At 50.9% G+C, this 70,952-nt stretch overlaps 1 protein-coding gene and 2 long non-coding RNA genes across 3 annotated transcripts; 2 read left to right on the top strand and 1 right to left on the bottom strand.

Annotated features, from left to right (window-relative positions):
- Window positions 1-51,254: 51,254 nt before the first annotated feature.
- On the bottom strand, window positions 51,255-54,935 carry Barx1 (BARX homeobox 1). Its single transcript, XM_005066329.4, has 4 exons — window positions 54,540-54,935; window positions 52,623-52,914; window positions 52,455-52,539; window positions 51,255-52,094 (listed from the first exon to the last, which is right to left on the bottom strand). The coding sequence occupies exons 1-4, from the start codon at window positions 54,760-54,762 to the stop codon at window positions 51,930-51,932; spliced, it is 765 nt and encodes a 254-aa protein (XP_005066386.1). The 5' UTR covers window positions 54,763-54,935; the 3' UTR covers window positions 51,255-51,929.
- Window positions 54,936-55,095: 160 nt separating this feature from the next.
- Window positions 55,096-56,791, top strand: LOC121143643. The gene is made up of 3 exons (XR_005880922.1): window positions 55,096-55,251; window positions 55,986-56,109; window positions 56,438-56,791. It is a non-coding gene; the product is annotated as an uncharacterized LOC121143643 (long non-coding RNA).
- A 93-nt stretch (window positions 56,792-56,884) lies between these two features.
- On the top strand, window positions 56,885-70,165 carry LOC121143644. The gene is made up of 2 exons (XR_005880923.1): window positions 56,885-58,554; window positions 69,727-70,165. It is a non-coding gene; the product is annotated as an uncharacterized LOC121143644 (long non-coding RNA).
- Window positions 70,166-70,952: the final 787 nt, after the last annotated feature.

The raw sequence follows: 70,952 nt of genomic DNA, 5'->3' as shown, positions 1-70,952 counted from the left end.
CTGTCAGCTTTGGAAGTCAGCTCTCCTACCCACTCCTTTCCCAGGGGCAAACACAAATTCAGAGGCAGAGACAGAGCTGCAGCAGGCAGCGGGGTGAGGGGGTTATAGTTCATCCCAAGCCTTACTGATGGGTACCTCTTGCTGAGGTTTCTAGCCTCACCTGGCTTCTGCTGTGAAGGGTTTCACACCTGCCTCAGCATGCTGCTGCTACAGGTTTTAGACTTCCAGAAACGGAGTCTTACTAAGTATTCCAATACGGCCTCAAACTTGGAATTCCCCTGCCACAGCTTCCCATGTGCTGGGATTACAGGCCTGTTTCTACTTAATACTTGTCTTAGAATCTGCTCCTCCAGGAAGCTGCCCTCAGATGCTGTCCCCCAATGCACTGGGATGATCTCCATCTTTCCACCCAGATGTTCTGAGATGAGACCCTATCCAGGGATCACATGTAGCCAGCACCCATCCAAGTACCAGGAGCCTAAGCCACCAAATTCAGTCATGTCCTAGTGTCCTATATTGACCAAAAACATAAAGGCACTTGACCGCCATGTTCTAAAATGTAGTAGACATGACAAATCCTTCCTGGGCCATCTGTCACCAGATGGGTACTTGGCAGAATGTGGCAGGAGCTGTGCATGCAAAAGACGGAGCGTGCCCCGGAATTCATACAACAGCTTTATCAGTCCTTGCTTGTGATGACCAACCAGGAACACGTCAGTCCCCGCTTTGCATGAGCATGCAATGTACCCCACAAGAGGCTGTCTGCTCCAGCCAACTTATCTGGTCCATGCTTAAAAGGAGGAGTGAAGACTGAGGAAAGAAATAGACAAAGAACAGAAAATAGAGTCAGGAGGGCATCCAGCGAATACTGTGATCAGCCCCAAGTTTATTGTTCCAATTTCTTATACACCCCAATCATAAATTGGGGAAGGCAAAAGACTTCTGTACTATGATATGAGGAACAAATAAATGTAATTACTTCCTTAAAACCCAAAACATCAAGTAACCACACACTAAACCAAATATCCTGTTGTTTAGTAAGACATCCATTAGCTACACCTTAGGCCAAATATCCTGTTGTCTAGGCAAGACATACAATAGCCACACCTTAGGCCAAACATACTGTGGTTTAACCTTGAAGGAGCAGTAGTAAGCTGGAACTCTCTGACCTTAAGTCAAGATGGAACACTTCCATGGGCCTTCACGGGAGGCATCACAGCCATTGACCAGTTTCCCATTCAGTAGCGGTTTCTCGGCATTTTGTGCTTTTCCTCTTGAGTCACTTATACACTGGCTGTGTTTGAGATTTGTGACTGTCCTTATAACTGTGTCCCAAGTGAGGCTCTGAAGTGAGTCAGGACCCTTCTGGTTACAAGTGTTGGCTTTCAGTAGAATGGTGGAAACGAACAGCTGCTTGCAGAGATGAAACTCTAGTGGCTTCCCAAGGGAGTAATAAAGCTAATATGTCCTGGACAGGAGGCTGCAGAGAGAGGCAGAGTGTGACGATGACTGTGACAGACACCGGGCTGGGAACAGACAGAATGAGTTGACGAGAACTGCACCAAGAAGAGCTAGGGAGGTAGCTCAGCCAGGAAAGCGTTTGCCTCTCCAGCTCCAGGGTTTGAGTCCCAGCTCCGGAACTCATGTTGAAAAGCTGTGGTGGCACAGGCCTGCAGTCCCAGTGCAGGAAAGGACCCCTGGGGCTCACTGGACAGCCAACCTAGGCTAGTTGGCAAGGCAAAAATGGTAGGGTGCCTGGGGCTTGCTAGACAGCAGGCCTAACCTACTCGTCAAGTTCCGGGGCAATAAGAAACCCTGTCTCAAAGGAGATGGACCACACTCCTGAAGATGACACCCAAGGTTGTCCTCTGGCCTCCATGTGTACACATGTGCACACATACAGGAATTTGCACATATGTTAAAAGGAAAGAAACAGTAACAACAACGCAGAGGGCTTGTGGTGGTTTGGGGTGGGGGGGCTTCCTGCCTTGTGTGCTGGGCCATGTCATGGAGAGGAACACACACACACACACACACACACACACAGAACCAAAGGGCAATGATGCAGTCAGTGAAGTGCCTCCTGAGCAAGCATGAGGGCCTAGTTTGATCTCCAGCACTCAAATAAAAGCTGAGCAAGGTGATACAGACCTATAGCCCCAGTATCAGAGAAGTGGAGACAGACAGGTCTGCAGACCTCACTAGCCAGCCGGTCCAGGTAACTGAAGAATTGGGGTTTCAGTAAGAGACCATATCTCCAAAGGGCAAGGCTGTGGATGCAATTCAGCAGCAGAGCTCTCGCATAGCATGCACAAGGCTCTGGATTTAAGCCCCAGCACCAAAAACAAAGCAAAAAAAACAAAAAACAAAACGAAACAAAAAAAAAAAACCTCAAGCCAGGCAGGTGGCAACGTGCCTGCAACCCTACATGGGGAGGCTCAGGTGGGAGGACCAGGAGTTTGGGGTCAGCCTGGGTTATCTTAAAAACAAACAAAACCAGACCAACAAAAAATAACTAACTCAGACTTGAGTATAACACCTAAAGCTCTAACACTCTCAGAATAAAACATGAATGTGAAAATTTATGATCTTGGGGTTGGCGATGGATTTTTAGGGATGATACCAAGGCGCGAACAATGAAGAGCTATCTTGGACTTCAAGTTGAAAATTTTATGCACCAAACAAAGTGGAAAGCACGTCATGGTGGCACACACCGTAACACAGGCTCTGACACCAGACATGGGGGCGCACAGCTCTGGATCTGTACCTGGAGAGTGTTTGCAGGGAGGATGAGCTGAGGGAGGACCCGCCTTAGACGTGGGCAGCGCCATCTGTGGATGGAGTAAAAAGAGAAAAGGAAGGAAAGAAGCTGAGCTTCGGCAGTCAGCCTCCCCCACGCCCACCCCAGCCCCCACCCCCACTCTGCTTCCCCGCCCACTACAACGTAAACAGCTTTCCTCTGCCCCCACCATGGCTGCCCAAGTACACAGAACCCGACCACAGACTGAATTCTCTGGAACTGTGATCCAAAGCAAACTGCTCTTCCCATAAGTTGTCTGTGTCGGGTACTGTGGTCACAATGGCAGGAAGTAACAAACACACAGATGTGCAAAAGACGCGGAAGGACCTTGAATTTGACGCCGGAACTACAGAGTGAGACCCTGTTTCCAAGTACAAGAGAAAGAAACGGGGAAGGTGGGGAGAGGAAGGAGACATCATCATTGCAAAGCACACATCTGGTCAGGACTTAAAATGCATACTATCAAAGAACCCCAATAATTCAACAGCAGCAAAAATCCAGTCCAAAAAGGGGTGAAGGACTCACACGGGCGTTTCCCCCACCAAAGAGCAACAAGTGCATGAAACTAGTTTCCCCAGTGTTAGGGGAACGTCCATTAAACCCAGGGTGAGAGATATCACATGGGTATCTCTGTTCCATTAAGATGGCCATTGTAAAAACGAACAAATGGAACAGAAATAGCAAGGTCTTTAAGAATAGGGAGAGGTTAGAGCCTCCACACTTTACCATAGCGACATACGGTGGTGTGCCCACCGTGGGAAATGGCCTAGACACTCTCCAAAAACTAGACCACAGAATTAACTGTATCCTAGAAAAATCCCAAAGAACTGAGAAAGGACTCAGAGTGATGCTTATGTGTTAGTTAATATTCATTACAATAGTATTTAAATAGTCAAAAGGTGAGAACATCCCAGGCCTCAAAGAACCAATGAGTGCAGAAACAATGTGATACACATACAATGGAAAACTGTTTAACCTTAAGAGGAATGGCTTGTATGCTGGTACATGGGTCAACCTTAAAAAGATGGCACAGTACAGCCAGGTGGTGGTAGTGAATCCCAGCACTCAGAGGCAGGCAGATCTCTGTGAGTTTGAGGCCAGCCTGGTCTACAAAAATGAGTTCCAAGATATCCAGGACTGTTACACAGAGAAACCCTGTCTCGGAAAAAAAGGGGGGTGCACATTATGGGAGAGAGAGAGAGAGATGGGCTAGACACAAAAGGGAAACATATTCTTTCGTGAAATATCTAGAAGTGATAAATTTGTAGACATTAAAGTTTGGTGAGCTGTTTCTGGGGGCTGGGTGGGGCTGGGCGAGGGTAATGGGGAACTAATGCCTACTAGAGTTTTGACTGGAGTATGTGAACTTTCTAGAGCTCGAAGCAATGATGACTGCATGTCACTGCAAATATGATGAAAGACCCCAGAACCGTACGTTAAAAATGGTTAAAAACAGCACATTTTACTCACAATTTGAGAATTAATAGGGTAAGGAATGCGTTGTTGAAATACTTGCTAGAGATGAGTGAGTTACATTCTATGAACTCAATGTAAACTATATATGTATATAATTATGAATGGTGCATTATATACACATATTTACAGTTCTCCATACTCACAGACCCCACATGTGTAGATTCAACAAGCCTCAGATCAAGAATAATTTCAGCAAGATTATACCTATATAGACTACTTTTTTCACTTACACTAGTCTCTTTAAAAAAAGATACAGTAAAGAAAGGTTGGCTCAGGATAACAAGTCTGGCTGTGGGCGCAAGGTGACCTAGGAACGGTATCGGTGAGTTGCTGCTGTGTAACAGACTACCCCAGAGCCAGGACAGCGTTCAGCCTTGCGCACATGGCCGTTTGGTCTTTCCTGGGCTGACTTGAGGAGACTGCTGTCTTCTCAGGCCTTTCTGTTCTGAGGATGGCTGGCTGAATGCAGGCCAAGGTGGGCTTAGCAGGCATGCCTCCCTACTGCTCTGCGTCAGTTTTGATCTCACGGACTGCATGTGTATCCTGCCCCAAGCAGGGCCTTCAAGGACGGTTAGGTCATGAGAACAGAGCCATCAAGGCTGGTATTACGGTGGCGGTTATTTTTCTCGCTGCTGCGACAATATACCTGGCCAAAGGAAGGGTTCATTTGGATTCACAGCTTGAGGGAGCAGTCAATCCTGGCAGGGTAAGTATGAAGGTGGGAGCATCTTCAGCCAGGAAGCAGAGAGAGATAAGCGCTAGTGTTCAGCTCACTTCTTCCTTCTTGCTTAGCTGGGCTCCAGCCCGTGTAACTGAGTGTGGGTCTTCTCGCTTGAGCTGATGTCAGGTAGGAAATGCATCACAGACATGCCAGGATCTTGGCTTCTAGGTGAGGCTGGATCCTGTCACATTGACACTCAATAGTGAGCATCTCAGTACTTCTGTAAGATTCCATCCCTCGGGCTGGAGAGATGGCACAGCGGGCAAGGGGGCTTGCCGCAGAGCCTGATGACATGGGTTTGATCCCTGGGACCCGCGTGGCAGAGAGAAATGAACCCTACTAGTTGCCATCTGATCTCCACATGCAAGCTGTAGCATGTGTACCTAGACATACAACACACAGTACGAGAGAGAGAGAGAGAGAGAGAGAGAGAGAGAAAGAGAGACAGAGACAGAGAGACAGAGAGACAGAGAGAGAGAGAGAGGAGAGAGAGAGAGAGAGAGAGAGAGAGAGAGAGAGAGAGAGAGAGAGAGAGAGAGAGAGTCCAAGCCTGCTTCCCCTCTGTTCTTGGTCATATGAGGTACACAGTAAAAATGGGTCTGTCTAAATCGTGGTAGACCGGCCCTGGATCTGCTAACTCTACAACCTGGACTGCTAGGCAGTAGATGCTGAGAAATAAATGTCTCCTGTTTAAGCCATTCAACCTATACTGGCGCATTAGAGCTGCCTGGATCAAGTCAGAGGCCTAAGGAGTTTTTGTTCAGTGTAGGCCAGGACTGCCAAGAGGGGGCTGACCTTTATTTTATTTGTAAATAAAGTTTTAGTGATACGCAGGCATTCCCCCATTCTATAGCACGCGTGGATATTTTCACACTACACAATGAATGAAGCAGTATAGTGGCTGGATGGTAGAATGCCTGTCAACCAACAGCTCCTATCTCCACCACAGAAGAAACAATAATAAAACAAACAAACAAAAAAAATCACAATTCAGGAATCACAATCAAACGACCTGAAAAATCTCAGTGTGCTTTATCTGAACCTTTCCATGAAACACTTGCTGACCCTCAAATCAACCCCAGAAGAGGAGAATCTGGAGGCACAGGCCTGCTTCAGGAGGCGGCTGGAATGAGCAAGGAGGTCGGCTCACAGGCTACAGACTCAGATCGTCTCAGAGGCACCGGGACACGGGTGAAATGTAGCTAAGACCTTCCAGGCCCCGTCTCTCTGGCAGTGTGGTTCTGGGTGGGCCAGACCCCCATTAGCCCAGTGCTACACGTGCAAAATGACCGTAATTGCTGGCCCCAGGGGCCTTCAAGCATCCAGAGAGGACAGCCATGGTACACTTTGCCCTAGTGAGGCGTGACTGAGAGCTCTGAACAGTCTTGTTAGAGAGGATGGGTCCCTGGCCACCTTCCTTCCCGCTCTGCCGCTAGGACAAATTCCTGCAGCCTTGCATCTGAGGACAGATCTGCTTCCCTATCTGTGTTCTGCTAATAAAGAAAAAACACACTTGGCGAGGTTAGACAAACAACCGGGCAATGATTGACAGCCCAGCCCATGGCGAGCACTCACGCCAACACAGAGCGCCTGAGAAAATACGGCGCAGTCCAGGCGCTCCCCAGCACGGAGGGCTGTTTGCTTTCTATTAGCCTCACATTGTGCCCTTTAGTCACAGCACCGCCTCGTCCCCCCGGGCTACGGCTTGGAATCTGCGTTAGCTGGGCTGCCGGCTTTCTCAGTTGCTTCTGTGTGGTATCCTGACAGCCCCCGAGTACCATGCTGTCCCCACCTGTCCGGTGATGCTGAGTGGTTCTGACGAGGACCCCCTCATTGGGACTCAGCCCTGTTGCCTCTCACCCCAGTCCTCATACCTGAGTCATCCTTTTTTTTTTTTTCCGAGGCAGGGTTTCTCCGCGGCTTTGGAGACTATTCTGGAACTAGCTCTTGTAGACCAGGCTGGCCTCAAACTCACAGAGATCCGCCTGCCTCTGCCTCCCGAGTGCTGGGATTAAAGGTGTGCGCCACCAACACCCGGCTCACCTGAGTCATCCTAACAGCAGAGATGCTTTGAGCTGGGCCTGGCTTTGGCTAGCGTCCCCCTGCAGCCACCTGGCGACCTGGCACCGGAGACCTATTTGGGTCTAGGAGACAGTGAAAATGCAAGGGCTACCTGTTAATACACAGAGGCAGCAATATCTACTTCACTTGAAATCCCACCTGCCCTGAGATGGAGGTCACCCCTGAGGCTGCTTTGCATGTGTTCCCAGCTGCCACAAGGGCAGGCCGTTCTCCTGAGGCCATGGGAAAGACCTGACTCAGTACACCACACAGGGACAAGTTCTTCTAGAAGAACTAGAAAGAGAGAGAAATCCAGGCACTTCAACCCCACCCCCCGGAACTGCACAGCTGCCCAGGTAGTCAGTGTTACCCAAGTTGGGTGACAAGTCACACTGGAAACCATCTCCGAGTGCAGCGGAGACACTGATGCCCCAAGCCCCTGGAGGTGGATTTAGATGCCCACCCAGGCCAGCTGAGCCAGCCCAGCTCTGTCCTCTGATGACCCACACCACCAGAATAACCAGTCATTCGAGAACCTGCCATCCACTGTGTCCTGTTCCTGGACCCTCTGCAGAAAACCCATCAACTGATGTTTTAGGGCAAGCCTCAGCTGGCTCAGGCCTCGGTTTCCCTTTCTGCAGGGATCTGTCACAAGTATGATGAGGCCCTGCAAGGCGCCAATGGCTGCTACTAATGGCAGTGGGCAGACTGTGCCCATCTGACCAGAGGAACTCTAGGCCCAGGGTCATTTGTGGTCTGTCTTCTCCAAAGGGGTCCTTCTACCTCCCTCCATGTGAAGGGAAATTACCCATTAATGAGAGAGAATTACAATGCAGTGCCTGGCCCTCAGCCCAAGGTCCTTGGGCGAGTTGGGAGGGAGTCGTGGCTCTGGATAGGGAATTGGAAACAAATGCAGGAGATGCAGGGTTTTTTATTATTATTATTTTTGTGGACTCTCCTCCCTTCCTACTCTAGTCCCCACCACTGTCCCAAATTTGGACTTTTACGGAAACGGATTTCATGCCTGGGCTTCCCATGAACTCTCTTAATTCAATTGTGGGGCCATTATCGGCACCGGGTGTAATGAGCTGTTTCCGCAGCCTCGGGGAGGCCAAGGGGTGGGTGCATCTCCCTTCTGCAGGTGGGGGCCACAGGAGTGGGGGAGTTAGAGCAGGCTCGACTCGTGTGCTGTGCCTGTTAGGTTACCGCCACGAGAACCCAATGCCAGGGAGACAAGAGGATGGAGCTCAATGTCACATCTTGGGGCTCAGGCTCCGGGCCTGGTGAGGACAGAAAGTAAAGGAACTACAGGCAGGCAAGTTGGGGCTGGTATTCACATTCTCAGAGCCATACAGGGGAACTCAGCATTTGCGCCTCTGAGTAGAAACACACTACCTTTCCAGAGGCCAAAGATCCAGCCAGCAAACCCCTTGCTGACTTCCTTCCCTGACTCCCTGCCAGAGCTCCTCCACCACCTCCTCCAGGAAGCCTGCCTGGTGCCCACTCAGAGGTTTCACTTGTGTCTTCTAGGCTTCTGTGACTCCATGGCCCTGTTCCTACCCTCTGGGAACTCTGGTCAAGCACTGGAACAAAACAGAAACCTGGAGGAGGAAAGACAGGAGGAAGGAATCCTCTCCACCCCTGGGTCACAGCAGAGCGTGCGGACATGAGCACACAGCACCTTCCCATCCTAAATTCAGGGCCACACCCTTCTCAGAAGGCCGGCAGCCTTGTGGTGAGAGCAGGCCAGCTTGTAAGGCAGGGAAGGGAGGCTAGGGCGGAGCCTTGCAGAACCACGTCCTCTGCCCTCAGTGCCGGACGCTGGTCTTTCATCCCAGCACTCAGGAGGCAGAGACAGGCAGATCTCCGAGTCTGAGGCCAGCCTGGTTGTGATGGTTTGAATAAGACCGGCCCCCATAGGCTCATGGATTTGAATGCTTGGTCATTAGGGAGTGCTACGTGACAGGGATTAGGAGATACAACCCTATTGGAGTAGGTGTGGCCTTGTTGGAGGAAGTGCATCACTGTGGGGTGGGCTTTGGGGTTTCAAATGCTCAAGCCAGGCCCAGTGTCTCTCTTCCTGCTGCCTATCAATCTGGATGTAGAACTCTCAGCTCCTTCTCCAGCACCATATCTGCTTCTCACATGATGATAATGGACTGAACCTCCAAACTGTAAGCCAGCCCCAATCTAAATGTTTTCCTTTATTTAAGAGTTGCCATGGTCATGGTGTCTCTTTATAGCAATAGAACATTGACTAAGAAAATTGGTCTACAGAGTGAGTTCCAGGACAACCAGGGCTACACAGAGAAACCTTGTCTCAAAAAAAAAAAAAGTGGCCCTCACTAAGAGAAGAGGGGTGGAAGAGGAGAGAAGAGGAAGAGGGGAGAGGAGAGGGCAAGCTTCCTGGGGCCACTACAGCTTGGGACTCCTAGTCACCTCGTTAAAGACCCCATCTCTAAATGAGGTCACATGTTGGAACTTAGAATGTCAACCTAAGAACCTGGGGGTGCAGTCCAGTTCATCTCAGTGGCGGAGCAAGATGGGTGATCAGGACAGACAAGTCTTGGGTAGAAAGCACAGACAAAAGGCAGGAATGTGAAAATGATCTCACAGAGTGTGTGACCACAGCTGCTACTCAGGGCTGACTTCCTGTGTGGTCAGGCCCTAAGACAAGCCCTAATCCTCTGCTGCAGGCTGGCCTCTGACAGGGCTGCCACCCTGCTCCCCTACTCCCTTAACCCCACCACAGAAAGGCAGACCCACCAAGGCTCATTTAGAGACAGGTGGCGGGGGCCACTCAGAGGGCTCCTCCTGGGTAACTGAACCAGGAGCCAAAGCAAGTGACAGACAAAGGAGTCTTGAACATAAGTTGGGAGAGGGGCCACCCAAGGCTTCATCACCCCCAGAACACCGTGAAAGCAGGGAGGGAGGGAGGGATGGACAGGCCGGGCAGTGTCCCAGGGTGGGGAGCTCTTGCTCTCGTTTTCAGTGTCCTTTGCTGGTCTACCAGAGATGACCTTCTACACCATGAGGACAGTACCTCAGGGTCGTGGCTACATTACTATTCAGTGTCCCTTGCTGGTCTACCAGAGATGATCTTCTACACCATGAGGACAGTGCCTCAGGGTCGTGGCTACATTACTATCCAGTGTCCCTTGCTGGTCTACCAAAGATGATCTTCTACACGATGAGAACAGTGCCTCAGGGTCGTGACTACATTACTATTGTCTGGGATCCCGGGAATGAAAAGCTGTCTGAAGGCCCAGTTCTCTAGGATTTGGACACATGCTGGTCCTGCAACAGAACTGAGTTGGGAGGAGGCTGATGTTGCACAGCACCAGTGGCCGGGGATGGGGGGGTGGGGTGGGGATGGTGGTGGCGGGGTGGGGGTAGGGAGGTGGGAAGGTGGGGGGGGGGTACTCAAACCAGCCTCCTCTATCAAATTCTAGGGCATTTCCAGCCCCACTCCCAAGGGAAGGCAGCCAAGGCAGGCAGAACTTCAAATACTTCGGGGTTATTTTATTTTATTTTACTTTACATAAGTGGAAGCAAAAATTGGTTTCTCGTGTGGTCTGGAGCTTTCCAGGCAGTAAGAGCACTTCCAGCTCTCTCCTCTTAAGGTGGGGGAGGGACAAGATGGAGGAAGGGAATGAGCCTGTGGATCCTGTCCTGACAGGAGGACATAGGGCAATGTGCCTTTGGCCTCTATGAAGCCCATCTGGTCTGCTGACTAGCTGTGCAACCCCGGCAGATCACCCGCCCTCTGAGTTCATGCTCGCTGGAGAGATGGCTCGGCAGTGAAGAGCACTGGCTGTTGTCCCACAGGATCAGGTTTGAGTCCCAGCATGCATGTGGTGGCTCACAACTGCCTGTAACTTCAGTTCCAGGAGAGTCAAAGCTGTCTTCCGGCCTTCGTGGACACTGGGCATGCATGCACGCACACAGACGTGTATGCAGGCAAAACACATGAAGAGTCAAACTAAGAATTCTTAAAGTGGTCTAAAGGCTCCTTTGTCTACGTGAAGTTGCCTGGGGGTTGTGAATGTCTATACAGCCCAGAAAGTCACACATGCCACCTGAGAGACCTCCCGTGGGACCAGGATCCCTCTTCCGAAGTCCCTGAGGCAGGCTCTTCCTTTGATAAAGTGCAGTCTACTCTGGGCAGGGACATGCGGAGGCCTAGGGCATACGTTTGTTGTCTGAGGCACACCCCAACAGGCCGCTGTCACAGTCTTGCCTCTTACCACCCCTTCCAGCCCTATCACTGTGCCTCAGTTTACCAGAGAGACTCTGCAGAATATGCTATCTAGGTAAGGTCCCCGTTTTTTTCTGACTGCTCTGTCTGGCCCCCATTTCTCCCCTTCTCCTTCACCCTCCACTCTAACTGCCTGAGAGAAGTACCCAATCTCCAAGCCTGACCACATCCCAGAATACTCAAGTCCACTTTGGCAGCTCACCGCTCTCAGGACAAAGCCACCCAGGGACCCTGAGGTCCTGCCTCTGTCCCTGAAGACTCATCTACCTCTGCTGTCCTAGCTCCCAGCATACCCCTAACTCCCTGGAAAAGGGGTGCCCTTCTCTCTCCACCTTTCTGCCTACCTTAACTTGAAGCATCTTTATCAAACATCCTGACTGTCAGCCTACAGCTTCTGAGTTCCCAAACTGCCCACGACCCATTTCCCAGGCTTCTTCTCACAGGTGTGGTTGTCAGTAAGTGCATCAGCCAGCTCCTGCCGTGTAACAAGTTACCCCAGCACTCAGTGGCTGAAATCTTCTGGGGTTCTTTGGGTCTCCTCTGATCTTGCTGGACCCATCCAGGCATCATGGTTGGCAAACGTGGCTGGGTTCTCTACTCAGAGTCTCACAAAGTCAACTGAATTGCCAACCAGGTGCAGCTGCCATCTGGAGACACTGGGGTGGGCATTGGGGGTGTGTGTGCAGATTCACTCCCAAGCACCTCCTTGTTGCTGGCAGAATTCAGACCCTTGAGACTGTAGGAATGAGACCTCTCTTTCTCTGAGCTTTTAGCTCCCACAGCCTCCACACATTCCTTGTTATAGTCTCCTCTATCTATAGGGGCAGCAAAGGAGAAACTTCCTCACAGAGCCCATCCCGTACTTATAGTTCCTGACATCTCTCTGGTGTCAACTCAAATGGGAGGGCCTCTCCCAGTTAGATCAGGCCCACCCGAAATAATCTTTGGGTTAACTAAGGTCACCTGATTTGTGACATTATGCCTGCAAAATCATTCAAGCGACAGCTGGTTGAGTTAGTTTAGACAAGCATATGTGTCTACCAGGAGCCAGGAGCCAGGAGATGACAACGGAATCCTGACACTTACCTATTGGTGCCAACCAGCCACCTACAAAGTTGCCATCTACAAAGTACACACCCAAGAACTGTATAATATATTGGGAAAACCCTCACAATGTTTAAAGTAAGTTTACAATGTTGTGTTGTGCTGTACCCATGGCTGGTCTGGGTTGCATGGGGCCCCCACCTCACAGGCTGACTTGGGAGTTGGGCAGAGTTACAAGCCAAATACTGCCACGGGGGCAGGGTGGCAGAGCATCCTTGCTGTTATGGAGTGTTGTCTTGCTCCAGTGCACGAATGTGCTGACATTCTCAGAGACAGCCTCCCACTCCAGGACTGGCTTTCGAGGCCCCTGAGTGTGAGGCAACTTCTCCCTCCATCACAGGCTAAAGTTCAGCAATGATGGAGCCCCCCTGCCTCATGGGGCTGGAGGGATGACACTGAGAGATACCAGCTGATGACACACCCAGGAGCCCCTCCACAGCTTGGGGAGGCACCCCTCCACGGCCTAGATACCTTCACAGCCTCTCCATTCTTACAGGGCTTTGACTCTGGTGTTCCAGCCTCAAATGGGTACAAGGAGCCAGGGAGTCAGAGTCCTAGAAAAGCAGCAGACCCCGACACCCGGAGTAGGAGGCAAAGCATTTCTGCCTGCCTCCTGCTAGCCCTTGGAAGAGGATCCCCAGGTCCTCATCCCTGGAGACCTCAGCCTCTACGCCCATTGGTGGCTCCACTTTGCTTTTCTACACAGTGGAGAGCCATACCCCCTGTCCAGGGGGCTTCCAGAAGCCATAGATGGGGCAGCAGGGTTGGGTGGAAGGCATCCACTCCCCCGGGGATCTGGGGGCCAGATACCCACTTGGCAGCTTCCAGCAGGGGAGCTTTGGCAGTGGAAATGGAATAAGGATGCAAGAGTCTCCGAGTATTCATGGGCCACGGGTATCCTAGGACAGAGCCAGGCCAGGCCACTCCATGATGACAGATACCCAGCTACCACAGCCACCCCCCCCACCTCCCTCTCATGTCCAGGGCAGCCCCATCAAGGATCCACCCCAAGTACTGGCAGGCCTGTCACTCAGACCTAATCCATGCCCATTATTCACCTGCCACCAGGGTTTTGTGCTCTACTCCCTCTCCCTGTGGTGTTGTCAGGGGAAAAGAATGTGACAGGCAGGGCAGACAAGACACCCTGCACTGGGACCTGTGTGCCCCTCCCCACCCTGCCCCTACACTATGATAGGGGCTCTCCTGGCAATGGCCACTGCCTGGCTGATGGCAGAAAAGCTTCCAATGAGACACTCGGGTGCTTACAAATAAGCAAGATGCTGTCTGTGTTGAGTGAATGGGGTACTGGACCTGGTGGCCAGGGTGTACTCCAGACTTGCGGGGCTCCAGAGCTGGAGCCAGGAAATGTGGGGCTCCCTCGCGTGGCTCAGAGCGGAAGCCGGGTCCTCCTTCTACCACCTCTCTGAGCCCCAGTCTCTCCATCTTAAAAGCAGATCAGAGTCCCTCGAACCTGCCCAGGAATGAGAGGCCTACATCTTGCAGAAAGTCCCAGGCTCATATCTAACCATTGTCTATGACAGAGGGCCCAGCCACTACGGGCCTGACTCAGGCTGACATTGCCCCTTGGGATAATTCCCTATCATCCTTGTAGTCCTCACCTCAGTGGCTTCTCAGGACGCCCCCCTGTGTCCCTACTCTGTGAAGAGGTGTTGGGTATGGCCACATCTACCCATGGTGCTCCTGAAGCCACCCCTCCCCATCAGATGGGACCGCCACATCCAGACCCTCACCTGGGGCCTTCTGAGGCAATAAGCTTCTGTGGCAGAAGTGTCAGTCCCCTCCCTTGATCCCTGGCCCTCCCTTTAGTCACAAGAGTGAAGTTTTTTTCTCCTGCAGAACCCCTCAGGTCACAGCATTCCCTAACCAGGACTGTGCCTCTGATACTCACGTCTTAACAGGGCAGGGGGCTGGTGAGTAATTGGGGGGTGTCTTTCCCTACTGTGGCTGTTCCCTCACTTCTCTGCCCTGCTCCCCTGACTGCTCGCCACTTGCTCTTACCACTGGGTCCCACTGCCCTACCCCCCTGCCCCAGCCTGAGCGGCCTGGAGGACAGACACTGTGAAGTGTCTAAGATGCTCACCCACTCCTGGATCTCTTCCATTGAGTTTGAGAAGAACCAGTAGGGCCCCACCCCCACTCCGCCCCCACCCTCCCCCTCCCCACCCCACTCCCAGCACCACCCCCCCAGACCAAGCGCCATTTCTTACCTCACCTTCATTGAGAAAAACATGACTTCAGGCACATGACTGACTTTGTCACTGAATAGCAGGTACTGATCCAGTCTGGGCCTTCCTGCACCTCCTCAACGGGAAGCCATGGCTCAGAGAGGGGAAGTGCTTATCCCCATTCAAGCTGTTGTCCCCAAGAAAATACACAGGAACGCTCAGAAAGAATGTTAATTGCAAGCGTGTTTTTGTAGTAAAGCCCTGGGCCCACATAAATGCGCCTGCATCCTTCAATAGAGGGGCAGCCGAGCAGATGAGGAGGCTCACAGCGCCTCTGGGGTACAGGATCCTGCGTGTTTGGGCAGGTGAGGGCCTGAGAAGCCCAGCATAGGATGGAGACAGCCAGGCTCGGTGAGGCCCAGAACAAGAGCCCAGTGAAGCCTTCGACACCTGGGTAAATCCTGCACCAAACGACGCACAGACGGTGTACTTGGGATAACTGGGGAAGTGTGGATGCCTCTGGGCACTAGATAACCCTCAGATGTTTGGTGTGCCAAGCTGTGCTCATGGAGTCGGGCTGTCGAAAGCAAGGAGTCTGATCTTGGGGTAGGTATATCCCGAGACGCTTGCTGGATCCCAAACGCCTGTTGAGGAAATAGCACCCTCGGTTTCCATCCAGAGTGATCTCTTTCTTTAGAGACAGCAGCTTGGTTCTGCCAAGGGGTCGGCTTTTCCTTTTCCTGACCAGAGATAGGCAAGCAACCCTCAGCTTCAGACAGCCAAGCAGAGGTCTGAGGCAGCTGAGGCCGGTTCCTTCCCAGCTATGTGTCTCCCCAGCCTAAGTCCATGTGCAGCAGACAGCAGCAGACCCACGCTGCCATGGTCCATGTCCAAGGTCAGTCTGCTCACAATCTGCTCCTCACTCCTGAGCTGACCAGCCTCCAGCTCTTCACTCTGCTCCAGGCTCCATGTCCGTATTCGGGCTGCCCATGGTACCCTAGCGGTGCTTCTGTGGGGGAGGGGGTGAGATGCCAGGTGCCCGATGCTTAGTTCCCCACCTAAGGTGTGGGAAGCCTTCAATCAACCTTCCCAAGGTCGTGATGGCTCCCAGCGTCAGCACCACCGTCTCTGCCACGGAAGCCCAGGGCCGACCAGCCACTTTGTCTCCACACCCAATGCTCAGCCCGTCCCCTCCCCCTCATCCGGTTCACCTTTGCCTACACGCCAACTGAATTCCTTCTCGTGGTTGTCGCAGCTCACAGAAACAGTACAGAGATGCCAGGGGGAGCCAGGTGAATAGCACCAGCTGCAGCAGACAGAGTAGCCTTGGCCTAGGGAAGCCCCTCCTCCCATGGTAGGAACCCAAGGTTTCCTGAGGCCTCAGCCCTTTCCAGGCAGGGTGGCAGGAATCCCTCTGCCTATGCGCCAGCTTTCCTGAAAGTCCTAGCCATGCATGGGGTGGAGAAAACACTGTTGGGCACTCGCTGTGGGCTAGCGCTGGGCTAGATGTTCTCCCTGCCTGTAGCCAAGTGGCACCAAGTCCCCAACAACAATAACAGCAGAAGTGGCAGTCCGTGAGCCATCTCAGTGGGTCAGACATATTAGTTAGCTAGGTCAAGGCCATGCAACAGGGCCTACCTGCAGCTCTCTAGTTTTCTGTATACATAGAGCAGAGCACAACATCCATAATGGGGCTGGCTGCAGCGGCAGAGTCAACTGGCATCTAGACTCCAGAGAAGGAGCTAGCCAAGGTCGCAGAGCCAGAATGGAAGCTGGGAGCTGCTGAGCTGGTCCTGGCTCCTGTGCCACCCTCTATGCTGGTCACTCTTCTGGGACCAAGAGTCCAGTGCTCCCTGCTTTAATTGGAAGAGTCAAGGGAAGCCACGGCACACCCTGGCGTCACAGCTGCCGCCTGCCGGAGGCCCTGAGCAGCCGCAGGATCTGCGGTCGTGCAAATGATTAATGTCAGCTCCAAGGAGGGCGAGGGTCTACAGGAAATTGGAGTGGATGAATTTGAGAGAGAAACCCCTTGTTTAAACAGAACTACTTTAGAAAATAAATACTGCTGAGCTTGATGGTAAATACAGATATTTGTGAGGAACGGAGGTGGAAATATGAATTTAATAAAATTGGCGGCACGTGGCCCTACTCCAGGGGGCCTCTAAGCGGCTGTCCCAACAGCTCAGAGCAGGGCTGGGCATCCCAGTGACTGGCACCAGCTTCCCACTTACTGTCCTGTGACCTTGGTAGCTTGTGTCTATGAGCCTCTAAGAGGTCAGCAAACTCCTGCTGGCAAGTAAGGAGATGGTGACATACCCCACCTTGTCGGAAAGTTCTCTGTACCCCACAGCCACCAAACTGCCATGTAATAAGATCATACTAGGGACCAAGACTTGGTTCATGTTGTCTCTCCTGCAAAGATGTCACCATGATTCCTGCCTGCCTTGTCCTCCAGACTTGTACAACTAAGGGTCGCTCTCCTCCAGGAAGTTCCCCTGGCCTGGCTGTGTCCGTGTTTACCTTGGCCACACTACCAGCTGCCCTGGGCTGTGACCCACAGCCTCTCAGATCTATCCTGGAACCAGAAGACCACAACACCATTGGGCTAAAAATGGGAGCGAGGCTCCAGGAGTTACAAGAAGCTTCCCTGGGTCACACAGAAAACAAGTGTCAAGGTGAGAGATACCCAGGGTTGGAGATAGGGCCCTTTCAAGAGGGACAGGGCCAAAATGTGGTCACTGTCCTGCTTTCAAAGAGTAGCAATGTGGAGTGGCATGGTGATGCCCCAAGGAGGCCAACGCATATGTGTGTCTTTCTTTCCCTTTCTACATTCTTCTATGCCCGAGTGTAAGAATGTGAGAGAGGCTGCCACCTCTGAGCTGACCACACACACCCCATCTATGATGGATGGGTGGGCCCAGCCCAGCTGCCTGTACCTCATAGTCTTCAAAGTGGAGACCACGTATGCCTTCTCAGAATGTTCAGGATAGCTAACACCACCTCACAGAGACAGAGCCCAGCATCTCCCACACAGGCCCCAGGGGCCCCAGAGAGGGAATCACCTCATGGGCCATGGCCTTCCCTTTGAGGAAGCCCGTAGCAGACAGTCCAGGTCATGGGTTGCTGTTGCTCCCAAGTACAGGGGTGCTTCCTTCTCCCTGAATATCCAAAGAAGCAGCTGGCTTCTGAGGACATGGTCCAGCCAAGTGAGTGCTACCCAGTGCCCCTCTGTCTCAAGAGAAGACTGGCAGCAGTCCCCAGGCCCTTGAGAGGCGGCATGGTAGATGGGCAGATGCCAGGAGGCACATCCATCCAGGCCCCAACAAAAGACACCTGGTGTTGGTAGTTCCCCACTCTGGGAGACAGGTCTCAGGAGCAGGTCCCCTGCTATGTCAACACCTGTTTGATGGGAGGTGATTTACATAGGCCTCCTAATCCCCACTGGGCATCCTGACTCACGAAGCCTGGCACCCCTGCCCCCCACAGGTGGACGGACACTCACCGTGACGGCTGCTGCGCCGCTGTTATTTTTTCATAAGCCTGCCTTGAAATTTGTCAAACCGCATATTGTTCCAGCCCACACCCGTCAGAAGAGCCAGCCGCCAGATGGGCCACCTCCTCCCCCAACTCGCTCCAGGCAGAGAAGTTACACATAGGCTTTGTGTCAAACCTTTAGGAGGGGGAAATAAAAGAGAGAAGACGGGGCAGAAACTCTTTAAAAAGGAAAAAAAAGTGAGTTGGAGTCTGAATAGGCGGGTCTATGGCTGTGCGCAAATCCCAGCCTGCTGGTGCCGGGGTTTCACATGAAAACTCCAGCCAGCAGTAAATAGAACTTCCCGCCTGTCAAACCGTTCATTACCGAGGTGCACATAATTTATGTACTTAAGAGCTGCCTCAGCCAAGCTATCACACGGCGAGCATGCTTCATAGGTGTTAGTGTTTATACGGACAGTAAATAAATGTCAAACACACACAAAATCCACTCTCCGGTGGGCGATGACGTGGCCCCATCCATCATCCCAACTAGAGGCTCCAGCCTGGGTTGCCAAGGCCTCTAAGCCGCCTGGCCTGGCAGCTGGGCTGGTGGGGGCGGAAAAGGCTTTATGTCGGAAGGGAGAAGCCTTGGAAGGGAGGAAGGTTCCCACCTGTGCAAAGGTATGGAGGCAGCCAGAGCTGTGACAACAGCCTGACCCATGCCCGGCCCTGTAACAGAGTCTGTCTGCTGAGCCTGGTTGAGTGGGCTCCAGGCATTCCCTGGCCTTGGAGATTGGAAGGACCTTGTACATCCCAGTCCAGGCAAGCCAGCTGAGCCTGAGCCTGGAGCCGCCTCACAGGCCGGAGCTAATAATAGCAGCGCCTGCCAGTGAGCCAGGCCAGACTAGAGAGTTTCCATCCGTTAGCTCCTCACCAGGCCCACCAGGTAGGTCCTGTTTTTTTAAAGCTTCAAACTAGTTTAATAGAATTTTCAAATTCAAAATTCGTTCGCATTTTTCACCATTTGAAATGCACAGGGGTTAGGCATGGGCCTACCAGAGTGAGGTTTTTCTACCCGAGTGGGGTTTTCTACAGTTTAAGGGAGTTACTCTGGGGCTAATGTGCACATACTGCATTCTTGCTCTGGCAAATTGAGCCACCCATAGCCTGCCCGGTCTCCTCTGGGAGCCACATCAGCCTGGCTTTAGCCTCCCAAAGCTATAGGTGCTGTCCTTGCATCCTCAGGGCAAGCCGCACTCTGTGGAGCACATGCCCTTGCCTCAGGGCAAGCCGCACTCTGTGGAGCGCATGCCCTTGTTCTCCTCCAAGCCAGCAGCCATTCAGACGTCCACGTGGGAAGCTGAAAGGCTGCTGTCAGTTATGTTCTGTGCCCTGTAGACATGAGGGACCTCAGTGTGAAACTTTATTTGGCAACAGGGCTGGTAACCAGGTCACTAGTTAAGATGAGGCGATGGTGGAATTGGCTGGGACCTAATCCAGTATGACTGTGTCTTTATTTAAAAAAAAATGGGGGGGGGGGGGATCCAGACACAGATCAGAAAAAAAGAGCTCTGCAGAGGGAGGAGGGAGGCTGGCGGGGACCCTGCAATGAGGAGGCGGCCAGAAGCTGGAGAGGCCCAAGCAGGTCCATAGGAACAAGCCTGTCAACACTTTGATCTTGGATTTGCCAGCTCCCAAAGCAGGAGCCACAGAAGATCTGCATCTCAGTCCTCCAGACTCCTGGACTTTGTTCCCATAGCTCCAGGAAGGTATGGACTCTGAGGGTTTGTAGACACACCCCAGGGAGCAGGCTAAGGGAAAGCTACAGTTGGATGGTCCTGGGGTTGCATGTGGGTCTCACCTCCCAGAGCTGAGTACCCATGTGTCACATGGTCTCTTTGGGCTCTCTGTTCGTCCTCAGAATGGGACAAGAGCACCACTGTATAGCCCAAGGCTCCTAGAGGCTTCTGGAGATGTCTATGAAGGTCACTCCTCAGGCATAGCTCAAGAGCAGCGCCGTAATGAAATTCACCTCCAAGAAAGGCTCACTGTCATGGTGAGCCCCATCTTGGAGGTACGTTATCACTCATAGCTAGGCAACCCAAAGGATTCTGGGATAGAGTGACAGCAGGAAGATGTTACTCAACTGTCATAGACTCAACCCAACCTCTTTGCTCTACAGGTTAAAACATCACCCCAGTGTGTGAATGAACCCAGGAAGTCAGAAGCCCAGAATGGGGCTAGGGCCATGGCTCTAGTGCCCCCTACAGCCTGTACAACTCTCCCAGCTCAAGCCCTCTGCAGGGCTCCTGTGGGAGTGTGGTACCCATTCCACTGGGCCACTGGCTGTGGTATTGGCTAGCTGGGGCTGCAGAGACGCATACAACCATTGGTCCCAACAATCCAGCAACACCCAAGCATTCACTTGGCAACACCGCACAATCAGGGATTTAGCTAGAATGCCCACGGCTCCACTGTCTGCTGAGGCTGGTCTGTGGAGGCTGAATGGGGCCGGGCAGTGGCTGTCTCACAGAAACATCGGAGGAAGGAAGACACAGTGCAAATGCTGGAAACAGATGCACACCCTGTCTGGTTATTAATATTTATTGCCAGCTTGCCAGGGTCTAGAATCACTCAGAAGACAAGTCTGCCACACACTGGTCCTGCCCCACTGCAGGCACAACCCATTACTGTCCCACCAGCCACAGACGAGCCCACATCACCCCCACTGTGGGCCACACCCAGTTCTGGTCACACCCACCTCACACTCCTTCTCATACCCACTCCAGGCTCCCTTCCCCTCTCAGGCCCCTCTCCAGCTCTCACTTTGCAGGTGTGACTTTTGTGACTTCCTTTGACCTCAGAATCTCCTCTGCAAAATGTGGTGATGGCATATGTTTGGTGATTACTAGCCTTGCAGGTGTCCTTGTAGAACACCTACCTCTGACCCATAAAGCAGAGGTACAGAGGTACACAAGAAGGGTGGGGGCAGGGGCATTCTCAGCCACATCCCGGAAACAGAACCTTGGGGACGAGCACTCTACGGTTAGAGCAGTATTCTACAGCTGGGAGGAATTCCTGCCCATTATCTCACTGGTCCTCATGCCATGCTTCTGGAAGTTTCTGTCTGTGGAGACTAGCCGCACAAGTGCTCTCAATCACTTCCTCCACGTCTCTGTCCATCTGAATCTAGCAAGCCAGCCTCATCCTGACACGGGTTCTGCAGCATGGCTCACTTGGCACCGTGATAGGAGTCTGGATATGGATGACTTTCTTCTTCCCCCCTCTGAGCTCAGGTCGGAGTCCCAGTGGGATCAACGAGAAGAGGTCTTGTTCCTCTCTTGCCTGCAGAGGTGACTCAGTGCTTCCCTGGTGCCCACAGCAGCTCCGCTGTGCCTGGGAAGGTGGCTGGAGGAGAAGGTGCTCGAGTTGAGTCTACTTGAAAACATCTGGAAGAAAGTGGAGGAGAAGGCTGCTCTTGAGCTGAGTCTACTCAAAAACATCTGGAGGCACTGGCAGTTGGGACAACTTGGGGTGTGCTAATGGCATCTGGTAAATGAAGTCAGGGGAGCCTGCTCGGCACCTGAATCGCACGTGACATCCCCTACCTAGAAGTAATTCTCACCACGTCACCAACCTCTGGAGGCTGAAACCTGTGTCCAGGCTGAGGTCTAGAGTCCAGGGGTGCTGGGGGATTGCTGAACAAAGTAGCAGCTGGGCTCTAACTGTGGCAAACCCTTCTTTACTTCCCTCCTTCCCTGATCCTACTGTCAGAAGACACTTAGGGAAACACACCCAGGGCCATGCAAAGCAGAGCAGACACCTAGAAGAGTCCCTTTCCTGGTGATTAGGCCTATTCAGCCCAAGTCTCTACCTCAGAGCGCTACTCCATGCCCTCACCAAGACACTACCTTCTGAAGATTATTACTAAGTAAGAATACACTAATGTGCATCCTTTGTTTCTTCTATTGCATCACTTTTTAAAGATTTATTTATGTATATGAGTGCTCTGTCTGCATGAACACCTGCATGCCAGAAGAGGGTATCAGATCCCATTATCGATGGTTGTGAGCCTCTGTATGGTCGCTGGGAATTAAACTCAGGACTTCTCGAAGAACAGTCATTGCTCTTAAACACTGAACCATCTCTCCAGCCCTTTATCTTCCTTTTTTAAAAAATGTCTATTATTATAGATTTATTTTTATTAAAGCTTTATCTTAATGAACTTTCAAGTGAAAAACACTAAATTTTTTATTTGTGTGTGTGTGTGTGTGTGTGTGTGTGTGTGAACATGCATGTCAGTACCCTTAGAGGCCAGCAGAGGGCATTGGATCCCCTGGAGCTGGAGTAACAAGTGTTGTGAGATGGCTAGTGTGGGTGCTGGGAACTGAACTCAGGTCTTCTGGAAGAGCAACAAATGCTTTTATCTGCAGAGTCATCCTGGCAATCCCTGTCTTTCCTTTTTTTTAAGTAGTGCATTTTATTTATTTATTCTTTGACAATTTCATGTATATAAAGGAAGCATTTTCCAAAGCTCATTTATATGCCATGGTGAACACTGATCTACTACCCAAGGCCCCAGAGATTTCTGAGGCCTCTTCACTGACACTGCATTTGTGGAGTCTGGATCAGTCCCCTGTTGGCCTCTCAGCCATCAGTCACATGGAGGGATGCTTTCTCAGCCTGGACACATGGGGAAGGGCCTAGGTCTTGTCCTGGATGAAATGACAGACTCTGGAGATCCCCCCAAGGAGAGCCTCATCCTCCCTGGGGAATGGTGTGGGGATTGGGCTGGGGGCTGGGGAGGGAGCTGGTGGAGGGACAAGGGAGGAGGGGTGATGAGAGGGAGCTGGGATTGACATGTGAATCATGCATGTTTCTAATTTAAATAAAGACATATATTGAGGGAAAAAAGAATGTGTCTTCATCATATGGCCCCCTAACTCCTCCCTTCCATTCTTCCCAGGAATCCCAAAATCTTCCTTTCCATTCCTTTTAGGGACCCCCAATACATCTCCCTCCCTGTTTCATGTTCCGTCTCTTTTGTTAATAGTTTACTGAACACAGCTAGTGATGCCTACTGGAATGTTGGCCGGCTTGCTCTTGTGCAGGCTCATGGGCAGAGTGGCCATGCCATGCCCTGAAGACAGTATTCCACAGCACTCCTCCCCATCCTCAGGCACTTACGCTCTTTCAGCCTCTCTTCCATGACATTTCCTGAGCCTTGGGCTGGAGGGTGGCATAGGTGCCCGATTTGGGGTTGAGCATTTTCCAGTCACTTATTCTCAACACTTGGACCAGTTATGAGTCTCCGCCTAAGTGCTGCACACAGCAGAGAGAAGCTTCTCTGAATGAAGTTGAACACTAGTCTATGGGTGTAAGCATAAATAATTAGAAGGCAGTGTAACATGTTGCTTAGCAAAAACAATTGTAGTGGGTTCTCCCCTAGCCTGTGGCCTCTTAAGCTGTGGGCTTCTGACCACATTTACAGCATAAGGCTTGATTTCCTTCCTGTAGAGCAGGCCTCAAATCAGATCCCCCAGAAGTTGGTAACCCCTATAACCTTCATGCCACTATTGCACCCGTGGTCATATCTTACCTTACAGGTGTAACAGTGTCTCTTGACACAACTGAGGTAGGGAGAAGGCAGGTTCTGAGGTGTAGAGGTGATAAGTCAGGCAGGTGATAGGATAGAATGACAGTCTCAGGTGAGGGCCTGAGCAGGTCTCTGACAGTCTTAATTGAAGGGGGTGGGTATTAGTAGCCTGGACCTGCCACAGGAGGGGTGTGCAAACCACAAACACAAGGCTGCTGAGAGTGGGCTGGAAACGGAGGCCTTAGTGTCTTAGTGGCTGGTGAGTGTCTCCCATAGCAGGGTCATGGCAGCCTGGTTCCCATCATGTTTAATACTTATTACATTGTACCTCTAACCGCTTTCCCTTCCATCGGGCGGCTACTACTTGCTACATTGTACCCATAATCACTTTCCTTTTCATGCTGACTATGCACTCTGGAGTGGTGCATCCTTAATATGGGGCAGCCAGCTGGGAGAAAACCACTGATTCACCAGGACTTCCATCAACAAGGAGGTTTCTAGGGAAAGGGTCCAAGGTGCTTTCCACATTGCCTAACTGGAGGAACGTCTATTGCTGAGCGCAGCCCCTGCCTATCCTGAATGCTCTGTCTTCAGGGGCATATCAGTTTGTCCCCTGTGTTTTGGATGCAGAGAGGGGGCTGCCATGGAGCCAGGCATTGGGAGTAAGAATGAGGAGGAAGCCTGTTGGGGGACAGGGAAGGGTCTTGTTTTGACCCACCATGTCCACCTTAGGAGGATGCTACCCAGTGTCTTGACCTCCAGGGCTTGGGTGTGGCTGCTTGCACTTGTCACAGACATGGCAGTGTGCCATCTAGAACATGAGTTCCAGTCCCAGCCTCCGTCCTATGAGCAGCTGATGGTGAATGCCTACTCGTGGCCCCTCCCCAGGACTTTGCCCTACAGTGGATATGTGAGGAGCCTCTGTGTCTGCTGCAGCCATGAGCACAGAACACTAAGTCATAGCCTGGCCCAGACATCCCTAAGTGTGTCTGGTGGCCTGGGAGAGTCTGGAGTGGTGAGATCATGTCCTTCCCAGGCCTAGGGCCATAGAAGGAAGCAGCACACCAGCAGATCGTTAGTTCCCTTCCCTGCATAGATCTGAGGTCCTTCTTCCATCTCTTCAGTTTCTAGAGCCAAGATGTTCCTGCCTAGTTTAAACCAGTTCCAGTTGGTTTCTGTCACTAGCAACCAACAGAGTCTAACACTCTCCAATCCACGAAGCGACCCCGAGGTCAGCTTTGCCACATCTGATCCCTGTGACAATTTTGCCGTATTGGCAGTCCAAGTTTAGGGGCCAGGGCTGGGGAACTAGGCAGTCAGTGACAGCCTAGGAGGACACCTGGCCAGCAGGGGCTAAGCTACACTAGGTGGAGACACACTGGAGCAAAAATAAGAGGAAGGGAAGAAGAAGGGATGGTTATACACAGCTGGTGGGTGTTGTTTTGCAATCAGTTGATAGCACAGCCCAGCCACGCCATGCAGGGGACCTAGAGAAGGAGCAGAGAGAGGAATAGGGCAGGCTCCACCAACAGGTGACTCCTAAGCTGGAGGGGGTGGTCTAAATGGGACCCCAGTCATCCTGTTCCTTTGCCACCTGTCACACACATCCCATAGACCTTTCTTAGCCAGGTCACAGGCTCACCTGAGGGTTAGCCTGCAGTGGTACAGCAATGCAGGGACTCCCCAGTGAGCCAGGCTCTGCTCCTTCCCACCATCGCTTAGGACCTGCAGCCGGTTCCTCAAGGGAGGCCAATTTTCACTTCATTTTTTAAATCAGAAGGACCAGAGATTTGGCAATAGGTAAAGACACTTGCCACCAAGCCTCATGACCTTGCAAGTTGTTCCCTGACTGCCACATGCACTGTAACATGTGTCTGGTCCACACCCCATATACACACACACACACTCACTCACACACACACTCACACACACACACTCACACAACTTGCAATTTTAAAAAGCCAACAAAAGAAGGACCAAGCACCAGAAACAGCACCCTGGGAAGCAGCTCGCACACCACCCAGCTCACCCCTCTTCACTCATTTTCTCGTCCAGCTCCATCTTGGTCAGATATTCAATACTTCCTTTAGGAGAACACATACATTTGTTTGACTTGCAATATTGAATTTGGAGGCCGTTCAGCAATTTCAAATTTCAGGAGTGGGGCAGTGGGGAGACACTGTAAATTAAAAAATTCTTTCCTCTTCGGTTTCTACCCAAGATTGTATATTTTTTGATGGCAAAATTAGGGATTAACTATAAACATGTGTTTGTTCGATACTGACGAGGTTGTGAGAACAATGGCCGAAGCCATGGGGATGGGGGAGGGTCTGCAGGCTGCAAATCTTCTGTAGGGGGGAGATGCTCTGTCTCCTACAGACTTCTACAAGGGGGGAGAACGAGAAACGCTGGGCTCAGAGGGAATGGGGTATGGGAGGGCAAGATCGGGGGAGGGCAAATAGGAAGACCCCTCCCACTGGCAGCACAGACCTCAGGGGGCTGCAAGTCCACACTCCACCCAGGCACCATTCTGCCCTGTCCCCGGCCTTCTGGTCCTCTTCCTTCTCCTCTGTGTCTCTACTCTGAGGCTTTGTCTCTTCCATGGCTCCCCACAGGGGTCTACCATGGGCCAGCACTGTGCTGAGATCAGGCGACTGCCATGGCAGGGTAGGAGGAACAGCCAGTGGGCTACTTGGTTCAGGAAGAGCAGGCTCATGCCAGTGATTACAGTTGGGTGCCACACCAGAGGCAGAAAGAGAGCACTGCACCTGTGACTGTCCCGGGTGGATGGGAGACCTGGGTCAGGGAACGGTCTGGAGAGAAGGTACTGAGCAGAGTTTGAAGGCTAAAAGGAAGTGAGGGAAGCTCTCAGAGAATCTCCCAGGCAGACGCAGAGGCCTGTGCAAAGGTCCTGGGGTAAAAGAGCATAAAGATTTGGGGTTAAAATTAGACTTGAGTAACCACATATGAAAAGGGCGGCTCAGGCTTAGAGCCCCAAGAAGACTCTGAAGGCTTTTAAGCCCAGCCAGGGAAGACAATCCGATCTTCTGGAAAATTCTACTGGCAAAAGTCAACGCTAAAAAAGAAGAGCACTGGGTGCTCCTCCAGGAGGGGAGCCCCATGGAGGTGATGGAGCTGAGTGGGGGCGGGGACAACCAGCATTGCTGGTGGGCTTGGAGTGGAGCCTGCCCGGAACCTGGCAGGGAGTTGAGGAAGGTGGGCTGAAGGCGGGTGAGCTTGGGTGTCAGCGGACACCTAAGGGTGTCAGGTAGGAACTTGAGTCTCAGTGTGTGGCATCCGGAGCAGCCCATGCTGGGAGTGAAAGGGGCGGGGCAGGCAAGGTGGACTGCAGTTGGAGGAACAGAGCAAAGGAGACCCTGGGAGCACCTTACTGAGGGCCTGGGACTGGAAGAGGAGCCCAGCGATGCTGCGTAGACGGCATGTGGACCGGATCCCAGAGCCCTAGCACATTAAAAACCGCAGTGATCCAGCAGCATGCACCTGGCCTTGTTTAGGGGAGAGACAGATGTCCTAGTCACCCTGCATCGAAAGATAAGGTGGAAAGTGACAGCGGAAGATACCTGGCATCTATCCCTGGTCTCCACACTCAGACATGCTCACACATATGTGCATGCACACAGTGCACACACACACACACACACACACACACACACACTGCACGCAGAGAGAGAAAAAAATGAAGACGAGTCCTGAAAAGAGAAAGGGGACTGAACAGGTAGAAGCCACCGCAGCCATCTGAGTGAGATACCCAGTGTGTTAGCTGACTTCTCCAAAGCTGGGCATGGTGGTGGCAGACACCTATAATCTTCAGGAAGATGAGGCAGAAGGATTCTGGCAAGTTGGCATCCAGGCTGGGCTATGTCATGAGTTCTAGGCCAGCCTGAGCCACAGAATAAGAATAAGATCCTGTGTGAAAAACGTAGATCAGAACAAATCATCAGTTCTTGGGGTAATTTCATGTTTCCTTACTGGCCTCACCTAACAAGGGTAAACCAGGGTACCTCGGAGTAAAAGCCCCCTCCCCAAGACCCCCAAGAAGTGGCTACAGGGCAGTGACAGGCCTCAGGAACAAGATGAAACTGGGTTAGCAGAAGCCAAGCCCTTGCTGGGCACTGCCCCATCCTGATTCTTACCTAGAGGCATTGGGAAGCCAGCTTGGCCTTAGGCACACAGAACAGACGTTGAACACCCTAACCAACAGTCAGCGAAATGAACCAGGCTGGTGGCTTAGAAAACAGACATTCCCTGCCTTACGATTATGGAGGTTGAAGTCATCATGGTGCTCACAGGGCTAGCTCTTCCAAGGCCCCTCTCTGCCTTGCAGATGGACCTGAGTCCTCAGCTAACCACTTCTCTGTGACTCTGTTTGAATCTCCTGTAATTAGGACATCCGCAGGTTAGACTAGGTCCACTCTTGCGGTTCCTTTAAAGGTCCTGTCTCCAAGCGCAGTGCCACTCTGAAGTCCTATGGGTTAGGGCACAGGGATCTTGTGCACACATATCAGCCTGACAGTGACCTGACAGAAATCAAGTTAGGAACAGAAAGACAGATGTGGGACACAGAGGCTATGAGGGATGGAGGCTACAGGCAATGGGGAGGGCAGCTCCCTAAAGAAGTGTGGCTAGGTGGGCGTGGTGGTGCACACTTTAATCCTGGCACTCAGGAGGCAGAGGCAGGGGGATCTCTGAGGACAGACTGGTCTACAGAGTGAGTTCCAGGACAGCCAGCACTGTTGCACAAAGAAATCCTGTCTCAAAATACCACCACCCCACACACACCAGAAAGGAAAGAAAAAGTGTGGCTATAAATAGGTGTGTCATCTAGCTGTACCAGGTAACAAATGATGTTACCTTAGTGGCTTGAAACAGCAGTGTGTGTCAGGCTTGACTGGGCTTCTGGAATGTCTCAGAAGGTCAACCTGGCCACACCCACATGGCTGACAGTGGATGGGAGCCATCAGTAGAGCCCCTTGAGATTGTCCTCTCCATGTGACTCCACGAGCTTCCTCACAGCACGGCCACCAGGGCACTCCCATCAGACCCAGCACTGCCATCAGACATTCTCTGGCTGAATTGCTTATGAAGCTTCTGTTTGTATCACACTTACAATCGCTAATGTCTTGTGGGTCACAGCTGCTTCCACGCCCAAGGCCAGGGTTAGTGTGGGAGGTATTGCACATAGTGGCGGCATGGGGGATGCCTACCCATAGCATACCACACGGAAGACAGGACAAGCACCAGAGCAGGGCTGCAAGGTTGCTGCAGAATGTGTTTCGAAGACAGCAGTGACTTGCTCATATGTCAAGAACAGAAAACGTCAATAGAGAAAGTGAGGCTGAAGAAAGTTTGAGCGGAGGTTGAGGTGGAACCCAGAAAACTGAACTGAGAACTTACTGCATCCCATGCTCCATTCACAGAGCCCATCATACATCAAGGGGACCCCCGGGCTGGGGTACCTGCAGGAACTCTCCTGTTGTGCCTAACCTCCAAGTCATTGCCCCGAAGCACAGCACCTGACCCTTTCCAAGCACAAATGTGATGATCTGCTTTGTGCTCTGTCCCACCACACACTCCTTCACGTGCTGAATGAGGTCACTCCTTGCTGTGACAAAATACTTGAAGAAAACCAGGCTAGGAAGGAAGGACTTGTCTTGGCTCGCAGAACCATGGTACAGACAACCATGGCAACAGGAGCTGAGACCCGCCGTGAAGCAGAGAGCAATAAGTGGGCATGCTCAGCTCACTTTCTGCTTTCTATAGCGCCTGAGATCCCTACCCAAGGATGGGTGCTAGCAGCATTCAGGGTGGGTTTTCTCATCTCCATGAACCTAATCTAGATAACCTCTGATAGCATGCCAAGACTAACCTAATATAGACGATTCATCACGGGCAGACCCAGAGGCTCGTCTCCTCGGTGATCTGAGATCCTAAGAATTGATAGTCAATATTAGCCATCATGGGCTCTGACCCCCGAGACTTTAAAGTCATCGTCATTTGGAAATAGAGTTTTGGCAGGTGTCATTAAGGTGAGGACACACTGGAGTTGTCTGGGTTCAAATATGCATGGTTGAATCCTTAGAGAAGGGAGAAATTTAGACACGGAGACGTGCATGTGGGGATGTTTTCTATAGACAGAAATGGGTAGGAAGGCTCAGTGACAGAGGCCTTCTATAAGATCCTAGGTCCCTTTCCTAGCACTGAAGACAAAGAGAGGGAAGGGAAGGCAGAAGAAAGGCTGGGACTCATTTGGTAGGCTGCTTGCCTAGCATGTATGAAGCCCCAGACTTGATCCCGAGCACGGGATGAACCAGCTGTGTTGTGCATGTCTGTAATCCCAGTACTCCGTGGAGATAAGGGAATCAGAAATTCAAGGGTATTCTGGACTATATAGCAAGTTTGAAGTCAGTTTAGGCTATATGGGAACTTGCATTTTAGAAAGAGAATGGCAGGGTTGGAGAGATGGTTCAGAGGTTAAGAGTACTGACTGCTCTTCCAGAGGATCAGGTTCAATTCCCAGCACCCACATGGCAGTTCACAACAGTCTGTGACTCCAGGATCCAACACCCTCACACAGACACATACAGGCAAAACACCAATAAGATAAAAATAAATAAATTTTTAAAAAATACAATGGAAGTGGAGGGAAAAAATGGAGGCAGACACCATAACATGAAGATATTGCTTCTACAAGCCAAAGAACACCAAAGCTTGCCAACAAATCCCCAGAAGCTTGGGAGCAGGCAGGGGACAAACTCTACTTCTCAGCTGGGAAAGAAGCAACCCTGCCCACACCTGGCTCTCGGATTTCTGACCTGCAGAGCTGTAAGATAATCAATTCCTGCCGTTCGGGCGCTGGGTCTGCGGAGCTCCATCTCTGCAGCTCCAGGAAGCTGAGTCCCTGGAGAAGAAAGAGTTCAGGAGGCGGACAGGAAGGCAGAAGCTCAGACAGAGATGGCTTCCGGCTGCAAAGGGACCTTCCTGCAAGACAGGCTGTGTAGACACAGCATGGAGAGATAAGCATGGCTTTCCTCTAAGAAGACAGGCAGAGCTGCTCATCCCCCAAAAGAGATGAGACAAGGTGCTGTGGGCAGGGTGATGATAGATCAATTAGCTGTTGCTTGGTCGGAAGCCTCTCCCCGCTGCAAAACTTAGTGGCTTAAATCACAGCTGTAGCCCCTGGCTCCTCAGTCCATGAGCAGCCTGTTCCTATGCATGATCGGTGGCTGGCCATGGCTGGCTCGTCGTCCTTTGTGACTCTGCTTCACAAGACCTCCCAGACTCCAAAAGATTAGAGCAACCCTGTCCCCAGTGACATGGGGCTGAGAGGTTGAGCTCAGAACTAGGAGGACATTAGTTCTGGCACATTCTGTTGGCTGACACAGAAGGGGATACAAAGTACGTAAGGAGACTTTTCACAATCAGTCATGTGATGAGGCTTGAAGTCGTCATCACTGCAAAGGGGGGGGAGGTGGGGTCAGAGCTCCAAACTGCCCCTGCCCTTTCAGAGACCCTAAGAGGCATGGGTTCCTTTAACTCGGGTTCTCTGGCTTCAAGGAGAGGTGGGTGCAGAAAGCTCTAGTGTGACCCCTGATGAACTGTCCCATACTTGTGATGAGACTGCAGCAGCCCCTCAGCCTGCTTTAATGTCCCATGCCCCTCCCTAGAGACTGTGCCTTTGTTGGTGAAATGGAATCCAGAGTTCTAAGTCAGGGAAGCAGGGAAACGGCCATGTTTGTAGGGATGTGAAGAGCCAACTTGGAGGCCTTCTGTACCTATTTCTCCTCTAGAGTCCTTGGTAGTATCCTGCCCCACATATACATCAGACATACATGACTGTGTCTCCAGGCCTCAGAACCTCCACATGCCTCGGAGCCTGAGCCAGCAACACTCATGTTTGGTACAATTTGCTCAGGACTGAACTGCTGCAGCTATGGAGGAGTTAACCACAGCCCACCAGCTGTGGAGACCTGAACTGGTGCCCAAATGGGAGAGTTTCCCGTGGGAATGTGTTCCTTAAAGCCAGATTAAGGCTAGGGCGATGGCTCAGTCAGTAGTGTTGGCTATACATGCACCGGTGTCAATAGTCTTACGTGGAAGCACATACCTGTATGTTAGCGCTGTGCGGGTGAAGACAGGAGGCTTCTGTTGGAGCCTAGCGATCCAAGGGGGAGACAGAGAAAGCTGGCCTCACACCCAGGCACAATGGCTGCCCTGAGGAAGGGCTCCTCACTCGGTTTCCACTTGGCCACAGCATTTGGGACCCAGGAAGAGAGTGTCAGGGTTCCAAACATGGTCATCTCTCTGGCCTTCCCCTCTGACCTCCAAAGCAGGCCTGACTGGTGACATATCAGCCCCTCCTAGAATAAGGCACAGAAAGTACTGGGGGGGGTGGCTGCTGAGCCTCACTCATAGAGAGCCATTGACGCTGAATTCAGACCTTGTTCCTGCTGCTGTTTCCTGATAATGCTACCACGAGAAGCCACCCAGCACAGCTGGCTCTGCCTGAGGCAGAGAAGGGCGTGATGGAGGAGGTTTACAAATCCATACTTCCTCTGGCAAGTTTGCTCCCAGGTCTAGCATCCAAGGACATCCTGCCTGACTCAAAGCCATGGGTGTGTTAAGGGATGGAATAGAGGGTCGACAGCCTTGGCACCACTGGAAAATCAGGCATGGCCTGTGGTAGGCACACCCGAGAGCTCACAGGGACAATGGGCTGCGTTGCTCCAGCCACACAAATCGGCCTTGAAAACCTACAGTTCAGTGGGAAAGGAATATCTTATAGCAAGACAGTATGGTGACATCGTGATCCAACCACCTAAACAAAAAGCTCACTTCTGTCATTCGTTTCATTAGAAACTATGGTCAGAGGGCCTGTGTGCCAGGCACAGTCCCAGACTGCCGAAGACTAACACGTTTTATGTGAGTGTGACAGCTACGGTGCAGCTAGGACTTACTCCAGGTCACTGGCATGCTTAGAAGACACACGTGAGGGACAGACATCAGCGCTCTGAGTGCTTCAGTCCAAAGTCCTCCGGGCAGCCTTTGGAGGGGGCAGGAGAAACATGTGGTTCCCTAGCAGTTACAGCTCAGGGAGTGAAATATCAGCTCTGAACCTTCCCCCCCCCCCCGTAGGGGGCAGCCTTGAGCAGTACAGAACCTGCAGAGATGTGCATGTATGTACTGGGCAACCCAATGGTGGCACTGCTAGGGAGCCAGAGAGTGAGACTCGCCCTGTGGTCTCCTCCCAGGGCTGCAAGAACACTTACTGGGTACCCACAGTGTCTGGGTCTGCTGTTAGAGCAGTGCATAGGGAAGCAGGCACGTGGCCAGTGATGACAGTCACATCACTGAGAGACACTCACAAGGGAGAGCACAGAAGCCTTGAGAAGCAGGAGTTCACTTGACCAACAGGCAGGGAGCAAAGTGTCAGCGACAAGGTGGGCCAGGGGCAGGCACTTGCCAAGAGGGCTTGCTGTGAAGCCACATCTGGAGTGATGTCTGCTGAAGCAGACGCCACAACCTATGTCACCCTTAGCAGGAAACCACACTCCATGCTGCCCGTCAGCCCTGCCGAGTCTCCTCTTACTCCAGCTTGTAAGCAGGATCTTGATTGGGCGCCAGATGAACCAGCTGACCTGGACTGGGTTGTAGCCGTGTTCCCGGGTGAGGAAGAAGAGCCAAGGGTGTCCAGAGTTAACCCAAACTCACGTCCAGCTCCAGACACATGTGCAGAGAGCGCAGATGCTGGGTCACCCAGGCATGCGTATTGGAAGTGCGATAGTGGCAGAGCGTCTTCACAGAGCATGGAAATTATTCCTTAATCCAATGAAGAACAAGGAGCCAGCCCAACAGGAAGATGGGACACAGCCTTGAAACCTTTCATACCATAGCCTGGCACTCCATGTGGCAGAAAATTCGTGGACAGTGCTAACTAACACAGGGACAGAATGCCCAGGGTGGGAGTGGGCACAGCTTACGCCCCTGACTGATCCCAGAACGTAAAAGGTGGAGGCAGGAGGATCAGGAGTCACTGTCATCCTCAGCTACGTGGTGAGCCCAGCCTGGGCTACAGTGTACCGAAAGTGACCATGGAAGGAGGTGAAGATGATGGGGCTGCTTTTGGAGAACTGTCTGGAAGTATCTAGAAAAGCTCAGCTAGGCATATTCTATTACCCAACAATCCCATCCCAAGGCACATACTGAAATATGTAGGATAGACTCACCAAGGGATGTGACCCCTTGTCAACACACCTACCCATCCATTCTGTATTTGTCATTGTCTCTCTGTGAGCACAGCCCAATCCTTAGAGCTGAGGACATAAAAGTGGCAAAAGAGACAAAGGTGCCCAGAGAGAGACACGGGAAGCAGGCTCCTTGCCGATGGGGTGTGAACTCTGAAGCACACCAGGCAGAGTTAGAGAGGCTGGGCGGGGGAGTAACACTTGAGAGTCTGGGAGTGCATTCACCTAGAAGCCATCTGAGTGTCTAAGTGGCAGTGAGAGGCCAAGGGAGCTGGCTGGGGCAGGCCTGCAGAAGCACTCTAGGCAGAGGGAACGTTTGCAAAGGCCCCTGGGCAGGTGCCAGAGGATGTCCAGGTGTCCAGTGTGGCTGAGGTGCTGTAAGAGGAGAGAAGGGAGGGACCAAAAGGTTTCTCTGTAATGTGCTCTCTGAGGCACCCAGGACTCGGGTGAAAGCTGGGTGGGCTGCATGTGGGCTGATGCACATCTGCAATCCCCAACCTGGAGAGGTGGTGGCACACGGACCCGAGTCCTGCTGTCAGGGAGACCCTGGTGCTGTTTTCATTGTTCTTCTTTCTTAAAAAAAAATAGCAAAAGAAGTGGGGCTGGGGAGGTGGCTCAGAGGCATTTGCAGAGGATCTGGATGTGATTGTCAGCGCCCACATCAGGCGGCTCTTGACCACCTATAACTCCAGGTTCGTGGATTATAATGCTGTCTGTGACCTCCAAAGGCACCCACACACATTCAGTACACATAAACCCACACAGGCACACACACAAATAAATAAATAAATAAACATTTTAAAAAGGCAATACCTGAGGTTGCCTTCTGGCCTACACACACACACAGACACAAGAAAATATCTACACAGGCACACATACACACACAAGCACACATACACACACACACACAAGCACACACACATACATAGACACACACACACAAGAAAATATCTGCACAAGCACATACACACATACACACACACATACACATAAAAAAGAAGAAGAGGGAAAAGCTAGGTAATAGAAGCAAGATGATGTCAGGGTTCACTCTCGTGCCCACCTCCCTGCAGAGGCAGGGGTGTCCTTAGCACACTCCTAATATTTTGCAGCTAATTAAGTCTGCCACATGAGCCAGGACCTGGGCTGCCTGAAATCTGATGTGACCACCCAGGATCTGAGAGCACTCCCTTCCGATCAGTCCCTTCTCTGAGACCTTGGAAATGGCTGTCACTAATCTGGAGTATATGATGGTGTGAAGGAAGCTGGAAACCCAAATGCCTAGGCTACAGGGCCTGCAGCACCCCAAGGGAGTTTGTCAGGGCCACCCAGCAAAGGCACACCATATAGTTCACATGTGAGCTGTGCTCCATGCTGTCAACCACTCTCTGACGCCATAAACACCCCAACCTTGGCAGAGACGCTCCTGGTCCTGTTCCCCACAGCCCAAATAATACACCTTTAATAGAAAGAAACACACAGCCCCATTTATGCAGAGTGTAAAATAGATTAAAAATAATTTTAAATGTATGAGTCACTCATGGAACCTTCTTTTAAAAAATCACAAACAGCACGCTGTGGCGAGGATAGCCATGAACAGGGAGTTGTCCAGCAGGGAACCCTAGCAGGGTTAGGACCTGTCCGTGTGTGGGATGCCTACTGCACACACCTACCTGTGTTTCTCCAGGAGTGGGGCCCTGAGTTCAGCCTGTGCCCACAGAACTGGTGACAGAAGGAGTATACCCTACTTTGATAAGCATCATGGGTACCTCCGGATCAGGGGGTGACCCTATGCATTGGATATAGAAGGATGCAGCAATAATGCTGCAGATGTCACCTGGGATGCAGCCTTGCCAAGTGACACTAAAGGCTGGAGGTGCCCTTGTGTTAAAGCAGTCCTGCAGCCATCCTGGATTGCGAGTGTCTTGTGAAGAGAGGCTCATGCTCTGATAGACACCCCTGGTGACTGATGCTGGGGGACAGCCCTCTTAGTCCATGCCAACTGCCCCCAGAATGGCCCCAGGAACCGCTTCCCAGAGTATCCTGTGGATCAGAGGCCCCGGCTTAGCCCTGCTCCCAACACTCTGTATCTTCTCGTGTGGCCCTGACTCGTGTGCTCCTGACTGGAAACTGCTTGCTGAGTGCCACCCCACACTGTGACAGGTAGCTGTGGGCCTTCTGCTCCCCTGGGCACATCCCCAGCCCGACACAGCTCAGCCAGCCCTCAGCATGCTCCCCTTCACATCTCCCTCCTAGACTGTGGCAGCCCTCCCCACGACTCCTGCCTGGGTCTCCATGCACCCCACGTGCAGAAAGGGGGACTCCAGACCTCCATCGGCCTTCTTGGAGAAGAAAGCCTAGGCTGGGCTTTGCCTCCTGGCTTCCAGCCGAACAGCCTAGGAGTCTTAAGTCTGCAGCCCCTTCCTACCTCGTCATTTTCATCTTCTCAGCCTCTTGGTGGTGCTGTGAAATTTCTCACACATCCTCCTGGCCTGCTTCATTTGCACAGAAGCTCACACTGCACTCTCTCTTTGCTCGCTCACGCACTGTCTGTCCATCCTCACCTGCAGGGCACTCATCCATGTTCATAGAGCCGTCAACAAGTGAAGCCCATGGCTGGCTCAGCTGCTAGAATGTTTGCCTAGCATTCGAGAAGCCCTAGTTCAATTCCCAGCACAACATAAACCAAGCACAGTGGCGGATGCCTAGAACAATTTCAGCAAGAGGACCACAAGCTTAGAGTCATCCTCAGCCACATAGCAAGTTTGAGGCTAAGGGCTGGAGAGATGGCTCAGTGGTTAGGAGCACTGGCTGTTTTTCCAGAGGACCCAGGTTCAATTCCCAGCACCCACATGGCAGCTCACAACTGTCTGTGACTCCAGTCCCAGGGCATCTGAAATCCTTGTGGAGACACAACAGCAATGCACACACAATAGAAATAAATTTAACAACAACAAAAAGAAAAGAGTTTGAGGCCAGCCTTGGATACATGAGGCTGTCCCAAGAAGGGAAAGAGTAGGAGAGGGTGGGGAGGAGGAAGAGGAAATCAGTCCGCAATGAATGAATGAAGCAGAGGCATGAATGAATGCTATGAGGAGAGAAGAGAACTCCGGAGCTCATGTAATATAGGTTCAATAACTTCTCTAAAAGTGTGCAACATATGCATAGTGCAAAATTATCCCGTACATGCGACTGGAGAAACAGGTGGCAGTTAAGAGCATGGTGGCTCTTCCAGAGGACGCAAGGTTCAGCTTCCAGCACCCACATGGCAGCTCATGACCCTTTGTAACTCCAGTTCCAGAGGACCTGAGGCCATCTTATGGCCTCCACAGGCACTGCATGCATCACCCACACCAAATAAAAATAAAATAAATAATCCTCGTTTAAAAAAATCACTCTGTGTAGTTCAGTGATTCTAATGGCACTCACATTGTACAGTCATCACCACCTCCTGAGCTCACCATCCTCAGGACCAAAGCTCTGTGCCCATTGAGCACAGCACCTGGAGGAAGTAGACTCACCATGCCCGGTATTAGCACCAAATGTTCATAAATTCCATGCTGCAGGAACTGCCGCAGCCATGTGCCATGGCCCTACCTTGCGGGGCCAATCTGTGACCAATCTTGTTGGGCTTCAGTCAAGTCCAGCAGACTTGCCTGGTTCCTACCTGAGAAGGGGAGTGTGGACTGAGAAACGTCAGGTAAGAGAAAGACAGACAGGATAGAGTCGGGCGGGCAACCCAGCGAATATTTAACCTCCCCTAAGTTTATTCTTTACTATTCTTAAATACCCCAACCCAAAAGGGGAACATAGCAAAATGCTTCTTTATCATGTATAAGAAACTAACAGACTTTCTTCCTTAATTCTCCAAGCATTTGGTAACCACACCTTAGACTCAATTTCTCGTTATCTATCCTTGAAGGTCAAGAGTAACCACATCTTAGACCAAGTCTGTTGTTATTTAGATAAGACTTCCAAGACCAAAATCAAACATCCTGCTGTGGCCATGCCTTAGACCTTTAGGTCTTATGACTTGCTAAAGACAGTTTTGAACTCTCTGACCTTGAGCCAAGATGAAGTGGAGCCAACTTTATGGACCCCGACTAGGAACAAGGGCCAAGGCATGCTCAGAAGCCACTGTGAGCTGCTTCTCAATGCTTGGGACCTGCTGGGGACAGAGGTGGGGCCTTGTGTGCGTGAGTCCCTGCTTACACCCACACAAAGGGAGGCTGTAGAGCTCTGTAGTTGGGTTTTCTATGGGGCAAGTGGCTCACTGGCCAAAGGGGCATCTGTTCCCTACCCACTGCTCCATCCAGCCTCGTCGTCTCCCAGTCTCAGGAAGTTCCAGCCAGTCCTGAAGGTATTCAGAAGGGTTACGAACAAGAAAGGGGAAGGAAGCAGTAGTCCTAGCCATGCATTCTACCTCCAGTTTAGTCTAGAGGTCTTCTGAGCATGAATCCTATGGGAACTGTCCTATGGTTGGCTCATTTTACTGAGTATGTTGTTCTCTAAGGCCATACCTTTTTTTTTTTAGCATTTGCCATGGTTTCCTTATTTTCAAGACTAAATAACAATCATAAGTACACACCACATTTTGTTATCTGTTTATCCAGGAACGGGCACCTTGTGGACAGAGTAGACACAAACATGCCTACCTTCGTATATGTCTGCCCTAGCTGGCTTTAATTGTCATTTTGACACAGCCTAGGGTCACCTGAGAAGAAAGCCTCATTTGAGGAATTGCCCAGATCAGATAGACTCATGGGCCTATCTGTGGGGGAACTGTCTTAATTGCTAATTGATGTAGGAGGTGCCTGACCACTGTGGGCAGTGCCATTCCTTACACAGCTGGTCCTGGGATAAATAAGGAAACTAGCCAAGCATGAGTGAGTGAGCCAGCAAGCAGTGTTCCTCCGTGGTTTCTGCCCTGACTTCCCTCATTAATGGACTATGGCTTGGGAAGAATGTAAATAAATCCTTCCTCCCCTAAACTGCTTTCAGTTAGTGTTTCATCACAGCAACCAAGAGAAAACTCGAGCAGTGGGCGTATCCGTTATCTTGCTTGTTTGTTTTGCTTGCTTTTCAAGACTGGGTTTCTCTGTGTATCCCTGGCCATCCTGGAACTCTCCCTGTAGACCAGGCTGGCCTTGAACTCTAAGATTCCCCTGCCTCTGCCTTCTTTGTGCTGGAATTAAAGGCATGCGCCACAATCACCTTGTCCTAGTTAATTTGCTTGTTGCAGTGACCAAAATACCTGACAAAAAAGAAAAGGCAGCTTAAGTGGGAAGGGTTTGACTCCATTTGAGAGATTGGTCCATGCAGAGGAGAAGTCATGGTCTGACTCCATTTGAGAGATTGGTCCATGCAGAGGAGAAGTCATGGAGTCAGGGACAGGAGGCGTCCACAGTCAGGAAATAGGGATGGACGACGTTGTCCTCAGCTCGTTTCCTCCATTTCATTCTGCCCGGACCCCAGACTGCAAATGATGGTGTTCATCATTGTGGTGGATTTTCCCTCTCATCAGTTAACCCAATCTAGCAACTCCGCTCACACAAGTTCATCCAGATCCTGCCAGCTTCACAGTCAGCCCTGGACATCACAATGGACACACAGATAAGACATAACTGCACTCTGGTGCATGAGGAAACAATTGTGCACATGAATAAATGGAGCATTCTGCGGGTGTGCACACCTCTCCTAAGCCCCATGCTCATCTCTCCTTCCCCTCTCTCTCCTCCAGGCTGTCACACCCATCACTGGGAGAAACAAGAACATTCTGCATGGACTGGGCCTACCACAGTTCAGTCAAGCTGCAGACAGGGTCTTGTCACAACGGAACAGGTTCAGAAGAGTTCCCACTAACTTATTTTCATAGGAAGCCCAGGATTCCCTTGGGGGAGGATGTAGACAAGCGTCCTGCTGTGAGGTATTTGGTTATACTGTGTAAAGAGATGCCACTGTGATTGGTTTAATAAAAGCTAAACAGCCAATAATTAGGCAGAAGGTATCAGTGGAAATTCCAGTCAGAGAGAGCTCTGGGAAGAAGGCAGAGCAGCCAGCCAGACACAGTCAAGCAGGATGGGCAGTATGGAGACGAGGTAGCAAACCACATGCCAGAATTAAAAATATTGGTTAACATAAGTTATTAAAACTAGTTAAGAACAAGCCTAGGCTAAGGCCAACCTCTTATAATTAACAATAAATCTCTCTGTTATTATTTGTGAGCTGATGGTCCCTACGAGAAAGTACAACTGCATATAGTGTCCAATATGAGGGCTCAAATATCCAAACAGAGGGCCTGCGAAAGCTAAGAAAAGTTCTGGACAGGGAGCTGGATGTGGCTTCCTAGTCCTGCAGGCTCTCAAGTGGCCTGGTGCTTGGCGGCGTACAATGCTGCCTGTGGGCTAGAGCCATCCACCAGCACCATGTGCTAAGCTGAGCTACAAGGCCACTGACATGGCAGTTTAGGATTTGACTCACATGGTGAGAGAATGCCGCAGGTGCTTAGTAAAGCCAGGTCCAAACACGGAAAACCTCTAAAACATATAGTATGTTTAAAAACGTGCTTAGATGCTGAAGAAAAAAATGGGCATAGACGAGCCGGGCGTTGGTGGCGCACACCTTTAATCCCAGCACTCGGGAGGCAGAGGCAGGTGGATCTCTGTAAATTCGAGGCCAGCCTGGTCTACAAAGTGAGTTCCAGGACAGCCTCCAAAGCCACAGAGAAACCCTGTCTCAAAAAACCAAAAAAAAAATGGGCATAGACAATCATAAAAATAAATAAATAGTTTAAAATAATAAAATAAAGTCTTTAAAGAAAGAATAAACTAATACAAAAAGGTAAGCCATATAAGGATGGGAAATACATAGTGTGTCTGGGTCCTGTGTGCCGCTTTGTTGACACTGGACTTTGTAAATGCTGGTGAGTGAATGACAGCTGCTGAGAGACATGGGATTGTAAGAGGGACTGCTGAATTAAACCAGCCTAGATACTTTAAGAATGTCTTAATTTTAAAATCGAAGTCAGAAAATGTATTGCTTTGGGGAAGAGGTTATGCTTTAATTTCCACAGAAAAGAAAGGCAATGGATTCATTCAAGGTTGATAAAGATCAGGTTTGATCAGGGAAGAACCCCTGGAAATCCTGGCTACAGACTTAAAGAAAAACTACAAGATAGGTGATGTCTATTTTACCTGATCAAAAATAAAACAAAAAATCATCTTTGGGTGCCTTGTGTTCAACGCACAGTCCATACTTGTGTTAATACAGATAAGTATGTTACCTTTGAAAGTTTGTGTGTTTTCAGAGCAAGGGGACCAGACACCAATGAAATCAGATGGCCCAGGTGATCCAGCCTCTCAGAGAGTATCTGTTGTAGTTTCCTCAGAGTTCTGCATCCAGAACAGCTTCAAGGCTGCTGGCTAAGATGATCCAACCTCACAGACTATTCTAGCCAGGACTGTAGATAAGCTTTTTCATTGCACAGAGACTGAACAAAAAAATGTAATACCTAGTTTTCCCAGGACTTGACCATTATCACAGTTTTTTTCAGGTTACCTAAAGATGCCATTGCCCCCAGACAGCAGGAAGCAGTTTAGAGAACATGATACCTAGAGGTAGGGTGGGTGGTTTTTGGTCATTTGGTGGATTATGAATGTTTGTCATCATTTAGGGGGTTTAGTTACAAATTGTTATTGGTCATGCTCAGGGAAAAAAGCTGGACAAAAGAGATAGATTTAGGGATCTCTTTCTGAAGCGAAAAAGGGAGATATAGAGTAAAAGGGTGGATTGTTGAGTCTACTTTTGAATAACCACTATTCTCAAATATTTTACATTCATATGGATTTTTGTATATTGATACAAATTTAAGGTTATTTTTATATGTGGTGTATATATTCCTACTCTTTTTAAGGTATTGTACCTATGAACTTCATTTAACAATGTAATGCAACATCCTAGTCATTGAAAGCTATTTAGGATAATAAAGAAATACAGATTAGTGATTAGTCATGTACAAAAATCAAACTTATAGTCATGTTAGGTATGTTTTCAAGGTTAAACAGAGATATGTTTTAGATAGATAGGTGGTCTTCAAACACTTCAGAGACCTACAGAATATAGTATTTAAAATGTTTAATAACATAAGACTTTTCATGACAGTAGGAACATCTTCTTCTGGCAGCACCAATTTAACTCCGGTAACTATCCAAGGAGCCAGCTGTTTCTGTCATTTCTCATACCTTTAGAAGTTGCTTGTTCTACACTTACTATTTACACAGATAATATTATATCCCCCTCATGTCTTTGATGGAGTTGAAGACTAGATAGCTTATAATTACAGTTTTCCCTGTTACCAAATTCAAAAAAAGAAAAGAAACTCACTAAAGAGGTATAAAGTGTATAAGGTAGAGAGATAAAAAAGCTTAAAATACTCTGTGAGTTCAAGGCCAGCCTGGTCTACTGAGCGAGTTCCAGGACAGCCTCCAAAGCCACAGAGAAACCCTGTCTCGAAAAACCAAAAAAAAAAAAAAAAGAAAGAAAGAAAATGTTTTTAGATCTAAAAAGATAGTTTTGGGTTGATAATACAAGTTATGATTAAAAATGATTTAGATATAGAACTTTGAACTCATCAAGATAGATAATAGAGTAATTTCTCCAAATCTACAAAATGCAAATGGATTGGATATTGTAAATGTAATTCTTACCCTGATAATTGCTCTTATTGTATACAGTTTTATTATTTCAGAGTTAAAACCCTTTCCTTTTTATTTAGACAAAAGGGGGAAATATTGTGAGATATTTGATTACACTGTGCAAAGATATGTCACTGTGACTTTTAATAAAAAAAGCTAAATGGTCAATAGCTAGGCAGGAGGTATGGGTGGGACTTCCAGACAGAGAGAGAATTCTGGTAAAAAGAAGGTGGAGTCATCAGGCAGATATGGAGGAAGCAGTATGAGCAGTATGGAGAGATGAGTCACTCAATAGAACCTAGACTAAGATAAATGGGTAAATCCTGAATTAAGATTAATTTAAGGAGCTGGAAACATGGCTCAGTGGTTAAGAGCACTGACTGGTCTTCCAGAGGACCCTGGTTCAAATCCCAGAACCCACTTGGCAGCTGACAAATGTCTGTAACTCCAAGATCTGACACCCTCACATAGACATACATGCAGGCAAAACACCAATGTACATAAAAATAAGAATAAATACATTTAAACAAAGATTAATATAAGTTACAAGAGTTAGTTAGGAGCTTGGCCTATAGCTATAGGAGCAAGCCTAAGCTATAGGCCAAGCTTTCATAATTAATAAGAAGTCTCTGTGGCATTATTTGGGAGCTGGATGTTGGGACAGAGAAAGACCTGATACAGCGTTCAGCAGCTGCTCCTACAAATCACAGACCAAACATCAGGTAGCATATGGTCCTCAGAGAATTTTGCCTTTCTTCCCCCATCTTCTTTGCCAGTCTTGTTCTTTTTTTTCCAATACCCACCAGGAGGGTTGACAGCGCAGAGCGGAAGCACCGCCAGTGGTTGCTTTAGCAGTAAGAGATTCCCGAAACTGTGCTGGGAGGGGACCTCAGAAAGTGCCCACTGGCGGATGCTCTTGAGCCTTTGATTAACTCTCTACTTAAATAAGACACAATGGAGCCTAAATAATTCTAAGATATGAAGGAGCTGCTCTTGCAGCCCCCACATCTGCGGTCATTGAGGAGTTTGCCGTGACATAATTGTTAAATCTACAAGTCCCCACTGGAAACAACAGGAGTTTGACCTTACAGGGAGACTCTGGAGTCCAGTGTGATCACCATTCCTTAGCATCATCCCCTGGGTTTGAAGGTACCTGGTGTTTACCCGCCGATTCTAACTAGCCCCTGGTTAATACATTTACTGGGATGAGGGGTGTGAATTTCTGGGCACTTCTGGGCTCTGATAGCAGCAGAAACTCCTTAGCCAAAGAGAAGACCACATGATGATCATCCATCCACCATCCATCCATCCGTCATTCATCCATCATCCATTCATGCATCCATTCAACTCTATCCATTCATCCACCCATCTACCCATCCTTCCACCCATGCACCTATCCACCCACTCAAGCATATACATATACACCCAGACATACATACATACACCAACATACACCTACTTTCCCATTTATGTACCCACCCACCCATCATTGCAGGCTCTAAAAGGAACTGCTATGATCATAGTTATAGGCTGTCCTGACCTACAAGGTCCTGAGCAGGCAGTCAGACCAGAGATCCTCCAAAAGAGGCTGCCAAAGACCTGCCAATCACTTCACTCCTGCTCCAGTGTGCCCACTAGCCAGCACTGGGAGAGGGGATTTTATACTGTGGACTCAGTGAAAACAAGGGCTGGGCAAATTATTTTAGAGATCCTGCCACATTCACAGCAGCTAGGACCTCCAAGTGGGGTCACAGCCCTCTCATAGCATGGGTACTAGTGGAAGAGACAGCCTGGAGCACAGAAACTCTATGTCCTGAGGCCGCACACAGGGAGACAACGAAATGCATGGTGCAGAAAGAGGGTGGTAAGAGGGTCCTCAGGGAACCTGAGACAGGTGTGTGTGCACATGCACGCGTGCGATGCTCACGCACATGTAAAACTCTTTCTGTTTCCTTGCCAGCACCTAGGCCATCTTCCTTTAACCCTGTCCCTTGATCTGCAGCCTGTGCGGTGCACCACCTTAGGCGCTCCCCGCCACCCTAGTTTGGGAATCCCGTTGCTATATACCCAGGCACCTCAATGACACCGTGAAGTGTTGTTATTCTTCCCATTTTAAAGAAGGGGAAACTGAGTCACAGAGAAAACAGGTAATGTGTCCACAGTCTCAGTTAGCCCTTAGCTGCATGTCTGTGAGCTCAGTGTGTACCTAAGGGACAATGCTGGGTAGCCAGGAACATGTTGAGAACCAAGGCTGTGTCAGGAACTGAGGGGCAGGCCCCTAATTACAAACACAGGGCATCTGAGGGTAATAAGCCTCAGCCCTGGGCCTGAGTCACAGGGGCCTGGGGACCTAGGTATGGGGGGGGCATCAAAAACAGGTGTTGAATACCCTAAGGAAGGACAGGAGTGGATGAGCTGGCAATGGAGGAAGCTTCCGGTTATGTCCTGCTCTCCCCACTGTCTACCCGGCAAAGGACTCCTGGCCTGTGCTCAAGATCACGGGGTCGTCTGGGAGCCCCTGGACTTCAGAGCTTCCTGTAAGGTTTCCCTTCTCTCCTCCTTCCTCCGCTTTCCTCTTCCCCTTCGCCATGCTTTTCTCTTGCTCTCCTTTTGTGCCCCCCCCCAATCGTCTCACTTTTTCTACAAGTGTGAGTAAAGTTTTGGCATCTCTGTTTGCCCTGGCTCAGTTTTTCCTCCTCTCCCCTTCCCTTCCCTCTCCTCCACTCTGTTTCTTTCACTTCTCCTCTGTGCTCTCCCCCCCTCACCAGGCAGGTAGGGGCCAGCTCCCGGCACCACCTGCCCCTTCCCTCCAGCAGCGCCCCCAACCCGCCTAATGCATTTCACATGGCACGTCAGTCAAACGCCCTTGTAATGTCCTTAAAGCACGCAGAAAATTGCAACCTTATGAGAAAGAAAGAACATGCATGCACACACAGAGAGAGAGAGAGAGAGAGAGAGAGAGAGAGAGAGAGAGAGAGAGAGAGACAGAGAGAGAGAGAGAGAGAAAGCCTGGCTGAGGAGGAGCTCTTCTTGGGCTTCAGAGTGTATAATAGAGCAGCAGGAAACTATTGGGGCTCCAAGGCTGCCTCCTCGAGGCCACCTTCCACACAGCTCCTGGGTCCCCCTCCTGGCTTTCCCCTGTCTTCCCCACTTCTGCTTGGTTTTTCTTTCCCACCTCTGGATCAAGCTCAGGAAGCAGCCTCAGGCCCTTTGTACTTGCTGGGACCCTGAGCTTGCCCAGGGCTAGCACAGACACTCCCTCTCGCCTTTGAGGCCTCAGCTTCAGAATCCCCTTGACCTCCACCCACTCAATCATCTCATTAGCTTTTCTTTTCTTCTTTTTCCTTTGTTCCTTTTGTTGTTGTTGTTTTGCTTTTGTTTGTTTTGTAGCCCAGCCTGGCCTGTCAGCCTCTGCTTCCCAAGAGTATTAAAGGTGTGTGTCACTGTGCCCCGCACACCTGCTTAATTTTCAGTGGACCTCCGTCACTCCATGCAGCCAACTCTGGTTTTAATTGTGGCGTCATTACCCTCTGTCTAGCCTGTTCCTGCTGGCAGTGTAAGCTGAGGGTTGTGGGCACTGTGCCTAGCACAATGTTTATTCATAGCAGGTGCTTAGTACTTACTGAACAAACGCTAAGATTTGTCATGGGTGGGTCAAGGCACTGGGGACGCTGAGGTATCTAAGGCACCCCCAAACTAGACTTTCAGGCTGCTAGGCAAGGAGTTGTGGTGACTCTCTGAGACAAGTCACATCCAAATTCCACTCTTGGTACCTTTGTGTTCCTGGTAAATTTGCCTAACATCTCCGAACTTTCTGTTTATCTGCCAAATGAAGCGCCTCGCTTGTTTGTCTACTGACGAACATGGGGGGGGGCATGTCAGGATGGAAGCAGGCTGTGTCCCCAGCACTGGGAGCTACCTGGCACACTTCAGCAGATTCTTTGGGTTTCTTTGCTTGTTCTCAGTTTTGTTTGCTTGTTTGTTTTTTAGACAGGGGATCTCTGTGAAACAGCCCTGGGTGTCTTGGCACTCATTCTATAGACCAGGCTGGACTTGAACTCACAGATATCTACCTGCTCTGCCTCCAGAGTGCTGGGATTGAAGGTGTGCGCCACCAACGCCTGGCTGAATGCTTGTTGATAGGAAGAAGAGAATGGAGGAGCTAGCTCAATCAGAACACTGCCTTTCCCATAAACGTGAGGATCCGACTATAATCCAAGCACACTTGAACAAAAACCTGGTGGCACATGCTTGTGATCTGAGTTAGTGAGATGGGACACAAGGCTCCCTGAGGCAGATGGGCCAGATTATCTAGGCTAGTTGGTGAGCCCCAGGTTTCAGTGAGCAAGCCTGCCCCAACACAAGGAGAGCCAGCAGTGGTGGAGCGCACCTTTAATCCCAGCACTCAGGAGGCAGAGACAGGTATTGAACAAGTTCCAGGACAGGCTCCAAAGCTACACAGAGAAATCCTGTCTTCAGAAACAACAAACAAGCAAAAGCAAGGAGAACAGCTCCTGAAGAAATGACACCGAGGTTGACCTCTGGCTTTCACACACATGCACACATATATGTGTGCATACTTGCACATATGTCCACACATACATGCATGCAAACATAAATCTTTTGAAAGAAGGAAAGGAAGGATGAGGTGCGGTGATGTCAGTCACAGTCACTTCCTGAAGTACCAAGGGGTAAAATTTCAGCGTTGCCCATGAAGCTGCAGCGGTTGCTTTCCCACCACCTGGGGATTTATTTTATGCTTGCCCAAAGATCCCTTGCAGCGTCATTAGGACACAGATTTTTATTACAAATCATTCTTGGGTTTACATTTGGAAAGTAACAGAGGAGCCTGGGAATGTTAGTCAGTGGGAAAGCAATTGTCCAGCATCCAGGAGGCATGGACATGATCCCCGGCACACACACACACACACACACACACACACACACACACACACACACACATTCACACACTCATAACACATTCACACACACTCACACACCAAACACACTCACACATATTCATAACACACATACACACACTCATAACAAACACACACAGACTCACTCACACACACACACACACACACACTAAAAACTTAAAAGAGGGAGCTAAAATGTTGTTCCCCTGGGTCCCCTCTGGTGCCCTTGGCCCTTTTCCCTGTTAGTTTAGCTTCTGCCTCTTGGCTCCCTCAGATCTGCTCCACATGGTCCCTGTCCTGGGTAATGCCTCCTAGCCAAGAGACACCACAATCCATTCTGGCTTCCCAAAAGAAGGCCTCACCTGTCACAAGAGCCCAGAGGTTGTTGGGGGGGGGCACTGAGAGCGTTTGGAGTCTTACATGTGGGTTCCTTTTCAGAAGTAGGAAGGACCCAAGAGGGAAGGCCTTGCCCTTGACCTCTTACAAGGTCAAATGCCGGCCCTGGCTCACTTCCCCGCCCCATCTCCGGGTGTTAGGAACCCGGGGTGCCTGGCCTGACAGTTCCCTCAGTTCCCTCAGTCGCTTCCTAGAGACCAGGCAGATCTGAGATTCCAACTAGTTGGTTTCCCAGGAGCTCTTGGCCTGGACAGGATTTAGGAGCAGACATGCTTCCTGAGTTTCTTCTCCCTTGCTGTCGCTATGTCAGGGTTTCCCAGAATGTAGAAATAAAATAAGGGCACGAAACAAAACCAGGCCGCAGGATTCTGATAAACAGAGAAGGCGTCTGATTTCTTCTGGGACCCTAGAGTTGCCATGACATAGCAAAACAGAAACCAGCCTTTCAGTCACCGGCAACTGGGTCGGTTCTGGTCCTCGGTTTCCCCATAAGCGCTCAGAGTGACGCCCTACCACTTCAGGTGACCTTAAACTCGGTCGGTCGTAATTAACCGGACCCGGGCGTGTGGTTCTTTCTTGCACTTTGTAAGTTCCCACCGACGACTCTTCAAGAGATCAAGAGCAAGGAAGGAAAGGCATCGCCCTTGATTACTTGTTTGGGGAAAGTGGGGCACCGGCATGGAATGGGGCTCCCGGCCGGCCGAGACCATGCTGGCGGCGACCGGGATGTGAGTGCGGCCAGCCGCAGGCCAGAGGCTCCAAGGCCAAGTAGGAACCCAAGTCCTCAGCGAACAGCCTTCACTTAGCCCCAAAGGGCAGCTTTCCCAGCAGGGAGCCCGACTACCGCCGCCGGGACTTCGAGCTCTGCGGTCAACTTGTCCTAGATTCCCGCTCACTGCTCAGCTGCCACCAACCTGGTGCGGACAGCGCAAACAGAGAGTTCCCCGGGAGCGCAGCGGGCGCCAGGTTTTCCGCGCTCCTAAGGCGGTCTGCCCTTCCTTTCCCTGGGTCCCTCAGGCCTTCGCTGCCCCAGGCCCATCGCTAAGCCGGGACACCAGAGCCTGCTTCCTCCCGCAGCCTTAGGCTGGAGGCTCCGCAAAGCACCACCGGGACCACGGCCGCCCGCCCGCGACGTCTCCGAGGTTTGTTTCCCAGGACCTTGGGGGCCGAAAAGAGACTTGTGTGGCCAGGGTCCAGGAGAAATGAAAGGGGACCTTCCCTTCCCCCAAATCGCCCGCCTGGAGGGGCGTGGTCGATGGAGGCAGGGAGGGGGCCTCAGAGCTGGGGGCCTAGGCGAGTGGCACACAAGCCTGTGCCTTAGAGCTCCGGTGGTTAAATGGAGCCCTTTACAACGAACCCCGGCTTCTAGAACACTTGGGACTTTGCTCCTCCGGGGACCACCTGCCTGGAAGTTCCCATCAAGTCTCAGGTACTCCCCGAAGCCGATCTGCCCCAAAAGGAAAGCATTCCTTTCTCTCTTCCCTGGCTGGGTGGCTGTTTGTGTTACCTGACTATTCCAGGAGCTCCAACGCGCAGACAGCGACAAAACCACCTCATTCTGCACCGGGATAAAGAACCGCCTTTTGAGACCCTGCTTGCTTCCAATGCCTCACTAATAACTGAAGAACTGGAGTCAGGGTCCCCATCTGTGCCTGGAGGACTTGGCACTCTCAAATGCTGGCCATTGTGCTCTGCATCCTGTAACAATGCTGGGGTGAGCCAGTCAGGGGCTTCCCGGGAAAACCTTAGATACACTTAGTAAATACTTTGCATGAGATTGTGTTCTTCAAATTTAGTAAAACGAGGGAGTCCTACGGAAACCTGTTAAGTTAGAAGCCTCTGTACCCCTCGGCGAGCATCCTGATGGGTTCTACTCTTTCACAATTTGGCAGAGTTGATGGAGAAAAAACTGAAACCTCAGTACCCCAAGACTTCTGGCCACCGAATTCAGACCTTTCCTTTGAACTGTAAGGATTAGTCCAAATGATTACTAGGGCCTGCTACAAGAATATTTCGTAATAGCACTGCTAGGCTGCATTGACCTGGGGTCAAAGGAATTAGAAGGACACACTCTCTCTCTCTCTCTCTCTCACACACACACACACACACACACACACACACACACACACACACAGGATTTGTTCCTTCCAGGCAACTAGGGTTGCAGCCTTCTTTCTTTTTCGTTTTACAACTGTTGGTGAGGGTGAATTAAGACCCTGGAGCCAGAGAAGACAATCTCTCAAAGACCTAGCACAACTGGGGTGCTGAAGAAAATCTCTTGCAAAACCCTCACAGATGTGGGTTCTAGTTTCTCCAGACCCCGGAAATTCCTGGGAGAAGTTCAAACTGGGTTCTAGGAAGGGACCACCTGGTCAGAAATGCAAAGTCTGGAGTTGGAGAAGCAGCCCGGTGGTGGTTGAGATCGTGAACACTGCTCTTGCAGAAGACCCCAGTTCTGCTTCCCAGTACCCACATCCCTGGGCTCACAACTGCCCCTCACTCCAGCTCCAGGGGAATCTGACACCTCTGACTGTCCTTGGCCTGCAACTGTGCTCAGGTGAACATACCACACCCCCAAACACATACGGAGAGACACACAAACACTTGAAAATACAAAAATTTGAAAATAAAGAGGACAGTTATCAACATGGGTGACCATCATATTCTTAAACTTGCCATGCATGGTATGAATGTTTTTAATGCCAGCATTTGGGAGGCAGGGGCAGGTGAGTCTCTGTGAGTTCAAGGTCAGCCTAGTGTACATAGCAAGTTCCAGGATAGTGAGGGTACAGTGTGAGACCCCTTTTTAAAACAACCACCACCCCAAACCTCCCAGCTTTGGAACCCCGAGAGGACCTGGCTTTGAATGCTAGTGTGTCGGGAAGAGCATGGTCAAGCTGTGTCACCTAGCTGAGGTTTAGCTATATTTCCATTCAGTGGTCACCATGTCCCCAACCACAGAGACAGAAGTTATATGGCCAGTCCCCCTCCCCAAGGACAAACAGCTGAGACGTTTTGGGTTGGGAGAGGCACCAGTAGGCATTCCCTGCCGAGTTATGCCCGATTGCCTCAGACACACTGGGCTTCCCATCCACCTCAAAAGAGCTGGCCAGAAATATCGTAAGGACCGCAGAGGTCAAGTCCCAGGAGACCTAATCAACAGCTTAAAATGCTCAGGGCTCTGAGACACTTCTGGACTGGTGGCCTACTGCTACCACTGATGGTGACCGCCAGCCCCCAACATACACACACACACACACACACACACACACACACACACACACACAGCTGGGAAGGAAGAGTCCATCCTGGTCCCTCACACCCAGTGTTTATTCCGAAGTAACCTAATTGCTGCAGTACTTGAGCCTCCATTGAGGGGAGGATGTTCCAATTTCCAGTGCCCTCCCTACCTCACCACCCCTCCATCCCTCGAAGACCCCTCCATCCCTCGTGGACTCAGAAGTCCACCATCAAGCCCCCCGCTGTGTCATAAAATATTTTATTGGAAAAACAAGTCACCGTCTTCTTGAGAGGTGGGTAGAAACCCCAGCGACATTGGGACCGGGCATCAGCTGATTCGCCAGGTCTTCCAGGAGCCGATTCTGCAGGACAGGGCCTCAGAGGCCTGCACCCCGAGGCTCGGTCCCCAAGGCGCGGAAGCGGGTGTGTTCCTGCCAGTGTCCGGGCCCAGAAGGCCGATTGGAGGCAGGGAAAGGGTGTGGGCAAGGAGTGGGGCGTGAGTGTGCGTGGAGCACCGGGCACTCGGAGCTCTAAGAAGCTTCGGTCATGCTGGACTCTCCCAGACTGGGGGCAGAGACAGGAGCTCGCTGAGACCTGGGCTTGGCTTCCAGGCTTGTGTCCTTCCTTGTTTGGCCCCAAATTGTCCACATTCAAAGTAGCAATGAAATGTTTCGAAAGCAAACGGCCTGGGCACGAAAGGGCCAGCTCCTGGGTTCCCGCCGACTGTGCCGCACCCCTGACGGAGCTCAGTCCTCGCAGTTCCGGTCACTGGGCTCGCCTGGCATCTCGGCTGGCTTCTCTGCCTCCTTGGCACGCTCCTGCTCTGTGAGCTGCTCGCTCGTGGGGATGGAGTTCTTCTTGGGCCGCCCCTTGGGCTTGGTAGGGGACTCCAGGCCTCCACCCTGCAGAACCTGTCCCGAGAATGAACAGTACTAGAGTGAGGTGTGAATCAGACCAAGGGCCACCCGGTGCCCAGGGCACAGGTGGAACCAGAGGCCCCAACCAAGGTGTCACCAATGACTGACTCCAAATCCTAAAGTTAAAGCGCTGCTGGAGAGAGTGAACCCAAGGTGTAGGAGTTAGAGACCGCCAAGGATGCATGCGGTGGGAGGGAAGGGATATGAGCACCATAGTGAACCCGAACAGAAAGAGCGGAGTGCACTGGGTGGGCCTGACCGTAGTGTGAGGAGGGTGGGGAGACAGTTCTTGGAGGATAACGGGGACAATGCCCAGGAAACCCCGGCACACCGCAAGCCGCAAGCCACACTCACTATTTTCTTCCACTTCATCCTCCGGTTTTGATACCACGTCTTCACCTGCAATTGGCTCAGGCCCAGGGACTCAGCTAGATCTATTCTGGAAAAGAGCAACGTACACCCTTAGCAGATCAGCTGACCACCGGCCTAACGTCCCCTGAGCCCAGCCTCGACCTACACTACCTGTCAGGGGTGGAGAGGTACTTCTGCTTCTCGAAGCGTTTCTCCAGCCCCATCAGCTGCAGCTCCGTGAACACAGTGCGGCTCCGGCGTCCTTTCTTGGCTTTCGTGCCCGGTTCCCCAGAGCCCGCTGCTTCCAGCTTCCCGCGGAGTTGCAGTTCCAGCGGCAGGTGCGATGCGCCTGCGGTGCCGGGCATCCCAGGCCCCGCGGCCAGCAACGCCGATCCCAGCCCGGAACAGCTGAGCGGTGCCAGCGGGAACTTGAACACAGCGGCCTGCTCAGCCTTCAGCACCGCTGCAGAGGGGAGAAAAGAAAGGATCCGGGTGAGCTGGAGTTGAGCCTCTGAGACCTCGGCACTTTGTGACGCCTGGGTGCCTGAGCTCAGTCTGAGCCCACCACTCCCTGAGGAGAACAAGAACTCAAGCCACCGGTCCTGGGAGACACTCCTCGACATAGGTGTTCCGGCAAGTCTAGAACGGAGTATCCCTCACTCAAACATGCGCTCTGTTCTGGCGTTTCCATGCCCCAGCTGCCACCGATATTTTCAGGTTCTTAAGAGCAAGTTCGCCGCTTGGAGGACATAGAGTACGTCTTTTGTGAAAAAGAGAAACCAACGGGAAAAAACTGGTGAATTCGGAAGGGGGGCTTTGTGTTCAGAAAAGAACGCGGTGGAAGTGTGAACATTTGCTTTTTCGGGCATCGTGTTGCAATTTACAACGGCCAACTGAGGCCCCGAGGGTCGCCAAAGCATCCTTTGAGCCCCAAAATTGTCTTTCTTGTTTTCTCTGTTCAGCCCCCCCCCAAGAACTCCGTGAAGATATTCTATGTTCTCTAGTCTTAAACCGGTTATTTGCCCGCTTCAAACGAATTATCAACAATAGAACCGTTGCCAGTGGAAGGCAGAGGAGGCTGTGAACCAGGTGAACCTCAAACAGGCAAACTGGACCGACGGTCACCAGGACAAACCAGGGGGGGTGCTGATTCTGAATCCCGCTAGCCGAGCTGGAGTCTATGTAGGAGGCTTCATTTCCTGGTAGGCTTCTCGTTAAGGAGAGGGTCCGAGAAAGGGACCCGTCAGGGCGAGGTAAGCATCGGGAGGACAGTAAGGAGTGGGAAGAGAATCTTAGGAGGAAGCCGGGAGAGGGGAGACAGACCAACTCCACCAAAGGAATTGACGGAGGTCAACCGAAGAGAGTTTGTACAAGCCCTAAGCCCAGATGGAGAAGGCAGGCAGAACAGTACAGGTTTCCCCACAACCCTCCAAGAGACAAGATCAAGACAGAAAAGGTCTGAGCCAGTGACTCAAGACGCTTGGAAGCCCAGCTGACCTCGAAGTGGAAGAGCCAGCCGGGCAGCGGCTCACAACCAGGCCTCTTTCCCTCAAACAAGGCCTAGGGAGATCCTGGCTGCAGCAGAGGCCTCGGTTTGTCGCGGACTCTGAGAGGCTCCTGGATGGCATGGGCCACAGTCAGCACCCAGCACTTGGGGACTTGACCCTCTTCTCCAGAGGACTCAGCTTTCTCAGGTCTGGGCAGCTACTGCAAGCCCTCAACCCTCTAGCGCGAAACTCCGGCTTCTCGAGACTGAAGTCATTTTGAGCCAGAGCGATCGGTTGGCTAATTTTGCTACTGATAGGGATGCGGGCTCTAGTCCCTGGCCTATCACCCGATCGGAAAACCCGAAGCTGCCCCGCAGCAGAGGACAAAACTCTCTTTTGACCTGGCCCGGGGACATAAGGCCCGGTTTCTGCGCAGCCCATTGCCCGTGCCTCTATTTCCCAGTTGGAGTGTGTGAAGAGATGTGCCTGGGGCCTGCATCCCAGGTCGCTCCAGGAAGAGAGTGGAGAAGGAGGATGGATTCCGGGCAGCCCTGTGGCTCGACTCCCACCCTCCCGTCAAGCCCAGTCCCGTTGCACGTACCCAGGTGGCTGTGAAAGGGCCGAGCGGCCAGCAGCGCCTGCACGCCAAACTTGAGCAGCTCTCCCGCGGCAGCGGCCGCGGCCGCGGGCGCTGCGCCTTTGGGCCCAGGCGGCTCGGTGAGGATCTCTTCGATCATGAAGCTGCGGTAGCGGTGCGGTCGATGGTCAGCACAGCCCTCGGGCGGACCGAAGCGCGCGGCGCCCGGCTCTCCGGGCCGCTGCATCGCGGCTCCCGCGGATGCGCCCGCGGCCAGGCAGACGGCGGCTGGGTTCGGGCGCGGGGCCCGCGCGGGGCTCTAGGCCGGCCCGCAGCTCCCGGCGGCGCGCGGGCGCCGGCTCATGCCCCCTCCCCCGCCGGCTGGCCGGGCGGAGGCGCAGGGCGCGGGCGGGGCGCGCGGGGCTCGGCCAGTCGGACCCGGGACTGCGCCCCCGCCCCGCGCCGCCGCGCCTCTAGCCCGGCCAGCCCCCGCGTCACCGCCTCGCCCCGCCCGTCCTGCCCCGCCCCGCCCCGCGCCGCCGCCCCCACCCCCCACCCCCTAGGCCCCGCCGGAGGGAGGGAGCCAGGAGGGAGCAAAGGAGGTTTGGAGGGAAAGAACCCTGGGTTGTGGGCTGGCGGGACCGCACCAAGGGAGAATGAGCGGAGCGCACCAAGAGGACTGCCTCGGGGACAGGACACTGCGGAGATGGGCGAAATCAGGGACCATGAGTGAGAGGTGAGAAGGAATCTGGTGACAGACCGCAAGCACCGCACAGGATTCCATGCAGGGATGTGAAAGTGTTCAAGACGACTCGTGGACCAGAGTGTCCTGAGACCTAAAGAGGGAGAGCCCGAGGTGCGGGAGGGCGGAACAGCAAGGCCCGGGACTGGGTGGGATGGGGAGGGGCTGGAGAAATCAGGAGGGGGAGGGGCAAAAGCTTTGCGGCTCATCAGGGACAAGGGTAACCCTAAGCAGCCTTCCCAGGAAAGGGGGATACTATAGGGGCGAGGCGCGCTGTACACAGAGGTGTAATTCGCAGGGTGGTCACCACATCTCGGCGCCACCACCCTTCACTGTCCACCTCAATCTCACTTTACCATTCTGGTCTCAACTCCCTGGAAGCTGCCCTGAGAGGAAAAAAGATTCCCCAACTAGGATTTCCTTCCGTTTCGAATTTAAGCATACCTGGACACATTTTCCTTGGCAACCACTAGACTCGGTGCGCTGAGTTATGTTCCCTCAACTGAAACAGACAGGGTAATGCTTGCTTCACTTGTTCTTAGTTTGGAGGAACAAAAAAGGAAAACCTGTTACTGGATGGATTTGGGGGCGGGTATTCACGGGATGCTCTGAGAGTCTGGTTCACTGGATGGATTTGGGGGCGGGTATTCACGGGATGCTCTGAGAGTCTGGTTCAGTCCCTCACAGGACTAAGGATGATGCTTTCCCATCTTTCTCTTTTTCTTTAGCTCACCAATCCCAAGCTAAACCCTGTTGAGTTTATGCCCTTGGATCTTGGCTTTGCTACTTTCTGAGCTGTCTCCTGCCTGGAGGAGACACTGACAATTGCGGGGAAGTTTGTGGGGACTGAAGGTATGAGCTTGGGGAAGGGAGGGGGGGTGGTGTGCCACACAGGAGGCTCAAGGGTGACAAAAGGGGCGGGGTGTCCCCCAGGAGGGTGCAAGCAGAGTTGCTGCACTCCCCGCCCGCCCAGCTCTGGAGTCTTGGTTCTGTCCCCTTGTTCCACTCTATCCAACCGTGCCAGTCAGTGCCTCTGGACTAGACTCCATGTCTTAGACCACTACCATCCCACTGTGAGGTCTCTGCAAAGCCCACATCCTCACCCTTGGGAAATTGAGTTCACCACACCCACATCCCAACTCCTTCCCGACCTGAAATCATTTCTTCCACCCGCTGACAGGGGGCCTCTGAGGTCCTGGACTACAGCATCTGAGACACTAGGAGATGGCCAAAATCCATTGTCCATGAGGGCTGGGAAGGGAACAAAGAACTCCTTTCCAGATGTTCTGGTGAGACCTAGACCCCGAAAACCCCTTGCCACAGCTCAGCTAATTATTTACTGGCTTTCTGAGCCAGAGGGGATGATCAACTAGCCAAAATGACTGTTTCAGAAAGGGCAGTGTGGCACCTACTAGGACTTATTGCACCCTATGCGGGCCTCTCAGAGATGGGGTGGCAAGTGTTTGCCCACTTCTGTTGACTCAATAGTCACCTCCTTCTCACTGGACAGAGAGGAGAGTCATCATCTATTCAGGACACAGCAATTCCAGATGGCTCCCTCGTCTGGATGGGTAGTCCAACTACTTACTTTCTAAGACAATTGAGTCCAAAAACTGGCTCAGGCACTCCAGGGAGTAAAAACGGCTCTCTGTGGTCCCCTGTCCACACCAGAATGAAGCTCCTCCCATCTGCCTCCACTGTCTCCACTCTGCCCATCCCTAGATGGCTTAGCATCAGGCCCCTCCACCTCCTCTCCTCCACTTCCTCTTACTTCCTCTTGGGCTTTGGAAGCATAGCCCTGAGTGGTTTCTATTGGGAGTTAGTGGCAGCCGGCCCTCGCCCTGGTTTCTCTCCTCTTATTTTTGAGCCTGACTGAATTGTCCCATCTCTGAACCCTCTGTGTCCTCTTCCAGTTTCAGGCAGGTTTTGAAAAACTCAAGATTGGCCCTGGAATCTGGAGTCTGAGACACCAAGACCACTCACACGGTCAATTCCCCAGTCACCAAATCTATTTTTATTGCCAGTAAGCCACTTCAGGTCAAGCTGAGCAGAGGGGGCTCATTTTCAACATGAAGGCCTTAATTCTAGATGTGGAGAGTCAGGAGACATATGCAGACTTACCCTCACTCCTTCCCACAGGTGTGCCCCTCTCCCGCCCCCCCCCCCATCCCTCAGTTCCTTGGACTCTGGCCAGGGCTGTTTCAAGCCGCCCAGTCGAATGCCTGCAATGATTCGTGCCTGCTGGGAATGAGGCCCCCAAGGGCTAAAAGCTTTGCCTGGCACCAAAGGCTGAAAGACAGTCTATGCCTTGATACACTCTTTCAGCTCGAGCCCCTGGCTCAGTCTTTTCCAAGTACATTCTTAAAGTCCGAGGGAACCTAAAGCCAATCTGAGAATAAACCCCCTTTAGGCGAAAAAATGTAAAGAAACGTCGTCAGGGACCCTTTGTTTAGAAATTTTGCATTGGCAGGCTGGAAGGGGTTTCACCAGAAAAGGGGTTCCCCCCTGCCACATGGAGGACACGGAAAGAAGGGGAGTCCCCACTAGAGGTGCAGCCTCTGAGTCTTAAACCGGACACCCGCCAGGGCCTCCCGCCATCGCCTAAGCGAAAATCCCGGAAACTGGCCGCTCTGGGAGAGGCAGGCACCGTGGAAAAGGTGACCTCAGCGCCCCAGACCAACCACCCTCCCGGGTGGCCTGGCAATAGGGACTCCAGGCAGCAGGGGGTCCTCGGCGGTGCAATTTCCTCGCCAAGAGGGGGCCCTCGAGCTGAAACGTCCCCTTTCCTACTTGCGAGCCCGAAGGATCCCAGGGCTTCAGCCGGCCGTGCCGGGTAGAAGAGAGGAATGGGTTACCCGATGAAACAGCCTACCCCCAGAGCATGAGTGTGAGATGGATTCCTACCACCTCCAGCCGCAGTTTCTTCCCCAAGCGCGCACAGGAGGGGCGGCATTCTGGAGCCGATCTACTCGGGAAGTGGTCCCTGAGCCACGAGGCAGATAGAGCAGCCCAAGGCCAGGTCAGTGGCCAGCATCAGGGTGCTTCTAAGTGGGGCTTCCCTCTAACCCTCTCCGGACCGTAAAGGTTTCTTTTTGTCTCCTTTCCCACTTGCAATCGATATGTTTCTTACTCGGCAAAATGAATTTGAGACCGCGAGTGGCTGCAAGGAAGATTTATGAAAATGCTCGCTTCACCTCTGGGTATTGACAACCACCCGGCTGGGATTCCGATTTCCTTCCCCAGTCCACAGCAAACTCTGAGCTTCCCCAAGTTCGCCATGCTCCCAGGGCGCTCTGGGTAAGTTTTCTTTCCAGGAATACCCTGGAGAACCCCGAATGGGGTTCGTTCATCTGGTATTTTCTTTCTCTGAGCCTGACTCCAGGCAGGTTTGCCAAGGAGGCAGTGGCGGTGGCCTTCGGGGAGGAGGCCGGCTTCAGCCTCAGATTCATCACGCTGAGCCGAGGTCGCCTGAACGTAGAGGGCAGCGCGTGGTCTGGGCACGCTGCCGTCCGCCCCCTGCACTTTGCTAGAAAGAGGTCATCAGATTGACTTCAACACACAAACCGTCGAGGATATAAAATTACGCGGTCCCCACACTCAGAGATTATATCTAAGTTGCTTTTTCGTTGGAGAGCCGATCTCCGTAATTCTTTGGTTAGTTCGATGTCCGTGTGGACTTTCGTTTTGAAATTTTTTCTGACTTCCTGGAACTTGGAGGTTGGTATGCATCCCCCTACCCCGCGCCCCGGATTTGGTCTTTGGAATTGGCTTCTTTTTATTTCGTAGGGTTTGTTGTTTAAGAATGTGCTTTCCTTTGGAAATTTAAGTTAGGATACATCTATGGGACTCCCCGAGGAAACGGTTCTCGGTGGTCAAGGTCCCTGGCAATCCTTCGCTGGTCCTGTCTCGTTTCACACCCACGGCTGCCCTTAGCGGCTTTCCGGTGCGACCTAGGATCTCAGAGTAGAAGTAAGAATCGGGTCACTGCCAAGACGAAGATGCAGCGGTCTCTGACTCTGCGGTTCCTTGGCCTGAGTGACTTGGGCAGCTCACACAGGCTCCACTAGGCAGCGAGTGCAGAACCCGGGAGACTGCACCCCGAGTAGAAGAGGTCTGAACCCCACGGAGTGCGGGCTAGGGAGCTCAGTCGCTTTGGGCTGAGAGGCAGGCTTCAAGGTGAAATGTCCCGGAGGAACATTCTAGGCCCCCTGCGGGCAGGTGCCGGGTCACCGCGCTGGCACCCGGGGTCTGTCAAAATCCTAGAGGCTCTAGTCGCCGCGGTTAGGTTCAAAAGCAGCAGAGTGGCCTTCCACGAAAGCCTCTTGCTGCGGAAAAGATGAGGCCCCAGAAAGTTGGCCGCTCAAAGACAGAGGAGGCAAGGCGAGCTGGAAAACGCCCCTGCGTTTACTCCCTTCCTTTCGTTTTTTCTTTCTCCTCTATCCATTTCCCCCTCTTATTTCCCCAACTCTACCACTCAATCCCATGCACCTTTCTGTTTCTTTACCTCTGGATGACTAAGTCATAGTTACCCATTCTCTCTAACAGCAAGAGGAGGGGGCATCACAAAGGCCTTTGCCTCCAGATGCAGACATCTAGGTTTTTAAAGCTTCTAATACTGGATTAACCACACGGAGCCCCTGAAGGGTTCTCTAGCTTGTCTATGGGACAGGGTCTCCTTATAGCCTGGACACCCCGGGGAGTCAGCCCTGGGGTGAGAGGTGGGAGTCCAGGCCCTAGGCTATGTGCCGGTGCCGGTGCCCTTGCCCGTTAGCCGCATTGCCCTCGCTGGAAGAGCTCATGTTTGCATGGTCCTTACTGATAGCATTCTAGATACAAGTCTGGTCAGGGAAAGGGATGCAGGCGAGGGGAGCCCCGTTGGCGGTATCGGTTGCTCTTCCCTTCTAGGAACACCTCAGATGCCTTGGGAGGACATTGTCAGTCCTTGCAAAATTTTTGCCTTAGTCAGGAATTTGGGTCCTACCTGAGCTGTGAAGAAGACTTAGCTGCCCCATTATTCAGTTCTAAGTCCCGGACCAACCTCCTACCATGAAAAAGGCTGCCCTTCAGAACTGACAGAGGTATTCATGCCAGGTCTGTGGGTGGTGCTACCTCCACAGGCCCTTAGCTTTCCTGGGTCCTGTCTCCTCACATCACACTTTTCTATACCCGAGAGCCATGTTGCTCTGACTGGCCTCAAATTCACTGTGGTGACAGGGATGGTCTTAAAAACCAGGCTTAACTGATCACATGTCACCTCACTGGGTACCAAGGACCCCTCACTCAATTTCATAGCTCATTTTCCCAAATTAAACACACACACACACACACACACACACACACACACACACACACGTGCAAGCGAACAAAAAACCAGAAAGGGGCAGGTATTTATTTATTTTTGGTTTTTGAGACAGTCTTCTGTAGCCCAGGTTGGTCTTGAACTTGAACTTGCTGTGTGGCTGAGATTGACTCTGGGCTGGAATCACAAGTGCCTGACCAGACCATTAGGGGACGGGTCTCCCTTGAAGACTTTCCTGCCCACTCTAAACAGTCTCCAGCAGGAAGCAAAAGCCTTTTAAGGAGTCAGACAAGTTACAAAAAAACAAAACAAAAAGACTTATGCTTTTCATGTCACGTGGCCTGATGCAGAGCGGCTTCAGCCCTGCTTCAGTCCAGCTTGTTTGTGTGCCCTGAAATTTGACTTGGACACAATTTTAACATGTGAAATGTTATTCTCATCTTGAATTTTTTTCAACTGCTGAAAAGTGTAAGGTCCATTTTAGGCTTATCTGCCTTATGAAATCAGGCAGAGGATCACCATCCACCAATTCCTGGGCTAGAATAAATTCTTCTGATTGCAAAACACAAACACTCATGCTCAGAGGGCCATCTTAGCTTTAAAAAATTGTTTGGTAGTTCTGCTCATTCCCAGGGAAGCACCTGCTTGTTCAGCCATGCCTTTACAAACCAAGTCCTAGGAAGGATCCCCTCGGCCTGTCTCTGGATTGTCAGCAATTTAAAAATGCTCTTTCTGAGAATTCCATGTCCAAACACTGAGCCAAATGAGGTTTCAGTTAGAGTCTGCCTATGTAGATCAGGCTGGTCTTGAACTCACAGAGATCCATCTGCCTCTGCCTCCCAATATCTTCTTTAAAAAAAAAAGATTGCTATTTAATGTGCATTGGTGTTTTACCCATTTGTATGTCTGTGAGGGTGTCAGATCTCCTGGAACTGGAGTTACAGACAGTTGTGAGTTGCCATGTGGGTGCTAGGATTTGAACCTCAGTCCTCTGAAAGAGCAGTCAGTACTCTTAACCACTGAGCCATCTCTCCAGGGCTTGCCCCCCCATATCTCCTTTTTATTTTTTCCTTTCCCCCCTGTCTCTGTTTGTGTCTTACGTAGCCCAGGTAGGGCTACACTATGCAGCCAAGGTTAGCCTCAAACTCCTGGTCCTCCTTCTCTGCTTCTTAAGTGCTGGGATTACAGGCATTCACTGCCAAGTCCAGTTTCAGGGTCATTTTCTTAATCAATTCTCTCTCTCTCTCTCTCTCTCTCTCTCTCTCTCTCTCTCTCACACACACACACACACACACACACACAAACCCACAAACAACAAAAAAACTTTGGAGTTAAGCTATTTACCCTGCCTTCCATCTCCTTGCACACTTGTTGTGACAGGGTGCTCATTCTCTTCAGTGGCAGCCCTGGCAGTGTTCTGAGTGACCTGAAGCATCAGTCTTGGGGAAGGCCACCACTGAGGAGGGAGTTTCCCATCCAGGCCACATCCTTTCCCATCTCCCTCACTTCCATCTAAATCCCCTCCAGCTGCTGAAACATAGACGGACAGGGGGCTGTGGCCCGGACTTGCTGGGAGTTTCCCAAGCCCTGAGCCTTTGCAGCTGCCAAGTGACAAATTTTTGCAAGGAATATGGGAAGGGAAAGAATATGACAGAAGAGTGGCTATTATAAATGTGAAGCCAGCTAAGAGTTTTTCCAGGAAGTCTTGCTCAGAAGTGGCCTCATTGCTCCACCCCCTCATCTTCCGGGGCTCTTCTGCCCTCTGCTGGCCACACACTGTCTGAACTGGACTCACCGGGAACAGCTTTCCTTAGGAAAAGGAAAACCAAAATGTTTGAGCACTGAACTGAGCACGGGAGCCTAAAAAAGCCCAGCTTCTGGATACAAATGGCTTGGGGATTGCCAGGAGCCAGGGGTGGGGAGTGTGTGTGTGTGTGTGTGTGTGTGTGTGTGTGTGTGTGTGTGTGTGTGTGTGATATCTATGTGTTCATGTATACACTGATAAACATGGAGGCTAGAGGTCAATATTGTGTGTCTTTGTCTACTGAACTGCATCTTATTTTTGTGACAGTTGCTAACTGAACCTGGGGCTCCCCAGTTTGGCAAGACCAGCTGGCCAATGACCTCCAGCACCCCCTGGTCTCTTTCTAGGATTACAGGTGTCACCACCTGTGTTCTGGAGATTGACCTTGACTCCTCGTGCTTCTGCTCAATTTCTTTATTGACTGAACCATCTCTCCAGCCCTAGTTCTCGGTGGAAACATCTTTAGACATCATGTGTTTAGCTATTTTATGTGTGTGACTGTTTTACCTGCATGTGCTTGCGTCACCTGAACACTTGGTGTCCGTAGAGGCCAGAAGATGGTGTTGGAGCCCCTACAGCTGGAGTTACATGCAGTTGTGAGCCAACATGTGGGTGCTAGGAGCCAGTCCTGGGTCTTCAGCAAGAGCAGTGAGTGCTCTTAATCTCTGAACCATCTCTCCAGCGGCCCCCTAAGTAAAAAAAAAATTTTAAAGAAAAACAACCGAGGCCATTCTTTCCCTGGCCATGCTCTGTTTAATCTGCTCTCAGAGAGCACAGCCCAGATGCTGAGATGGACCAGGAGCTTGAAGGGATGACACAAGGTTGTGGGCATGGCAAGGCAGGAGCCAGCTTCCCATGTGCGCTGCACAGAGTAGCTCAAAGTCCGGGTTACTTCCAGAAGCACATGAAAACGTCTGGCTTTTTCAGCAGGGTATTCATGCTCCAAGCAATGCCAGACTCAGGAGCTTCCCTTGTTCCCACAATGCCTCTTCTAATCTCATAAGTCCCCCTCTGGGAAGTTGCACCCCACCCCCGTGTGCATGTGGTTGTGTGTGTGTGTGTGTGTGTGTGTGTGTGTGAGAGAGAGAGAGAGAGAGAGAGAGAGAGAGAGAGAGAGAGAGAGAGAGAGAGAGAGAGAGAGAGAGAAATGAGAGAGAATCCCAATATTTATCTCAGGTTGGTCCCCAACTTGTGATCCTTCTGCCTCAGTCTCACAAGTACTGAGATTACAGGTGTGTGCAAGACAGACACTGTTACCCTTAGTTTGCAAACAAGACTACTACAAGGAGGCATGGGAGGTGGTGACCATTTGCTGAATACCACAGTGCTACCTTCTGACTCCACACCAACTTTCCCTCATCCCCCAAAGCTACTGAGGTTCAGTCCTGAAGCACAAGCTACCCAGACGTCTCTACCACTGTGTTCCACACACTCCATGTGTGGTTCCCAGATCCGAATTCAGCACCATGAGCCTCACCTCATGCTGAGTTGGTATGGGCTCGAGTAGCCGTTCCCCCCTGAGTTTCACGACCTGACCATTGAACAGGGAGGGTTTGCAAGGACCGAGGAGGCAGCTCATACAGCAGGGTAAGCATCACCATCCAGAGGGCAAGATGCTGTGGCTTAGGATACCCCGAAAATGCACCTTTCCCACGGGCAAGCCCCTGGTTTTGTCCCTTCCCTGTCCCACCACATTTCTGTCTCGGAGAAGAAGGCTTCCATAGAAGACTGCACAGCTTGTGGGGAAGTAGAAAACTGTGCCCAACAAACAGTTCTACTGATTACTCCCTCCTGTTCCCGTAGGAACAAATGGGGTTGGCAAGAATATTATCTTAAGCTCTTTAGTGTCTGTGTGCTCCTTTCTGAGACGATCAGCAACCTGTGGGAGAGAAGGAGGAACCACATTCTGTCTTTGTGCTTTCCATTCAAAACCCACTTTACATCAGAAAGTCACTGGCTTGCTATCCTATCTCTGCTGCAGGTCTATTGAAGCAGGGAAGTTCGTGTAGCAGGCTAACTCTGAGGTTGCCCCCTGGTGTCCATTTCATGCATAACCTATCAGATTGAAGGTAAAGGAAGGTGTGACTTACCAGTGTTGTAGGAGTTCACGCTATGGTAAATGTGAATGTGACCAAGCCTTTAGATAACTGACTGAATTTATGAAAAAGGGAGATGGTCTTGGATTGACCTAATTGAATGATGCCTTTAAAAGGCCTTAGGGGTCTTCCTGAGGCCTTGGAGAAGTAGCTTAATGGCCAGAACCCTGGAGCAAGGAATCGGAGTCTGCCACCCACCCAAGTAATCTCAGAAGCAGATACTTCCTTGGTTGAGTGGAGGCCACAGCAGGGCAGACATTTTGACTTCAACCTCATGAGAACAGCAGGTAACTCAGTAGATCCTGTCTGGTAGGATGCCCCAGACAGCTCTTTGTCACCACCAACCAGGAACAAACCTCCGCATTGCCACATCAGTAAGCCAGCCTGATACTGGGGGCCAAGACCTCTGTCCCGGTAACACCTGCCACTACCTGGGGAAGCCCCCTTGCCAGGCTGACGGGTGTGGAAAGGGACTGTGTGGTATTAACAGGATTCATGCTGTGGCCATCCCAGAGTCTTGCTGTCCATCAGCTACCGTCTTACCATGACAGAGAGTGACTCAAAGCCAGATGTGGTGCTCCAGTATTCTGGAGGCTGAGGCAGGGGGATTTCATGGAGTTCAAAGTCAGCCTGGGGAAAGACAGGAGTACCTAGCCAAATCAGTCAAACAACATAAAAACAACTACCCAGAGGGGTCATTGTAAGAGGTGGAGTGTTCCTAACCTAGGCAGGCCCTGAACTGGAATGCCATTGACACCCAATCAAGCAGCAGAGGCCACCAGCAAGGGTGCAGACCAAGGTGGGCTGACGGATCCGATAGATCTGTTGCTTTCTCTTGTTCCTGTGAGGGTTTTAACGGGTCTGGGCTCCGGGAGGTGGGAACAGTGTGCATAAAATTTGGTCCTGAGACAGTTGCTTGGCCCCTGGCCTGGCATCGGCTGTGTGGGTCCTGCCCCTGATACATCCACCTTCGGGCTACAGGCTCTACTCGTAGAAGGCCTCCCTCTTTCTCCACGACAGGCTTCAGTGACCCATCCCAGACTCTCACTGGATGCTTGGAGGCTCTCAGAGGCTCCCGGGGCTGGGTCCAAGCCCCCACCAAGATCTGCTGAGAGGCCTGAGGATTGAAGGCACAGCCCAGGAGGAACTGGACTTGGCTTTACTGTGGCCAGCCTCTACTTTTTCTAGAGGACAGGCTGTGGGAGTTGGTTGGCTCCTTTCACCCTGTGAAGTGACTTTACCGCAGAACCCACCATCCACCTTACTTTTTTGAGCCAGGGTGTCTCACTGAACCCGGAAGTTGCCGTTTCAGACTGCCTGCCTGCCAGCCTCTTGCCTTCCACGTCTGGGGTACCACGTGGACCATGGCGCCTGGCTCTTATGTGGGTGCTGAGGATATGAAATCGGGCCCTCATTTTACTGACTGTGTCACCCCCCAAACCCTGAAGTAGAATTAACATTAACCCAGTGAACACCCTTCAACCTGTCATAGCCTCTCTTTGCCCAGACACAGGGCAAGATCTGAGGGGAAGGAATCTGGGTCCCCAAGTCACCACGTGGTGACCTCTCCCTCATACCAGCAGTGCACACATCACACAAGCAACAAACAGCCTTGAATTTAGCTGCGGGGAATAGGGCTTATCTGTTAAAGCTGCCAGCACTGTTCCACCCATTGTAATGAGCCAGCCTTTCAAATTTGCCATTTGAGCTTGAGATGTGAGCGTAGACACCAGCAGGGAAGACCCTGCCCAGTAAAAGTGAAGACAGACTGAAGACAGTGCTTCTGGGAGGGAGGAGGCGGGAGGGAGAGGACAGTAGGAGTAAGGGGAGGAGTCAGAGGCAGGTCTGACACACTGTAGGTTTAAACAGCACAGTGATAGCAGCTTTAGGAGAGGCAAATGCCACACTGCCTGCCTGGAGCAGTTCCAAGGGCAGTGGAGGACAGAGATATTGAAAAGGCTGGAAATTTTAAAACAGAAATTTATCCTGCAAAGAAAGAGGTCTAGAAATTGCAGAAGGACTCACGGCTTCTTTGCCAGAGCAATTCCTTCAGGGGAGGTAGGGTGGAGAGAGTTGGAATCCATCAGCCTGATAACATGTGATTGTGGGCAGAAGGCCACATGCCAGGGTCCTCTGCTCTGGGGCCACTCTAAAACCAAACTTATGAGCCGGGCGGTGCTGGCACAAGCCTTTAATCCCAGCACTTGGGAGGCACAGGCAGGCAGATCTCTGTGAGTTTGAGGTCTACAGTGTAAGTTCCAGGACAGCTAAGATTACACAGAGAAACCCTGTCTTGAAAAACAAACAAAATACACAAAACAAAAACAAAATTATGACACATCAAGAATCAAAAGAATCAAATTGTTCTGCAGATAAACTGCCTGTAGCCAGACCAATGGAATAGTTTCTAAATAATATAATAATGTTTATAACTGAATAGCTCCAAACTTGGGGTGTCAGTTGGGAGACCTGGGCAGTCTATGGAGCCTCTGGCAGTGGAACCAGTATTTATCCCTAATGTGCAAATGGGCTTTGGGAGCTCATTCCCTATGTCCCTATGGACGGATTGTCTCTCAGGGGTAGGGGGGTGTAGGGGGCTTAGGGGGGTGTCCTGCCTCAAATGATGTGACAGACTTTGATGATTCCCCACGGAAGACCTTACCCACCCTGAGGAGTGGAAGAGGGGTGGGATGGGGGGGCTGATGGGGGGAATGAGAGGATGGGAGGGAGAAGGAACTGGGATTGTTTTTAATTTAAATAAAAAATTTTAAAAAATAACTGAATAACATGGAACTTAAATGGCCAGTATCCAGTTGCAAATTACCAGGTATGCAGAGAAACAATAAAATATGAGCTGTAACTGGGCCAAACAACAACAGAAATCAGTCATTGAAAACAGACTGAAAAATAGCAGAGGCAATGAAACTAGCAGACAGGATCATTAAAACAACTACTGAGCCGGGCGTTTTGGCACACATCTTTAATCCCAACACTCGGGAGGCAGAGGCAGGTGGATCTCTGTGACTTCCAGACCAGTCTGGTCTACAGAGTGAATTCCAGGACAGCCTCCAAAGCTACACAGAGAAACCCTGTCTCGAAAAAACAAACAAACAAAAAAAAACCCAAACAAACAAAAACAAAAAACAATTATTGAAAATCTTATAAGTATGGGAAAGGATATAAATAAATAAAAATATTATGAGGTGAAGTAGAAAATATTAGCAAGACTCAAGTAGAATTTGTTGAGGTGAAAAAATTAAATCATAAAAATAGCTACCTCCCCCAAAAATCCACAAAGAAGAAAAACAGGAGCAAAGCCTGTATTTTGAAAGTAATTCAATAGACTTGACTCTGCAGAGATGCTCAGTGGTTAAGAGCACTTGTTGCTCTTGCAGAGGACCACGCTGCGTTTCTCACACCCATTTGGTGGCTCAAAACCATCTCCAAGTCCAATTCCAGAGGCTCCAACACCCTCTTCTGGCCTTAGTGGGCATACATATAGTGCACAGATACACAGGCAGCTAAAACATCCATACTCATAAAAGAAAAATAACTCTTTAAAAGACTATTAAAAAGTAACACAGGAGACTCATATCTAACCACACAGAGAGTTACATTACATGTAAGTGGCTTAAACACACTAAAAGGTGAAAATAGAGATATATGTAGATAATTAGGCAAAACTCAACAATGTGCTTTCTACAACAAACTCTTTTGAATAGAAAAAGATAGATACATTAGTAGTTAAAAATAAAAAAAATCCAACACAAATCCCAGAGCAAAGCAGAGAAACATAAAAAAAATCCCTTATAACTGAAGATTTAAACCTTAGCTGCTCAGATCAATTGAAAGAACAAGTTTGTCAAAAGAAAATAGAAACCAGTAAGCATATGGAATTATCTGGAAAGATAATTCAGTTGGTGAACTGCTTGCTGCATCCATGTAAAAAGCCAGTCATGGTGGCCCATACTGATAATCCTGGCACCTGAGTGGGAGAGAACCGAGAGTCCAGCCTGCCCAGCTTAATCAGTAAACTTCAGATCCCAGAGAAAGATCTGCCTCAAAAACCAAGGTTGTGGTGGGAGATGGCTTAGTCAGTAAAGAACTTGCTGGGTACACAGGACCTGAATTTGGATCCCCAGCAATTACGAGGAAAGCTGAGCAATCCCAGGGCTGGGGTGGGAGAGATGGGAGGATTCCTGGAGCTCCCTGGCCAACTAGTCTAGTGTCTGGCCAGTGAGCCCGTCAGTGAGCTAGTAGTCAGTGAGCTTCATGCTTAGTGAAATATATATAAAAAAGGTGGAGAGTGATAAAGAAAGACACCTGACATCAACCTATGTCTTCTGCATGTCCATGCACTCGTGTGCATCTTCACAGACATGTGCCTACATGTAGCAAGCACACACGCACACGCGTGTGCATACACACACACACACACACACACACGTCAAGGTGGATGATTCTAAGGAACAATATCTGAGGTTGACCTTGGCCTCCACCTGCGTATTTGTGCACATTTAGCTATGTAAACACATGTACACCTGTACATACAAATAATCCATGTGCACACTGAAAGAAAAATGAATTGAATACATGAATACCACTACTAGCCAATTTAACTAAATTAACATTTATAGAATATTTACTCAACAACAGCAACGCAAACATTATATTCGAGTGCACATAGACTAAATGCTGTGTAGAAAACTAAGTGTCAATCTATTTTTAAAACATTTTAGTCATTTAGAGAATGGTGTCTGACCACAGCTAAATTAAATTATAAATTAACAACAGAAAAGTGTTGGAAAAAATTCCACACAATGGAAATTATCCAACACACACACACACACACAAAATGAAAAAGTGAAAACAACACAAAATTTGTGGAACATGGAGTTGTAGGTACAGAAGTTATAGGTATGGGAGGTCCTAGGTTCAGTCCCTAGCACATCAAAATGCATGCATTAAAACACAAACATAAATGAAGTTAGGTTTGCTCAAAGCAGTGCTTTAGGAAGTGGCTTAGTGCATTGAACGACTTTCTAGGAAAAGAAAAAAACATCTAAAACCAATGCTCCAGGCTTTTATGAGTAGATTAGAAAAAAAGAGAAGAGGAAGTGAGAGACGGAAGGAGCCGATGAGGAACAGAGCAAAGGGTAGGGGTGGGGTCGGTGGGAGAGCCCTCGCCTGACACAGGCAGGGGCCCAGGCTTGAGCCTGTGCACTGGACAGGGGGACAGCAAAACAAAACAGACTTCAATTCCCCCTCAGTTAATCAGCTGTAAGGAGCAGCATGAGAAGTCCGAAGGCCCATACTTGGGGAGAGAAGACAGATGAATGGTGATCAGTGTTGGAGAAGCCGAAGTCACCTGCTTAAGCTACGTCACCTTTCTCGAGTGCCAGGTCCATTTCTTGTACACCATTAACAGTTGTGGTGGTTAGTTTCAATTGCCAACTTGCCATCAACGAGGGATGGTTTTGATTGCCTTAAGCGAAGACCCAGCCTCAACACAGGCAGCATCGTTCCTTGGTTTAGGGCTTTGGACTGTACGAGAGTAGAGAAACCTCGTTGAAATCTAAGTATGCATGTTTTTATTTCTTTTCGCTCTTCACTATGGATATGACTAGTTGATTTGGGTTCCAGCCAACTTCCTGCAACAATGCATTTTAACCTGAATCTGTAAGCTGAAATAAACCCTTTCTGCTCAAACGTGCTTTTTGTCATAAAACTAGCATCTTATCACAGCAATGGAAATAGAACTATGACATTATTTGATGATAACTGCTATTGTGCCCACCAAGTATTATGAGTAAGCTGGCAGATAATGCCATTTTGTGATAGAAAGCTTTGGTAACATGACCACCTCTCATTCCATGGTTAAGGCATTCAGCCTCTATGGAGGTCCAGCAGAAAGTTTCCAAAAACTGGCCGGTCCATAAGCCCAGGACTCTAACTGTCCTGCTGAGTGCCAGAGGCTCACAGAGGTCCCACTTGACACCAACACATCAGCCACCACCATTTCTGCGGCATCACAGGCCGAGGGGCAGGAAGGGGCTCTGTTTTCATTCTTCATGGGACCTCGTGCTGCCAGCTCAATCAGGGTTTCTATTCTGAAAAGCCCACGCCCCCAGAGCCTGGACCGTCAAGAAAGCATTCTACTCTGACTGCCCTTATCCGGATCTTTCATCTGTTTCAAAGCGTCCTTTACCCATTAATTAAGTAATGAATTAATCAACAAAGTCATTGCCTAATTGCTTTTCATTTCTGGAAGCTTTCACAAATGTCAGGGGGGAAAATGACATTTTCAGCATTTGAACATACATCCCACAGCCTGAAGTTTGGAACTACAGAAGGTGGCTTCCTGCTAGGGAAGATCAGAATGAAGGGGTAGGGATATGAAAGACAGAAGGATGGTTTCTGGACCCGTGGCAGAATGTCACTGTTTGCAGCAGGCACCGTCTGCTCTCTCTGATTTGGTTCCAATAGGTACAAAGTT

The sequence above is a fragment of the Mesocricetus auratus genome, unplaced genomic scaffold, assembly GCF_017639785.1.
Source record: "Mesocricetus auratus isolate SY011 unplaced genomic scaffold, BCM_Maur_2.0 Super-Scaffold_100013, whole genome shotgun sequence".
In the NCBI taxonomy this organism is placed as follows: domain Eukaryota; kingdom Metazoa; phylum Chordata; class Mammalia; order Rodentia; family Cricetidae; genus Mesocricetus; species Mesocricetus auratus.
Note: the sequence above shows the minus strand (reverse complement) of the source record. Positions and strands in the feature narration are given on the sequence as shown.

Excerpts from the sequence above, each read along its gene's own strand:
- Barx1 (XM_005066329.4), bottom strand. The coding sequence starts at position 54,762 with ATGCAGCGGCCCGGAGAGCCGGGCGCCGCGCGCTTCGGTCCGCCCGAG. Across the intron at positions 52,915-54,539 it reads GCCCTTTCACAGCCACCTGG|CGGTGCTGAAGGCTGAGCAG; the intron begins GTACGTGCAACG and ends TCCCCTCTGCAG. Across the intron at positions 52,540-52,622 it reads TACCTCTCCACCCCTGACAG|AATAGATCTAGCTGAGTCCC; the intron begins GTAGTGTAGGTC and ends GCTCTTTTCCAG.